Raw genomic sequence first — 62070 nt, forward strand, 5'->3', positions numbered from 1 at the left:
ATTTATAAATCAAATACAACCTTAAAACTATCAATTTGTGTACAATCACATAATCGATTACATAAAATATAGAAAAATCAATTTGATTGAAATTATATGTTTTATATTGACTTGTTATCTAATATGTATAACTAATTTTTTTTTTGGATTAAATTATAAATATATCTTTTAAGTTTTGCTTAAAATACAAATTGATTTATGTGATTTAAAAAATTACAAATGCCTCATTGTCAAAAATTTTGTTTAATAGAATTAATTAAAAATAGAAAAAATTTAACTGTTCTTCTACACAATAATGATGGTGTTTGGAAAATGGGTTTTTATGTAAGTTTTTTTAGATATAGGATATTATTGAAGAAATTTTTTTTTTGTATTTGGAAAGATAATTGGGTTTTTTTGTGATTGGATGTGATGTTTGTGAGAGAAAAAGTAAAATGATTATAGGGTTGGATGTGATATTTTGTTTGGATGTGTTTTTTTTTTGGTTTTGCAAAATTTTTGTCTTTTAATGGAAAAAATGAGAAAAAAAAAACCAACTAAAATTCTTCCCACCACCAAAATTATCTGAATTATTAATTAAAATATATTTCTGACATCATTAAAAATTATTAATTGGCTTATGATTTATTAATAAAAGAGACTATTTGTCATGAAATTAAAAAATTGAATGGGTAGAATATAATTTGCAGAACCACATATAGTGATTTGTATTTTTGACAAATCTCAAAGAATATATTTGTGATTTATCTAATTTTTTTTATATAATTGGTTCTGTATGTAGATATATTGATTTGTTTATTATTTTATATAATTAACAAATTAAGAAAGGAATATATTAGAGGAGAAAATAAGGTGTAGAAACCCTCGACATCCAATCTAAAACAAGACATATAAAATAAAGGGTAAATTACACCTACACCCCCTGAGGTTTTAAGCTAATACAGATTTCTTCCCTATGTTTTGAAAATTACACTAAACCCCCCCTTGTCAGAATTTATTTTTAACAAAGCTAACAGAAAATGCAAAAGTACTAAATTACCCTCAACCATTAATGCCAAATACCTTACTACCTTGAATCATCCTTCCAAACCAAACCCAACACATGCCAACCTTCCTAATTCCCTATCGCATCTACCTCAACCATGAATGGAGCCACCAGCCATTTTTTTCCTCTAACCCTCAGTCCCCTAGCGAAAATGACCATCACCTCACATCCACCTTCATATGACCAACACCTTAGCCTCTGTGCGACTACCACCTCTGGACCACCAGAGTTTCAAACTCGTTGCTTGTGTCGAACCCAGTGCAGAGACACCTCTAAATTGGTGGCTATAATGGGGATTGTGAAGAGCAGGATATTGAGGCAAGCAGTAGAGAGAGCACAAGCAAGGGGTATCGAAGGCAGTGTACAATCACCATCATCTCAATCGCACAAACTCTTCTCTCTTTCTCTCTCTCTCTCTCTCTCTCTCTCTCTCTCTCTCTCTCTTCTTCTTCTTCTTCTTATTCTTCTTTTTCTTCTTCTGCAATTTGATTTCAATTTTTGACAGGGATTGTTGAGATTAGTACTGGCAGGATGTGGTGGTGGCATGACTGGGAAGTAAGGTTGGAAGAATGAGTAGAAAAGCTGTAGGGACTGGATACAGAGGGTTGGGACTCGGGAGTAGAAGGGGTGATGTCAACTGTTGATTTGGTTTTATGGCTGAAGTAGGTGATTAGGATGGAGGCTGAAGTGAAATTGTTTCGGATGGAAGTAGAGGTGTGGGTGTTAGACGTAGATGTAGAGGTATGTAAACATATGTTTGACAAAAGTACCAAGTGAGCTCACACTAGATCTTCGACATCAATCACTGGTAAAAGAAGACCGAGGAAAGGTTTTTGGGACATGGTAGTGATTGTGTGACTGTGCTCCTGGGAATGGTCGTGTGCATCGACATGGTAGTGGGTCTTGGTGTGGTCATCTGCTGCCATGGTAGTCTAGTGACATTCAATTTGTCAAGTGTGGTTTGAGTTTCAAAATATTTTTTGAAAGTCTGAGAGATGTGTTTGATTCTGTGGTGGAGGTAGTTAATGGAGGTTGTAAGAGGTGGTGGTGTGTAGTGGTGGTGTGAGTGATGGAGACTGTTGGGATGGGAGATGCTTTATGGAAAAGGTTGGTTGCTATTGGGTGAGAGGTGCTCTATGGAGGAAGCACTGATAATGGCTTGGTTGATATTGTGATGGCTGTTTACATGCGAGTTGTTGTGACGAAGATTACCATGTAAGGCCAAGTGTTTGAAGGTCAACTGTTTGAAGAAATGACTATAAAACCAAGTGTGTTATTGATGCATGCAGGGGTTATTGAGACAAATGGTGGGCCATAGGAGAAGAATAGAACAAGGGTAAATTTGGGTTTTTGAAAAATTAAATGCTGAAATAAGTTGAATCTGTTAGTTGACTTTACTGTCAATTAACAGAAGGATTTTTTTGTTATGCACTTGTAAACCTCAGGGAAGGGGTTGTAATTTATAGAACCACAAGGGTATTATTGTATTAGCTTGAGACCTCAGGGGTTGTAAGTGTAATTTACCTTAAAATAAATAAATAAAAAAGTAAAAAAACCAAAAACTAAGGGGAAAAAACAAAATGAAAAGGTAATATGATAACAAAAATGTTTGAGATTTTAAAAATTTTAATTTTATTAAAGATTTTATCAAATGTTTATATAAATGTGAAATTCACATAAAATTTATATTGTATAAATTTTATATTTATATAAAATATTGAATAAAAATTTTAATTAAAATTTTAAAATCTTTAACATTATTCATACGATACGGATAATGATATGAATTGCGGTGGTCAGTCGAAACCAACTAATCGAGCTGTAATGCAATTAAGATTAATGTTTAGGAGCACTAAAAAGGGAGTATTAGGAGAGCACTAATGAGGTGGCTCTCCCTTGATGTGATGGTTGTCTCTTGTGTTTTTCTTTTTTCTTTTATTTTTTATATTTTTCAACTCATTAGAGCTATTAGTGATGAAATTTTTTAGTAGTCTCTATCATTATTGATGCAATTAATGCATGGAGGGCGGCCCTACGGTGAGTCGTGAATCGTGATGCAATCACTTTCTAATAATGAATTGTTTTCTCTTCCATCGTTCGGTGAGCCTTTCGCCTTTAATAGCCGGTAGCTGCACAAAGAAAAATTATTGATCGGTTTGAGGGCATTACGTGATTATATTTTAAGTTAATTGTAAATTTTTATATTTTTTAATTATATAACATAAAATTATAAATTTTATCTTTTTCATCGATTATAATATGAAAAATGAGTGAGATTCCTTTGGAGGCTTCCCACAATCTCTAAGTGATCCACACCATTTATGATGTGTGGAACCCATATCATGAATGATGTGGATCATTTTGAGAATTATGCAGTCTTCCAAAAAGAAATCTCTACCATTGTTATAATAATATATGTGGGGCGCTCTATGACGTTATCATGCACTAATCAATCAATAACTTTTCAAAGTGCCATATGTGAAACCTTATGGTTTCGTTTGGGAAGTGAGTTAATTTTTTTATTTTTTGACTTTTTGGTTATTTTAGACGGGGTTAAAAAGTCTCATTTGGAATGAATTTTTTGACTTTTTTGACTTTTTTGTGAGAAAGAATATAATGATTGGCAAGCTAGTAAAAAGCTAGCTTTTGGCTTTTTTAGCCAAAAAAGTTAACTTTTTTACCCAAGTCACTGCTCCAAAAGCTAGCTTTTTTGACTAAAAAAGTTAAAAGTCAACTTTTTACCAGCTTCCCAAAACACCACATGAATTGAATGTGATATTTTGTTTTATTGTGTTAAAAAGCATATTTTATTTTTTTGTGACTATTTTATCTAAAAAAACCCTAAACCTAACTTTCCAAACAAGCTCTATATTAAATATTATAATATATTTTATTTTATTAAACTTTTAATAAAAAAAATTAAAAATTAAGTCTTAAATCGTGGATTAATTGACTTGAATAGTTTAACCATCTCTATTAATAGCATTACTTAATTTAATAATATTACAAAAATGCAAAGTATGATGAAAAAATATTTTGAAATTTATTCTGAAAATGAAGTATATAGTATAAATTTAAAATTAATAAAAATATAAATCACACTTAATTAAAATGAATATAGTTGGTTGATTTACATTTTTAAATAATTTCTTTAAGCTAGCTGAGTATCATCTACTTTCTTATCTTGTGATGAATCATCTTGGAGCTTTTAGCACCTTTCATACATCTACGCAAGGCGATCACAACACAACATAGGCCCTGTTTGGTAGAGATGTGGAAAATGTTTATAACTTATGTCTTAACAGCTTATAACTATGAACATAAGCTGATTTCTGACTTATAAATTAAGCTTCTCCTGCCCCACTCAAAGAATAAGCTGATTTCTGACTCACAAAAAGCTATAAGCTGCATTGTTAAGCTAAATCAAACACATCAAAATAGCTTAAATTAAGCTGAAAGCTGAAATAAGTTGAAAAAAAATTGTACCAAACAAAGCCATAATCATTGATAATCATATAGAGCTTTTTCCTAATAAAAAGCTAACACTCACCTTCACCAAATGATCAACTATTAAATCAGACAAATTCTAAGAATTGACAAAGAGCTTCCTCCTCCAAATAAAGTTCCATTTCAAAGACCCTCCTCAACTTACTATAGAAATCTTTTACCATGCTTTCCTTTCGATTATTTTTGTTTTCTTGTTCTTTATAAATGTCTCAGAAAAACATATTTCATAGCTTTATCATCCATCCAAATGATGGACCAAAATTTGAGGATAATTTTTTGAAATTTAGTCCAAGTAATCAATGAAATGGCATTTACTTGTTGCACTATTCCAACTCTCCTAATCTACTACCGTGTGACCAAAAAAAATAAAATAAATAAACACTAAAAAAATTTACAGATAAATATTCATCATCTCGTCAGTTTGGTTATTGAAAATTACTTTCAATTTTTTGTTTTATCTTTGATGAATTTTTTTTTTCATGTTTCAGTGGAATTTTTACTTTTGTAATACTTATAATTGAAATGCGCCTAAAAATAAAATATTATTAACTAATATGAATTACTAAAGAACATTTTTTTTTTTTTTGGTAGCATTTTTTGACCAGGCTAGTTTATGCGGATCTCGATTAATTCCGGAGTCCTGAACTTAACGACCAGACAAATCTCCAATGGCCCCAAGGTTTGGAATGTTTGGTTTTCGTGAAATTCAAACTTCCGTTCTCTTAAGTGGTAAACCCTTTAGTTGTCTTTCTCCTCGTTTGGGAACATGTTATTTTAATAATTTTTTGACTTTTTAGCTAAAATATGAGATAAAAAAACTAGTATGTTTGAAATGACTTTTTAAGTTTTTACGAAAAGATGTGCAAAAAGTATAGAGAAAAAAGAATCTTTGATTTTTTGGTATATATCATAGACTTTTTGATTTTTTTAGTAACTTTTTTACTTTTAGGTTAAAACTGATGGGCTAGATCATAAATTTGGAAAAATCACATACTAATTTTAACAACATATATAACAAACGGATGGGCTAGATCATATATAACTAGTAACTTCTTAACAAAATAATTACAGATTTATAGAAAAAATTATAATTTTAATTATTAATGCTCATACACTACAACATACAACATATAAGACTTTTAGCCACCAATTATTTTGGTCTCTAAATACTTTTTTTGACAAAATTATATTTGTCACCAAAAATATGGTTAAAAGTGCGTCCAAATAATTTCAAAACTGACTTTTTGCGACCAATTTTCAAAAACGTCGCTAAAAGTGACAATTGGCGACCAATTTTATACTGCCACAAAATGTTTGATTTTGCAGAACTAAAACATTTTGTCGCTAATATTTCGTCACAAAATGTCTCAATTTGATCACGAAATACAGAATAGTGACATTTTTAACTACAATTATTTTTGATTGCTAAAGATAAATGACCCTCTGCCATATATTTTCGTCACTAAAAGTCAGTTTAAAAAAGATTTTATAACCGTTTAATTTGGTAGCTAAAAATTCACAAAAATTAAATTTATTATCCAACCATAAAATTAAAAAAATTAAAAATTAAATTAAATTAAATTTGACATTCAAACATCAAAGCATTCTATTCCCAAACCATAATGAGTACATAGAATGTAAAATTTTACAAAAAATTAAACAAACTAAATTACACCTTTAGAAATGGATATATATCTTTTATCCACTGATTCTGTCCTATAAAGAAAAAGTAAAACAATAATATCAATTAAATCGTTGTGATAAAGGTTAAAGAACAAGGAACAAAAACTAATACAAAAATCAACAAAGAAAAAGATTGGTAAACAGTTTATCAACCGATAATAAGTGAAATTTATAAGAAGCATGCATCCCTAAGCAGAATCAAATCAGAAACCAAGCAAATATAAATCTACATAACACAATTATAGGCTAAAAGGAAAAAAGCAAGAAGCACAAAGTTGATCTCTCTGTACATCAAAAGAAGCACAACCCAAATTAAAGAACAGACACTACTAAAAATAACACTTTTTTGCGACCGTTACAAGCCATCGCAAATAATAAAAATACAGTTGCAAAAGACCTTTTGCAACGATCCATGCGACGGTAAATGGGGGTCGCGAATGTAGGGGTGGCAAATACTTTTTGCGACGGCAAAACAACGGTCGCAAATTATTTGAGACCGCCTAAACTATTTATGGCGACCACCATTTTGCCGTCGCCAAAAATAAAGAAAAATGCCAACATATTTTTTGGCGACCATCTTGTTACCGTCACACACAAAAAAAAAAAAAAAAAAAAAAAAAAAACATAATAGTGTAACGTTAAGCATTTTAGGAATAGCAATGACAAGAATTCAAACAGTATAACATTATAGTTTAATCAGGCATTCCATTTGAGTCTCAAAATTGGAGCCATATGTAAAAAGGAAAATGTTTGAGGGCCCTAATTTCTGTGGCTCAAATGGCTCAAATTTGCCAAAACGACGTCGTTTTGGCAATTTTGATGTTGTTTTGTACTCAAAACGACGTCGTTTTGACAAATTCGAGCCATTTGAGCCACAAAAATTAAGGCCCTCTATCATTGTTGAAGTAAAAATTATTGCATCTAAAAACCTAAAAAAAGTTCTTTTATGACATTTTAGACTTTAAAACACATTTGGGACTACACAATTTCATATTAAAACACAGGATCCATCTTCATATTAAAAGCCCAAAACCCAAAGAATGTGAAATTAAATTTTGCTGAAGAGAATTTCCCCTTCTTGATTGCCAGCATGGTTCTTCGCTGGCAAATTTTGATCTGAAAGTCACTAAACTTGTCCGAGTTCATAAACATAAGGTCATTCTTCTTCAAGTCTAAACAACAAACCAACAAAGCATATCAGAAAATTAGAGTCAAAAAAGCATATCAATGCTATGAAAATTGTGAGGATCTTTTGAACTAATTTTCTTTGCACACAAACAGATATTCCAAATCCACTTGCAATTACAAGAACCTTCAATTATTCAAGATGCTACTCACTTTGCGTCAAGGATAATTATTTAGGATTGAAGTCCTATTAATTTAGAATCTAAACAACCCATGTCTAGACAAATGAGAACGCCAAGGCCAGAACTAGAGGATAAACAATTTTTTTTTCAAATTCAACACGCCACAAGGACAACCGCTTTTAGCCATTTAAAGACTATGACCCTTCTATCAAAATCACTGGTACAACAACATTATCCTCAATTTACAGGGATGAAAATTATGCATTACCTGTGTGTTGTTTTTAACACTCATCATCAGAACAGAAAGATGCCCAGTGTTGAATTCCTCTTCCTCATTCTTGACCTGTCACAGACAGTTTCAAACAAATTTTATATCATAAAAGGAGCATGGAGGCAGAAACTACAACAAATAAAAAATGTAAACAATAACTTAAAAAGTCTATTTTAGCAGGAAGATGAAAAATGATGGGTAGGTCAAATATACATATATATATATATATATATATAGCCCTCCACGTGCAAAAATATATTACAGTAATTAAAACAAAATGCTTCCTGCAAATAAAAAATTTAATCAGAAAACACATTCAATACGAACTTCACAATAAAATATACATTGACACCCTATCCCCCTTTTTCATTATTTTCTATAAACAAATCAAGTATTATTTAGTCAATAATTCATCAAATTAAAGGCAATATTAACCATATACTTTGGCAAAATCATGCTGCAGGCCTAGTTAAAATTGACCTTCAACTCAAACCTAGTTGAGCAATTGATTGAAATCAAAAATCAATCAAAAATCTTCATCAAAAATCAATCAAAAATCTTCAAATCTTCATTAACAATTGATTGAAATCTTCAAATGAACAACAAAATTGAGAGTGGAGAATCGAAAGAGAGTTGAGCAAGAGAGAGTGGAGAGTGAGATTTTGAGAGAGAGAGAGAGAGAGAGATACCGTTGGAGGTCTCTTCTTTAGCCGAAGTGAGCGCAAAATGGAGACATAATTGGGAAACAACAGTGAAACACGTTTGGAGTCTAAGTAAAATTAGATTTTGATGTAAAAAATGATTTTCGCAACGGTTAAACAATCCGTCGCAAAAAAAAAAGACGCAAAAAGTCATATTGCTAGTAGTGCAAATAACCCCAAAACACAAAAGAAAATTGATTAATTGGCAAAGAAAAAAACAAAAATAAATAATAGGTGTTTCTAACTTAATTACTTGTGTTGCCTCAATCTCGAATTCTTGCTTCTGAACGTTGAAGGACAGTGGATGCAGCATGCATAGGAAGAACAAATCTGATTTATCAAAGAATGAGTTGTGGAATTGCCTGTAAATCAAAGCAATAAACATATGAAAAAACCACAAAGGCGTCAAAATTCATATTCATTAACAACAAAATTTAATTTCAACAGAGTCCTACTTGTCTCAATTGCTGAAGTTACCATTAAATGTGAAATGACTGAATTTTTGAGTTTTTTTTTTTTTTAATGAGTCCTAACCCAACATTGAGTATTTGTACTGGATGACTTAAATCATTTGCACAGCCTGGATATAGGTAACACTCAGCAATTCATTAAAACAATTCCCATGATGTGTGTGTGTGTGTGTGTGTGTGTGTGTGTGTGTGTGTGTGTGAAAGAATGACATGAAGAGTTCAAAAAAGATGTCATAGCTACTAAGTAAAGTTAAATATGAAATTCAAAAAAATAAATAAATAAAAATTATGAAAACTATATATCAATAAAATTCTTTACCTTCGCTACAACATTAAGAAAAGTCGCAATCTTGAATATTATGGTATCGTTTGGTAACACTTACGTTTTCAGTTTTTTGTTTATATTTATAAAAATTTAAAAAACTCAAATAAAAACTTGTTTGGTAAAATTTTTGATTTATAAATCAGTGGTCTCAGTTTATAAATTTGGCCAAATAATGAAAACACAAAAAATGTGTTTCCATTTTGAGTTTTCAGTTTTTTTTTTTTTACCACCCAACACTAGCCACTACCCTTCACCATTTTCCACTACCGTCTTCCGCCACTACCACCTACCACCTACCCCCCACCACCACCTGCCACCACCACTCACCACCCACCTACCACCACCAACCACCACCCGCCGCCGCCACCAGCCACCACCCACCTGCCACCCACTCACCACCACCATCTACCCCTTGCCACTACTACAACCACCCACCTGTCATCCACCTGCTACCACCCACCACCCGCCACTACCATCCACCGCCCGCCACCACCACCACCACCACCCGCCACCTACTTGCCACAACCACTCACCACCCACTTGACACCACCATCCACCACCTGCCACCACCAGCCACCCACCACCACCAGCCACCTATCACCCACCTGCCACCACCACCCACCACCACCGCCACCCGCCATCGTTACCCACCCACCCACCCACCACCACCACCACCACCACCACCCGCTACCTACCCGCCACCACCCACTTGCTACCACCTACCACCCGCCACCGTCACCCACCCACCCACCACCACCACCACCACCACCACCCGCTATCTACCCGCCACCACCCACCACCACCTGCCACCACCCCCCATCCGCCACCCACCTGCCACCACCTGCCACCCACTCGCTACCACCCACCACCCGCCACTGTCACCCACCCATCCACCATCACCACCCACCACCCACCCACCAACCCACCCACCCACCATCACCACTTACCACCCACTCGCCACCACCCATCACCACCTGCCATCCGCCACCCACTTGCCACCACCACCCGCCACCACTACCCACTTGCTACCACCCGCCACCGTCACCCACCTACCCACCCGCCACCACCACCCGCCACCTACCCGCCACCACCACCCGCTATCCGCCATCCACCTGCCACCACCACCCGCCACCACCCACTCGCTACCACCCGCCACTCGCCACCGTCACCCACCCACCCACCCGCCACCACCTACCACCACCAGCTACCCACCACCCACCGTCACCACTTTCTACTACCGTCTTCCGCCGCCACTTGCCACCATTGCCATTTCTTACTCTTTTTTATATTTTTAATTTTTTAAAAATATTTTGTCAATTACCAAACACGTTTGTAGTTTATGTTTTTCTAAAAATAAACAAAAATCAATTTATAAAAATTTTGTAAATATAAACTGAAAATGTAAATGTTACGAAACACACCCTATCTATTCCAACCTGTTAAGAAAATACTACAGCTTAAAAGCTATAACAAACTGATTTAGCCTCCGTTTGGGAAGAAAAAAGCCAAGCTTTTTTGGCTAAAATAGCCACAAAAAACAAAATAGGCTATTTTAGCCACAAAAAATAAAACATCAAATCCAACCCATAATCATTACAATCCTCTCTCACAAAAAAAGTCAAAAAGCCAAAAAGTCCTTCCCAAACCAGGCTAAAATAGCCTAAGCTAAAATAACTAAAAAATCAAAAAACTAAAAAATTAACCCACTTCTCAAACGGAGGCTTAGTAAGAATCATTGGTAACCCTGGTTAAGTCTGTAGATTTTTTATTTTATATTTTTTTGTGTATCTCAAAATTATGTCTTTTTGTCAGCAAAAGCTATAACAACTCAGTCAAATGTGTTCATATGCCATCTAAGAGACAACACGTTTTCAGGAAATTAATAGGGGGTGGGTTATCCTCACTATATAGGCATGGCCCCATAGTGAAGATGAGCAGGAGTAGCTTTGCAAAAGAAAAGAAAAGAAAAGAATAAACTCACAAAAGTCAGAGGGTGTGTTTGGTTTGAGTTTTAGAGATGAGTTTTAGAAAAAAAAATTTAAAAAATTGTTTGGTTTGAGATTTTTCTCAAAAAAATTTCAAAATCACTTTCTTTCTCTTACACATCAATCAATCACTTTTTCTCTCTCATCTCTCCTTCTCAATCACTTTTTGTCTCACACACATCTACTCAATTATAACAAAATATCAAATCATACCAAACTCCCAAACTCCAAAATTACTTTCAAAATATACAACTAAACAAACTAAAAAAATTTATAAAACAACTCTCCCAAATTTTTTTCAAAAACAACTCTCCCAAAAACAAACCAAACAAGTCCAGAGTCTTTGGCACACAAAAAATAGCATGTATATCAACATGATTCACAGTATCCTTAACAACATATGGCCCTGAAGAAAACAAAAAAGGGTCACAAATTCAACTTTCAGACTCTCTGAATTAGGTGAGATTCTCTGAATTAGGTGAGATGGCATTTGAATAGACTACTCACCAAGAGTGTCATACAAAGGGACTGAGATATATGAATATGCTGAGCATGCATGATCCACAAAGTAATAATTTCAACCTCCTGAAGCAACAACAAACCAAAATTACAAACACAATAGGCCAGATCAAGTAACTTATTATGCTATTTTCACTAAAAATGTGAAGTAACAAAATAAATAAATAAAAAATTAACAAAAGAAATAACAAGAAGAGACCTGTTTGCAGACATTATTGTAGAGCTTATTGTAGAGCTCATCCGGGGAACTCCACCATGGATCAGCTGATTGAAAATGTCATCACAAGATTTTTATAGGTGTGCCACACTCCATGACTGTCGTACTCTGCATGAAGGAATAGAAAACTAAATAAAATTTTCAACTACGGAATGCAATATATATGTCAATCATGGCTGCCAAAAAAAAGTTATTATTATAAGTTATTCAGGATAAATTTGATTACAAAATATTTAATTATGACACAAGAACTATTAAAAGATATAGGAAGAACAGAGTTATCTTTGACACAAGTTGTAATGCTAATGTAAGTTGGATTAAATGCTACAGAAAAATGCATTCCAATTGCTCTAAAATGGAAACCAATTGAAATAAGAAACATAATGATTAATAGCGCTGGTGACATTTCAAACCAGGTAAGTGAATTCAAGTTACCTATGATGAAGGTGAGATAATGACTGAATGCTCGAACAAGCGTCAAGGCCTCCTCCAATATCATTTTAGACATTTTTTATCTGAGTTGCTTCTCAAGCAGCTCAGCTGTGTCCTCTATCCCCGCTAGCCTCATGTTACAAGCACTTTGAAAAACCATTAAGCCCATCAAAATGTTGTCTCAGCATGAATCAATAACCATATTAAAATTCCTAAACCTCATGAATTGAAATCAGAAAACCAAATTGGCATATGAAGAAACACTTCCTAGAAGAATCCAAAATCAGGAAATAAAAAATGCTTAACCAAAATATGATATATCAATAAGCTACATGTAGAATAAAAAATGGGGAAAATCGACTAATCTAGAGAAGTGAAAGAGTGAGTATATACCTGGAGATGATCCCATTACAAGCACTCTGAACCCGTAAAACCCCTAATCAAAATGTTCTATCAACCACTTCAAAATACATCTATAGAAACAGGTATATTCAAATGTATCTAAATGCAAGTATACAAAACCCAAATTAAAAATAATAAAAAAAACACAACATCTTTTTTGTGTTTATTTTTTCCAGCCTTATATACAAACTAAGATTAACTATTTATAAACTAAAAAATTATATGCTAATTTGTAAAATTTTTGTAAAACTAAAATTAACTACTTATAAACTAAAAAACTATTTATGTTGCACTGCAACTAAAACCACATTTATACAAGAAAGCTTTCATTAGAGTTTAGGGATTAAAATCCTTTTCATTTTACACTTTTCTCAACAACGAAACAAAGCATCTAGAAAATACACATGGAGGAGTGTATACTTTGGTTAGAATGATGTCAAGAAGCTCCATCTTTGCTTTAGAGTCGAAAATATTAGTTTGATGGCTGGAATTTATTCGATAAAAACAACGAAATCAGTTTTTTTTTTTTTTTTAATACAAAAATTGAGAGTAAAATTAATGAAAATGCAATATATTAATGAGAAAATAGAAAAAGTTAGATCATATACTTGAGATGCCATCTCGAAGGTCTGAGTTGGTTGTTTATGGAAGGATTTGAGATACACAAATAAACCAAACATCGATTCATTGAGGTTTACAAAAGAAAATGGAGTCAAATGCAAAAATCGAGACCTCGCTAATCTGTAATGCCCTAACCCTTCACATGTCATCGATATTCCCCGCTTTGGGTCATGCCCGCATGGATTTGTTCTTTCCAATGGGTCACCTATCCCAGAACTACTCCAACCTAAGCACGATTAACTGCGGAGTTTTGTTAATGTTAACACTATAAATCTACAATTTTTATTATTATTTATTATTTATATAATTGCAAGACACGTGGCATCCTCTTATTCATTTGGAAGTTAAAAGAAGTTATAGAGATAATGGAGAATATGAAGGACAAAGTGGATGAGTGGGAGGACAAAGTGGATGAGTGGAAGGACACATGGCAAGACAAGAATGAAGATGGAAGAAATGGATAGTTACTAAGTAGTTATTGCTGTATTTTTTCTTCTATAAATAGCCATTAATGGCTACATTGTAAGTGATCCAGAACTAAAATCAAAGACAATTGATTTCAATATTTCTTGTCATTTTCCTTATCTTAAGAGTAGTTTAACATAGATTTATATTTCGAAGCATTTATTTTCAGCATTTCCATTTCGATGCATTTTATGCACTTTCTTTTCGAAGCATAGGAGTAGAGGTAAATATTTATTACTTTGATTGTTCACTCAATCATCTTTCTCCGTCCATTTTTCTTCTTTTACTTTTTCTTTTCGCTACACTTGGCAAATTTGAAGTCCTCTTCGTTGAGGCAAAAGAACCGTCAACACAATCGCTTGATAATTGGCTTGAATTTAATCTGTAAAGATTTTTCAATCCTTGCTGGCACGCTCGCATTTATGATATTTTCCTTCGTAGGAAAAATAAGCCAACATTTTTTGGCATGCCCAGTGGGACAACTAAGTGTAAGAAATGACAAACGATTTTGATTTCGCCATTCGAACTTGTCAATATGAAATATATTGGCGTGAAAGAGAAATTTTGGATCTTCAAGAAGAGATCCATTTTCTTGATGAAATAAACTTTCATCCCTTACAATATTATTTGGTGGAAGAAAAAAGACACCATTTAATTGGAGAAATTCATCAATTTGATATGGAAATTCGCCAATGGAATGATGAGTTATCAACTCTCACTACCAAGTCTTTAACTGAGGCTTTAATGGTCGGAATTGTTGAATTTTTTCAGAATTTTTCCATGGTTAAAAATAGCAAAAGCAAAGAATTGCTTTCATCAATGGCTCGGGGGGTTCAAGAGTTCGTTTTAAAAGAGCCAAATTATGAAATTAACACAACGAAAGAGCATGTTCTTGAGCCAAATTTGGCTAAGAATGATGTTCCATGTATGACTCGAGGGGTCCAAAAATCAAATTTTAGAGAGTCAAGTCATGAAAATAATATATCTATGGGTGATTTTCATAAGCCATTAATGGCTAACATGGAAAAACAACCCACTTTGCCAAATAATTATGAAAACCTATTCGGCAAAAGTCATGTTTTTAAAACAAACATGGTCAAGAATAATGAACAAGCCACTGTTCATGAATTCAAAATTTTTGACATTTTTCAAAATGTCAAAAAGTATAAATTTTCATGGTCACACTATACCATGACTTTTGGTGTTCAAAATCCTTTTTGGATTTGTGGTTCACATCAAAATATAATTATGATGATGTGGCTAATAAAATTAACAAATTGTTCTTATGAGTTCGAAGCACTAAGAACAAGGGATGACCATTTAAAATGCATGAACTTGGCTAGAAAAAGCCTGTGCATTTAAATAAATGGTTGAGAATGGCTTATCTTTTCAAATTGATGGCCAGTTGTTTGTATGTACACAATCAAAGCATCGAAGATACATTCGAAGCATCAAGAGTTGTTTCGAAGGTTGATTACTTCACATTCGAAACTGTATAAAGCTTTGAAGATACATTCGAAACATCAAGAGTTGTTTCGAAGGTTGATTACTTCACCTTCGAAACTGTATAAAACTTTGAAAACTTTCGAAATGTGTACATCTCTTCAAATATATGTAAAATGACAATTAATTAGTTGTCGAATAATGCCTGTTTTTGGCATCATAAGTTGGCTCGAAGAACAACAGTTTTGGTGTCTTCGAAGAATTAATAATTGGTTCGAAGCACAAAATTAATATTTTTATTAATTATGTGTGAACCAGAACATATAAGTTTTGAATAACCACAATGTTGGCCAAAAACAGCTTCGAAAGCCGTTTTGCCATAATTTTGTAAGCTTCGAAGCACTCTATCTTGCATCAACAACAACTTTGAAGAAATAATAATGGTGGTTGTGAACCTTTGAAGCTTTGTCGAGTATTTTTGAGGATGTAATTCGTCTTTTGTCGGTTCCATCGACCTTCGAAGAATGATTTTGGTCCTTTATATCACTTTCGAAGCTTGTTACTTGTAATAATTCGAGTCATCTAGTCATAATTTCATACTCATTCGAAGCACTTTATTGGTGTTGTTACATCATTCAAAGCACTTTGCTGCTTAGGTTAGTCATGTGCTTGGTTCGGCCCTTCAAAAATTCAAATAAACATCATTTTTAAGGGCCGCGGGGGGTAATGTTAACACCATAAATCTGCAATTTTTATTATTATTTATTATTTATATAATTGCAGGACACGTGGCATCCTCTTATTCATTTGGAAGTTAAAAGAAGTTATAGAGATAATGGAGAATATGAAGGACAAAGTGGATGAGTGGGAGGACAAAGTGGATGAGTGGAAGGACGCATGGCAAGACAAGAATGAAGATGGAAGAAATGGGTAGTTACTAAGTAGTTATTGCTGTATTTTTTCTTCTATAAATAGTAATTAATGGCTACATTGTAAGTGATCCAGAACTAAAATCAAAGACAATTGATTTCAATATTTCTTGTCATTTTCCTTATCTTAAGAGTAGTTTAACATAGATTTATATTTCGAAGCATTTATTTTCAGCATTTCCATTTCGATGCATTTTATGCACTTTCTTTTCGAAGCATAGGAGTAGAGGTAAATATTTATTACTTTGATTGTTCACTCAATCATCTTTCTCCGTCCATTTTTCTTCTTTTACTTTTTCTTTTCGCTACACTTGGCAAATTTGAAGTCCTCTTCGTTGAGGCAAAAGAACCGTCAACACAATCGCTTGATAATTGGCTTGAATTTAATCTGTAAGGATTTTTCAATCCTTGCTGGCACGCTCGCATTTATGATATTTTCCTTCGTAGGAAAAATAAGCCAACAGTTAAGAATTTCACCACTCAGGAAAAGGCTTTGATTCTATATAAGGGTCCAGGTTTTTACTTTTATAGCCTAGGAACTCCCTCTCCATTCCTGATATGGGACACCGAGACCTTATAATCCACCCCCCTTAAGGCTGTACGTCCTCGTACAGTAGCCTGCCAGCTCACAAGCCCGCTCACATGCACTAAGAGACGCTAGGGGCCCACACTCAGTACTCCAGAGAGTCAGCTTTGATACCATTTGTAACGCCCCAACCCTTCACATGTCATTGATATTGTCCGCTTTGGGCCACGCGCGCATGGATTTGTTCTTTCAAGTGGGTCACCTATCCCAGAACTACTCCAGCCTAAGCACGCTTAACTACGGAGTTTTGCTAGGGATTTCACCACCCAAAAAAAGGCCTTGATGCTATATAGGGGTCCAGGTTTTTACTTTTATAGCCCAGGAACTCCCTCTCCATTCCCTATGTGGAACACCGGAACCTTACATAATCTCCCTGTACGGATTCATCTTCTCTTCCAATTCACAAATCCAAACACCTACACACTAAAAAAAATTCATATATATATTTACCATATATATATACATACATTATAGAGAGAGAGAGAGAAAGAAAGAGAGAGAGGCTTGAGTAAGAAGGGGTGCTGGTACAGAAACGAAGAGGGAGAGAGTATAGATCTGAGTTGGAGTATGAGATCGATCATGAAAATGAGATCGATTAAAGATGAAGATCTTAGATCTCCATTGGAGTCCTAGGCGATTGAAGCTAAAGATCTTAGATCTCCATTTGTTGGCATAATAAATCTGTAATTTTTATTATTTATATAATTACAAGACATGTGGCATCCTCCTACTCATTTAGAGATTATGAGAAGTTATGAAATATGAATAGATGATGGAGAATAAAGTAGAGAACATATAGCACGAAGTGAAAGTTGAAGAAAGTAATGGAAGATCATGAAGTATGAAATGAAGGAGGTGGAAGAGTGGGTAGTTTTGGGTAGTTTTTTTTCCTACAAATGTTTACCTATAAATAATCATTCATGGCTACATTGGACGAACCCAGACTCAAATCCAGAAACCAGTCATTTACTTTATATTTTTTTTCTAGTTTTATATTTCCAGTTCTTTACATTTTCAGCATTTCAATTCCTATACTGCACTTCATTTCTTAAGAGTAGTTCTAAAGTAGTTGTTGTTGTAAATCTTTTCAAGACTGGGTTATTTCATTGTAAGTTCTTATTCATGCAATGAAATTCAGTTTCTAAATTGTTATGTACTTGTTATTTCTTATAAAATTCTCCTAAAACAAGCCGCCAGTAAAAGTCATCTTCATTGAGGCTGAAAGAACTTCAACACAATCGTCTAATAATTGGTTGACAATTATGAATTATGTAAAGACTTATTGATCCTTACTGGCACGCTTAAAATTACATAATTAACCTTCGAAAGTCAAAAAATCCCAACATATATTTTTGGCACGCTTAGTGGGACTATTAAAAATGGCTAGATGTAGAGCAAGAGGAGAAAATGAACGCCTAGAAGAGGGTGTGGAATGAGAGGTAGAAGTACCTAACATAGAGGACAATGTGATGGATGCACTTATCCTATCAAATCCTCCACAAATGGTCAAACAGACCAACACTTTAGAATATACAACACATGTCCAACACACTGGACAGGGCCATGAGACTGGACCTTCGAATGTCCCTTCTACCCAACCACTGAATCCATGGAGAGGTTTAGTAGATGTTATGGGACAACAACTAATGTACACAATGGAAAGATGTGAAACATCCATTTTGGATTAAATGAATTCTCATCAACCAACTGTTGTAAGACAAACTGAAAAAAATATAAATAGTCCTCAACAACGATTGGCTTGAGATAAACAGCCTATGCAAAATAATGGACAAGTTAATGGTCAGACTAGTAGTCACAACCAAGAGAGGCCAGCACCTGTGCCTCAGTTATGGTATGAAACTCCTTTGAATCTAATGGCCACTCCAAACACTATTCTCTACCAGCGAATCTGGGCCAGCCCAGGGTAATGGCATGAGGGCATTTCCAAATCCTATGTTTGAAAACATACCTAGCACAAAGGGGTTTCACCAACCCTGTGTTTGAGTTTGAACCCAGGGGTTTGGAAGGATTTCCTACAATTGGAAGAGAAGCAACAACTGCTTCACCTCTTGTGATACTTTTCACAGGACCTTTCGTCGCAGGGCTTCAACAGCAGCCAGTACAACAGGGACAACCAGCCCTGAATGTATCCATAAATGGACTAAGAGTCCCACAAGCACATGGTGTTCCTCAAATCCTGTGTTTGTCCCTCCAGTAGTGGTTCAACCAGCACAAAATATGGTTCAAAGGGACCAAATTGCCGATATAATTAGAGAAATGTGTGAGCCTATGGCTCGGGGGGTCCAGACACCAGTGTACAGAAAACCTTACCCAGAGTAGGTGGATAGGGTACACGAATATCCTAGGGGGTTTAAAATACCATACTTTACTCTCTTTTATAGAAATGGAAATCAGTCAACTATAAAACACATTGCTAGGTTTACAGGCCAGTGTGAGACTTTTTCCAAATTCTCTAACTGGGGTAGCCTTCGTATGGTACATAAACCTTACACCTGACTCTATCCAAACTTGGCAACAAATAGAAGAAGTTTTTCATGCCCAATTTTTCCAAGCAGAATCTGAAGTTTCTATGGCAGACTTAGCAAGATTGAGCCAGAGGCCTGATAACAAGGTTGCTCATTTTATTACCAGATTTAAAAGGGCACGAAACAAATGCAAGGTCATGCTACCAGAGCCTGAATTTGTAAGATTGGCTCAAAATGGCTTGAAATTTAGGCTTCGAAAGAAGTTTGATTCAACTGAATTTCGAGACTTAGTAGAGTTAACCTATAAGGTGTCTAAATATGAAACTTTACTCGAGAAAGAACAAGATCAAATCAATGCATCATATAAGACTTACTATAGGGACCCTAATTATGAAATTGATGCAGCAGAGATAGTAGGAAAAGAACCTATGACTTGTGAAGCATTAATTCAGAAAGACAGTACAATAGACCAGCAGTTTAAAAAGAAAGACCTGCATAAGAAGTATTCTTTTGACTTAACCAAAGCAGATGACATTTTTTATCATTTGCTTGCGGCAAATTTCCTAAAGTTACCAAAGGGAGTCAAGATTCCTACCCTTGAAGAACTTAAAGGAAAATTGTATCGTAAATGACACAATTCTTGGTCTCATTCAACTAAAAACTGTATTGTTTTTCGAAATAGGATCCAAGAACAGATTCAGAATTGGAGGCTAAAGCTTCCAGCCAAGTCTAAAAAAGCCATGGGAATTGACACCAACCCGTTTCTAGAGATTGGGGAGGCTACATACAATGTTGGCATGCTAGATTTCCAAAACTTATCCTTGAAAGAATTGGAAGAAGTTACTATGCAAATGCATGTGGCTAGCTAGGCTACTTTTAAGAAGAACCTAAGAAGTTCACCAGCTGATGGACAAAACTTTGCAGACCTAAAAAAAGGCTCTAGCGAAGAGCTATTGGAAGATGACTCTCTCGAAGTTATTATAGTGTAGGGGATGTGTCCCAGGTGCAGGATGTGTTACAAGTGGCTGAAAGGGCTCCCAATTGATGGGAAACAATATTACAATGAGGTGCAGAGGGAATGAATAACTAACACCCATAACATGAGGCCATACCCAACTGGCCCTAGACAGCATTCATCTTTGGTAACCCCACCAGACACCAGGGTTTTGTCAAAAGGAAAGAGGCCTCTGTATGAAACTAAGCCACCCAATTATTATAGAGTAGATAACCAATTTAAAAGGAAGCATGGATTCAGTGCAAGGCGTGGATTCACTGATAATGGGCCCTCAAGGACTGTTTCGAAGACTGTTTCAAAGAGTGGGGCAGTAGATCCAACAGCCAAACCAGTGGGCTCGTGAGTCCCAGGAGTTTCGGATTGGTTTATCATACAGAATAAACCTAAGGAAATGTTTACTCAAGGAAAGGTTTTTGGAGACTAGGGAATAATGATCAAACCTTCCATAGTGAAGGGTGCTAGATGTGGTTCCTATAATTTCTAGGTCTCAAAGGAAGAAGATCCAACAAGGATACACCTAGTATCAGAGGGATCTGAAAGAAAATGGGGAGAGCACTTCCATAGCACAAGTAAAAGACTAGACAGATGGTGTGATAGGTTCAAAGCCTGCTCCCAAGATCAAGAAAAGTACCACTATGGAGCAGTTGGCTAAAGTTCATGTTGAACTAAGAGCCAAAGAAAAATCTAGTTTAGTAGGCCTCGAGAAGGCTTTAATGGAAAGTGATGATGAAACAGATGAAGGGACTGAGCTAGGCCAAGAGAGAACATTAGCTGAAGATGGAATGTTTGAAGCCTTTATGGCTGAGCAAACCTTTTTGGTTGACACGCCAATAGAGGCAGATCACCAACAGGCTGCTTCAAAGGAACCTGCTAGCACAGACGTACCAGAGTACAGCATGGAAGATGCTTCTGAAATAACAGAACAAGCTACTTTGGAAGGGAAACAAGTACAACTAGCATTTCAGTTTGGCTCATTTCCTCCAGTGTCAGTACACATGGTATATATACTGCTATAGAAGTTCCAGGCTAAAGGAAAGAAACACATTCCAAATACCCAGCTTAGCTTCGAAAGGTGTTAGGTGGCTTTGAAGCTAGTTTTCAAATACTTAGCTTAGCTTTGGAAACATATAGTTGGCTTCGAAAGGTGCTAGTTGGCTTCGAATCCAGTTTTCAAATACTTAGCTTAACTTTGAAAACATGTAGTTGGCTTCGAAGCCGGTGTTCAAATACTTAGCTTAACTTTGAAAATAGGTAGTTGGCTTCGAAAGGTGTTAATTGGCCTTGAAGCCAATTTTCAAATACTTAGCTTAACGTTGAAACTAGGTAGTTGGCTTCAAAGCCAGTCTTATGCCTTGAATTCAAGCATAGTTAAGATTTGCTCACTTCAAGAATCCTGGAGGTATGCTTTTAAACTTTCCAACAAAGGAAATTTCCCTCGAAGGGATCTTTGTAATAGCCTATAGTTAGAATATGGTTCTTATCTATTCAGCATGAATAAGCACTATGAAACCAATTCTTGGTTAAGCATTATAGAAAGTCTAAAGTCCAAAGGACTAATCTTACGCTTTTGCTTATACAAAATTCTTCGAAGGCGAGTAGGGCCGTTCTTAATAGAAATTTCATGCTTTGAAATACCTAAGTCAGGCCTCGAAGCAAGATTGGTACTGTTATTCACACAGATTATATTAACTATATGATTAGAGTGTGAAAACCTAAGATAAATACCATTACTCCTGTAAAGAATTTTATGATTTGCAACATTTGAAACCAGGCATCAAAGCAAATTGGTTGATTCGAAGTTGTCATTTACAGATTGCATAAACAGAGTAAGGTATAAAGCCATATTCGCCACGCAATCGATCATGTAATTAGAATACAAAACCAGATCATGCAAAAGAGGGAAAGAAAACCTCTAGTTCTATTGATATATAAATAATTACATTAGAAAGGCATACTAGGCTACAAATTCAATTTCATAATAATAGGGAATAAAAAAAGTAACAAGTTCATTAAATTTAACCCAGCAGTGTTCTATGAACTTGTGTTCTTTCTTTATTTTATGCTCCACTCTATCTAACTCAATTTGCTATAGTTGATAGGCTCTTATTTTTTGAAAAAGTTGTTCGACCTTTACCTCGAACTCTATCTCATTCTTTAAGCCTTGCTCCATTTCGTCCATATCTAAATCATCCCAGTACGCTAAGTCCTTGTTCTTGAAGTCATCATATTCTTCAATAAGGTTCTCTGCTTCATACTGAGTCTGAATTCGATTGGCTGTGATTTCGTTCAAGGAGTCGCTGGTGGCCAAAGAAATTTTGTACCAGTGAAAAAGGAGTGGAAGTTGGTCCGAAAAAGATCGAAGCTCTGTCTGGGCAATAGGGTTGAGAACATGAACCCAAGTCATAACATCACATGCCCATTGGAAGTTCTTGAGAGGAATCTCATCTCCAAGAATATTGAAAAGCAAGTGAGAGAATGCATCAAGCAGAAGCTGAGCTTTGTATCGCTCGAATGCAGTTAGAGGAACTAGAGGTTAGTAGAAACAGAAAAATTGACCCTCGAAGAGAGTAAGTTTCAATTCCTCCATCCAATGAGGATTCTAATGGAGAGGAGGTGCAGAGGGGTCCATTCCAAAGGAAGGGGGGGAACTGGGGGTCATTCACACATTCGAGCTAGTCAGAAGAGCAAAGTTTTGCCTTTTTAGCCAAAAATGACGGATTAAATCCTTGTGCTTTATTTGGATGAGGAGTTTTCCGCACTATCCTCGCTGGCATGGAAGATGTGTACCACGCCACAAACAAGTTGTCCTCCAGACTACGTTGGTAATCAAGGGGTATATAGGGATAAACCACTGAGCTCCAAGCAGAAGGAGGAATGGAAAGGGGATCATCGAATTCAACAAATCGATGATGAATCTGCTCCCTTATTTGGGGTTCAATAGGTGTTGACCAACTTCCCCAGCCAGTGGACTTGGAGGAAGAAGAACCGGCTTCGTCCCATACAGAGAGTTGTGGGGCAGAGGAGGAGCTTCCAAGATCCATTTTTACAAATGCTTAGTCCAAAGGTTTGTAGTTGGCAGATTCTTAGTCTAAAAGTTGGTAACTTGCAAAAGCTTCCATGACATATATAAATAGAGGTGGATAAGTGTAGCCAATAAATGCATTAAAGTTCTTTCGAGGCCTGCAATCATCTTCCAAAGACTTCTTGTATGCTCGATCAATGTAAGAGAATGTGTGTTGGCTATTGGGAATGTACCAGTCTTTTCGTCTACTCAAAGAATAGAAGTGCAAAGCACAAGGATTTAATAAAGTTCATTGCTTTATTGTTCAGAAAGTGGTTACACTTCCAGAATATACAAAGTCCATGTACGTCCTAGGACGTGGATAGAGTGCACTAGTCCACTAATATCACCAAGTATTGAGTATATTAGTGCGGGGGGTAATGTTGGCTGTATAATTTGTAAAATCCAATCGCAGAGTGACACGTGACATCTAAAGCGCAATTTAGAGAATTAATGCAAGTTTCCAATCAAAGACAAACACGTGGCAGTTCATATTGGTAGTATCGGATCTACGTGGCATCGGAATAGTCAAGAGGCATGAGATGACTTAGCCTAACGGTTACCTACAATTCAAATTCAAATTCAGAAGGGAAGCCTACTGCAAAAGAAGTGTAGTGAGAGCTAGTTGAGCGAAGCCATGACCAGAGATCGTAGAATTGTATTTTGACGGTTAGAAGATCACTTCGGCAGTTATCACTAAAGAGTATAAATAGCAGAAAAGGCTAAATAGAAAGGACCCACACTCAGATCTAGAAACCAGTCATTTACTTCATATTTTCTTTCCAATTCCTATACTGCATTTCATTTCCTATGAGTAGTTCTCAAGTAGTCGTTGCTGTAAATCTTTTCAAGACTGGATCATTTCATTGTAAGTTCTTATTCATTCAATAGAATTCGGTTTTTAAATTGTTCTGTACTTGTTATTTCTTATAAAATTCTCCTACAACAAGCCACTAGTAAAAGTCCTCTTCATTGAGGTTGAAAGAACTTCAACACAATCGCCTGATAATTGGTTGGCAATTATAAATTCTGTAAGGACTTATTGATCCTTGCTGACACGCTTAAAATTACAGAATTAATTTTTGCAAGCCAAGAAAGTCAACATATATTTTTGGCATGCCCAGTGGGACTATTATAATGGCTAAACGTAGACGATAAGGAGAAAATGAGCACCTTGAAGAAGGCATAAAAGAAGAAATGACAAACGAATTGAATTTTGCTATTCAAATTTGTCAAAATGAAATATATTGGTGTGAAAGAAAAATTTTGGATCTTCAAGAAAAGATCCATTTTCTTGATGAAATAAACTTTCATCCCTTACAATATTATTTGGTGGAAGAAAAAAGACTCCATTTAATTAGAGAAATTCATCAACTTGATATGGAAATCGCCAATGGAATGATGAGTTGTCAACTCTTACTACCAAGTCTTTAATTGAGGCTTTAATGGCCGGAATTGGTGAATTTTTTCAAAATGTTTCCATGGTTGAAAATAGCAATAGCAAAGAGTCGATTTCATCAATGACTCGAGGGGTTCAAGAGCCCGTTTTTAAAGAACCGAATTATGAAATTAACATAACGAAAGAGCACGTTCTTGAGTCAAATTTGGCTAATAATGATGTTCCATGCATGGCTCAATGGGTCCAAAAACCAATTTTTAAAGAGTCATGTCATGAAAATAACATACCTATGGATTTTTATAAGCCATTAATGGCTAACATCGAAATACAGCTCACTTTGCCAAATAATTATGAAAATCAATTCAGCGAAAGTCATGTTTTTAAACCAAACATGGTCAAGAATAATGAACAAGCCATTGTTCATGAATTCAAAATTTTTGACATTTTTTAAAGTGTCAAAAAGTATGAATTTTCATGGTTACACTATACCATGACTTTTGTTGTTCAAAATCTATTTTAGATTTGTGGATCACATCAAACGTTGACTTTGATGGAATAACTAACAAATAATATTTCGTTATTGCAATATATTGGGCCAAAAATATGGTTATTAGTTAATCCATAAAACCATCACCATTTGGTTTTGTGGTTACCTTCGAAGTATGTCCCAAGACACATCAAAACATGTTATTAAGAACATGTGAGAGTTGTTAATCCAACTCTTTAGATTTGGTTCGAAAAGATGTCGTGAGCACTCTCGAAGGATAATTTTGATCCTTTAGTAACATATGTGACTTTCGAATGGTGATTTTGTCATCAATAAACACCTTCGAAATGTAACATGAAATGAGAAGGCTTTCGAAATGTGTACCTTCTTTCAAATATATGTAAAATGGTAATTAATTAATTGTCAAATAAGGCCTATTTTTGACATGATAATTAGTGGCTTTACTGATAAACATTTTTATAACTATTTGTTACATGAAAATGTAACTAGTATTCTACAAAAGTTGGTTCGAAGAATGACGGTTTTGGTGTCTTCGGAGAATTAATAATTGGTTCGAAACATAAAATTAATGTTTTCATTAATTATGTGTGAACCAGAACATACAAAATTTGAATAACCACAATGTTGGCCAAAAGTTGCTTCGAAAGTTCTTTTGCCATAATTTTGTAAGCTTCAAAGCACTCCGTCTTGCATCAATAACAGCTTCGAAGAAACAATATTAGTGGTTGTGAACCTTCGAAGCCAAAAGTTGCTTCGAAAGCCCTTTTGCCATAATTTTGTAAGCTTCAAAGAACTCCGTCTTGCCTCAACAATAGCTTTGAAGAAACAAAATTAGTTGTTGTGAACCTTCGAAGCTTTGTAGAGTATTTCCAATGATGTAATTCGTCCTTTGTCGATGGCACATTCAACCTTCAAAGGATGATTTTGGTCCTCTATACCACTTTCGAAACTGGTTATTTAACATGTGTAGCAGCTTGCTAAGGTGAATCATTGGTTTTGCCTTGAAAATATAAGGTTATCCTTTGAAGCTTTTCCGCAAGACCTTCAAATGATGAATTTGGTCATTTATAAACACTTAGACCATAAAAGGGTGATTTTTGATCCTTTATACCACATCCGAAACTTGTTATTTAGCATGTGTAACAACTTGTTAAGGTGAATCATTGGCTTTGTCTTAAAAACATGAGGTTCTAAATGATTTTAAGTGCCAGCAACATCAACCTACTTCAAAAGGTTCCAAGTTTTTTGAGTGTTTGAAATACGAGTAAAATAAAATTATTTAATTTTCTTCAACGGATTAAAGCTGATTCGAAGTACATATATAATATCCCTTCAAGGCATATATATATATATATATATAATTCAAGACATCTAGTCATAATTGCATACTCATTCGAAGCACTTTATTCGTGATATTATATCATTCAAAGTACTTTGTTAATATTATTCGAAACACTTTATTGCTTGGATTAGTCATGTGCTTGGCTTGGCCCTTTAAAAATTCAAGTAAACACCATTAGAGTCCTAGAAAGAGAGCCTTAGATAGAGAGGAGAGAGAACAGATCGAGAGCATGCATTTGACAAATTAGAATGAGATTTTATTTGCCTATTAGAGATGACCAAAATTTGGTCTCTAAAAAGCTTCACACATTAGCAACCAAATATTTTGGTCTCCAACTCTTAACCATATCCAACACAAGTGGATCAACTAGTCAAATATGGTGTATATCGATATCATAAAGGAATATGGACGGTTTGTATGGCTTTCTCTTAAAATTTATTTTTGTTCGCAAATGATGGCTTTTAGGTCATGTTTGATTCACAAAATTAATAGTGAAGTATTAATAATCTTATTAAATTAGTGTGGTATTCACTATCCAATTGGATTAATATCTATTGGATTAATAATCCCACCCCTACCTCATTACTAATAACCCTACAAATTTGTTGGATTAATTATCCATTAGATTAATTATCCTAAATCAAAATGTTAAAACAAACATAGGATAATTGGGCCCATGGATAAATAATCTCAATCCCGTGCTCTAATCCACCCAATCAAACATACCCTTAGAGACCAAATTCAATTGGTTTTTAAATATTAGTCTCTAAATTACTAATTTCTTATAGTGATAAAATTTACCACTTATTTAAAATTATTTTTAACAAATTATATTGAATTGTTGTTTCCCTAAACACTTTTACACGAGCAATATTGCATACTCACAATTAAATCCAAATCATACAGTAATTGAATATCAATCTGATTATTTTATAATGGATAATATTTTTGACAATGTTTGTGTTAGATAGCTCTAACCTTTTCATTTCTATAATGATTAACATTTAAAAATTTCAAGGTAAATTATAAAAATATTTTTTGAGATTTGTTTCAAATACGAATTGTCTTTTATGATTTTAAAAATTACATCTCGTCTTTTAAAATTTTTGATTTGATAACAAATGACCTCTTTTATTAATAAATTATTAAGTTAATAAATAATTTTTAATAATGTCAAAATTTTATTCTAATTAATAATTCAAGTAATTTTATTGTTATATAAAAAACCAACTAGAAATTTTATTTTTTCTAGGTAATTCTATTAAATAAAAAATTCTAAAAAAAAATATTTATATTTTTTTAAATTATATAAAATAATTTATATTTTAAATAAATCTAAAAAATGTATTTATATTTTGCCCAAATTTTCAATTACCGGCAGGCATGTGATCTACCTAGGGGTGGGCAACGGTTTATCCGAACCGCTCAAACCGTCCAATTCGCCCAACCCGCATATAAATTGGCGGTTTCGCAAACATAATGCGGGCGGATGCGGTTTGAAATATGACAAATTTGCGGGTTGCGGGCGAGTCGCGGTTTAAACCCGCAACCCGCAAAAACCGCCCGCACTTTAATTATTATTATTATTTTTTATATACCAACTTTGTAACTTTTACAGAAGCACCATTATATTCTCTATGATACTAGGATCCTTATTTTTAAGTATTTCTCAACTTTCTTAATGCCGTAGAATTATCAAGTCCTAAACTTGGTTTCTTATATGATTTTCATTGGTGATTCATCCACTTTTTCCTAATAAAATTTTCCTTCTAATGGTCGATAGAACTTATAGTTTGATTATTGATTACTGAACTGGCAATTCTTATTGAGTACAACCTTTAATGCATTGATATACATTTTTTTCATGGCAAAAATGCTAGTGTAGGGTCTCTTTGTTTTGGGTACTTTCATTTAATGCATTGATATTCAATTTTTATTTGTAAACTCATCAAAAAATTGTTATCACAAATATATAAAATAAATCTGATGCCTAAATTCGCTGGGAAAAAAAACTCGAAAATTAATTTTTAAAGAAAAAAGTGTAAACCGCAAATCGTCCGCAACCGCCCGCACATTTGTAAACCCTATCCGCACAAACCGCAAACCGCACTGCGGGCGGTTGCGGGTTGACTTTTTCCCAAACCGCATAGATGCGAGCGGGTCAAAACCGAATCGCAAACCGCACAAAACCGATCCGCGAACACCCCTAGATCTACCCCACTTGATTGGGGATTATAAGTTTGGGGACGTGGAACGTGTGGTGCAGAGCGGTTTCGTGTATATATCACTCCAAGGAAAATGTTTGAGGGCCACAAAATCAGTGGTTCAAATGGCTCAAAACTGTCAAAACGACGTCGTTTTGCGTTGTTTTGCATCCAAAACGACGTCGTTTTGACAGTTTTGAGCCATTTGAGCCACTTTTTTTGTGGCCCTCTAGCATTGCCGATCACTCCAAATAAGGTGATTATTCAGTAATTTTTTTGGTATAGTCATATGGTATTGTAATTGGTAAAGAATTTGAATAGGTGAGATATTAAAAAAATTCTATTTCCACAAACTTACTTATTTCAGTGCATACACTTATTCATTTGATTATTATTATTCTTTCTATTCCACACACATTATGTTCTAATTATACACTAACTCATATACTTATATACACACCTTTACCCATTCGGTTGAAAGCCCTCTTCTATACATCTGATGTATGAAAATGACATATTGAAGAAACAATGAAGATTGATTGACTTCCATTGAAGACCTATTGACGTCTCCAAGACCCTAAATTTGACAACTCTATTGAAAACTCTCCATTGCATTCCTGAAGGTGAGGATCTCCCATATATTTCGAAAACTTTTTCTGTGTTATCACTGCCCAACTACATGGGTCTACAGAATCTTCGTCTCAATTGTTCAGAACACCATAAGGGTCCTTCATAGAATTTCTAATAGTAATCAAAGAAGAAAAAGATTACTAGTTATGAATATGTATTTATCCCATCCCATTGAATTGTTTAGATAGTCTTCGTCCCATTGTTCAAAGAAAAATAAGATTACTAGTTGTGACAATTCCATTCTGATAGTCTTCGTCCTAGATTGTTCAGTCCTACATTCTTCAAAATTTCTGTGTGAATATATATGTATATATTGAGATATATCTTTGGTTTTCTCTCTATAAAATCAAAGATTGCTAGTTGTACAAAAACAAAACTTCATTAACATTTGAAATACTTTCACGGAGTATCACAAAATCAATACAAATATAAAGGCATTCAATTACACTAATCACCTCAACAAACCATTCTCCTAACAAATCATCACTAACAATTGAATCGCAATGATAATAAACCCTTGAAAACATGTACAACTTTGTTTCAATTAACTATTTTTTCTTTTCTTTTATTTTCCATTAACATTTGAAACACTTTCATAGAGTTGGTGAAGAATAACAAAAAAAAAGAGATTTGAAAGAAATTTTTGATGTGATAGAAAGAAAACAACAATTTGGGTTTTAGCTTTATAATTTTTGATTCTTGACACAGCAATAAGACTAGTTGTCTTTTACATTTTAAATTAGGATTTTTTTTTTTAATAAAAAGTACGTGTATTGAGATTTTTTATTTTATTTTAAAAAGATGTATATAGAAAAAAGGAAAATTTAACAATAAATCTTAAATGTTGATCTTATAATCCAATTAGTCCCATATGTTTTTCTAGTGCTCCGTTTAGTCCTATCTGTTGTCAAAGGACGCAATTGCCATCAGTTATTGTGTAATGTTTGTTGGGTGCCACACACAATATGTCATGTGACACACACAATGGGTGCCACACATCAACAAAATACACTAAGGTTCTTTAAGCTTTTTGCCTAAGGCTCTTTATGAGGGTGTGTCACGTGACACACACAATGTGTGCCACACATCAACAAAGTACACTAAGACTCTTTATGTTTTTTGTCTAAGGCTCTTTATGAGGGTGTGTCACGTGACACACACAATGGGTGTCACACATCAACAAAGTACACTATGGCTCTTTATGTTTTTTGCCTAAGGCTCTTTATGAGGGTGTGTCACGTGACACATACAATATGTCACGTGACACACACAATGGGTGTCACACATCAACAAAGTACTCTAAGGCTCTTTATGCTTTTTTCCTTGGAATGATGTATGTCACGTGACACACACAATGGGTGCCACACATCAACAAAGTTCACTAAGGCTTTTTATGCTTTTTGCCTTAGAATGATGTATGTCACGTGGCACACACAATGAAGGGTATAATTGACCACTCAATGTTACCAAACAAAGAAAATAGGATCAACTGATAAGATATTCCCCCACTAATAGGACTAATCAGAACAATAAAAATAACCTTAGGACCAATCGGTAAAACTGTTTGTGAAATGGGATTTATTGGTAAATATCCCTAGAAAAAATTAGAATATAATATTAAAGGTATATTTTGATATCTATTATAGTCATTTTACTTTAAAATATAATTATCATTAAAATAAAATTTCATTAAGTATATGTACTGAAATAAGTAGCGGTAGGTGTGTGAAAATAATTTTTTTTAAAAATATTATATTAAATAATTAAAAAATATGATAAAATAAAATAAATTATAATTAATTAAAAATATAAATATAAATATGTTATACTCCAAAATAATAATAGAAAAATGTTTGAAATCTCCTTTTTTTAGACCCTCACAATCTCCTTTGGATCTCAACCATTGATGTATGCGTGGAACTCACTCATGTATGTGTAAGGTTTACATCACAATGGTTGAAATTCAAAAAAAATTGTGAAAATCTAAAAAAAAAGAGTCTCAATCATTGTTGATAATCAATAATTACCCCCAAAGAAAACCATATACATGTACCAAAACTGCTCTGATAAAAAAAAAAAAAAAGAAAACAAAAAAAGTACCAAAACTGCTTATGTCATGCATGATGACAAGTATCATCTGACAATTATTTTATTGATTATTAATAAAAGAAATTGCCAGACAATTTTAAAAAGAGCGGTGCTTGGAACCCAGCGGGGTCGCACCCCAATGACGTGGCAGTATGGGGTTGGCGAAAAAAAAAAAAAAAAAGTTTTTCTTTTCTAGACTAATCACACGCGACCCAGTACCCCGCTGGGGTCTGAAGCTTTTTTCTTTTAAAAAATGTCATTAGTTTAGATACACACATACAAAGTTGGAAAATATATTAAGGCCTTATTTAAAATAAATTAAAAAAGTTAAAAATTTTAAAAATTTATACTATTTAAGAATAGTTTATGAGAAAAATTATTAGGGTAAAATTATTATTTTACCTTTTAAATTTAATTATTCAAAAAGTTAAAAATCAAAAAGTCAAAAGGATAAAATTGTCATTTTAATTTTATTATAATATTTTATTACACATCTTTTCGTAAAAAGTCAAAAAGATATTCTAAATATATATTTTTTTTCTCTATTTTTTTAATCAAAAAATTAAAAAATACACTTACATAGCATATCCCAAACAACTATTAAAATTTGTAAAAGTATTCAAAAAAAAAATATATATATATTGCATTAAATTATAAATATTTTATCTTTATTTATATGTTATTAATAATGGCCTTTAAAAATGTTATTAACATGACTTCTAAAATAAGTTTTACAAGAATTACAGACACGCGTTAAAATAAATTATTAAATATTCTACGTAATTTAAGTTCTATACAAATTTATGTTTTTGAAATAATGCGGTCCATAACTTTAAGGGTTTTATATTAGTTAGGAGAATCGAACTTGAGATAGAAAGAGTAAACTCTTAAGCCCCGGTTTGATTTTCTTTTTAGGTTAAAAAATTACAAAATGATAAAAAAAAAAGTCAAAAAGTTAAAAATCACAAAAAGACAAAAAAAATATTTTATCATTCTAAAGCCAAAAGCCAAATAAAAAAACCAAACAAAAAAAAATCTCCAATTAAAAAAGTTAAAAAAATTAAAAAACTAACTAAAAATGTCATTGTCAAACGACTCCTTGAATCTCAAACCTCAAAACTTTTAAAGTTGTGTGGATCTTACATTCATACAAATATTGAATAAAATATTTAGTTATTGATGTGCGCTACATAATTTTGTCACAATGGGGTGGAATTATCTTGTCTTTCATAAACTTTAATCAAGTTGTATGTCTTTTTAATTTTATTAGTAATTTTATGTAATGTAAAAAAATAATAATAATAAATATATAAGAGCATCTCCAATGCACTAGGCATATAATACTTGTTAGTTAAAATGCCTAGTGTGATTCACTTTTTTCAATTCCAATGCACTAGGCATATGATTAGGCATTTTGCCTCAACTCATATTCACTAGCTACATGTAACTAGCCTTCAACGCTAGGCAAAATGTATTCATTCATTAGGATCATTTCCCTCCATCTTTGTTGTTGACGTGTCATTCTATAAAATTAATAGTATTTGGATAAATAGCTAAAATAAAGAGCATGGTTAGAGTAAAAACATAAAACAGTTGATAGGCAAAATAAAATATATACTTTATAGTAATATTCAGATAGGTAAAATGCCTACAGTTGGAGATGCTCTAACTAATATAATTGTAAAGATATACTAGACGTATATAGTCCACTAGTTGTCCACTAGAATTAACTGACACAAAAGACAAATCAAACTAGTTGTTCTACCAATTCGTCACCTCAAACGTCATAGTGTTGAACCCTTGTCCTTATATAAGTAAAGGCATCAATCCCATGAAACTACAAACAAACACACACATACTCATCAAACATATATCTATCTACACAACTCATTTGAACACAACCACAACCACAACCACAACCACAACCAACTGTGTTCTGTTCTATTCTATACAGAGCAGCCAACCCAAAATTAACCCCACACCAAACCACACGCCGCCGCAATGGTTCACGGCCACATCCTCCTCCTGACTTTTCCGGCACAAGGCCACATCAACCCCGCTCTCCAATTCGCCAAACGTCTCATTAAGATGGGCCTCCAGGTCACCTTCGCCACCAGCGTCTTCGCCCAACGCCGCATCTCCAAAACCACCGGAGCCGCCGCCGAGGGCTTGAAGTTCGCCGCCTTTTCCGACGGCTACGATGACGGGTTCCGACTAGGAAACGATGTGCAACACATGTTGTCCGAGACGAGAAATAATAGTTCTCGAATTCTCCGAGAGATCATCGCCGCTAGCGCTGCCGAAGGCCGTCCGATTACGTGCTTGGTCTACACCCTCCTCCTCCCTTGGGCGGCGGAGGTGGCGCGTGATTGTCACATCCCATCTGCTCTTCTTTGGATTCAACCTGCCACAGTTCTAGATATCTACTACTATTACTTCAATGGTTATGGAGAGGAAATTACAAAGATTTGCAAAGACCCCTCATGTTCCATCGAATTACCGGGATTGCCATCGATGACTAGCCATGACCTTCCTTCTTTTATAGTCCCTTCAAGCTCAGACCAATACAGTTTTGCACTCCCAACCTTCAAAGAACAACTAGAAAAACTTGATTCAGAAGCCAACCCTAAAGTACTTGTAAACACATTCGATGCGTTAGAACCCGAGGCCTTGAAGGCTGTTCAAAAGTACAATTTGATCGGAATTGGACCCTTAATCCCATCGGCTTTCTTGGATGGGAAAGACCCATCAGATACTTCTTTTGGAGGTGACTTGTTTCATAAATCTGGAAACTATATCCAATGGTTGAGCTCGAAACCTGAATCATCAGTTATTTACGTTTCATTTGGAAGTCTATTAGTGTTGCCAAAGCCACAAATGGAGGAGATTGCGGGTGGTTTGCTGCAAAGTAATCGGCCATTCTTGTGGGTGATAAGATCGGAAGAAGAAGAGAAAGAAGAAGATAGGCTAAGTTGCATTGAAGAGGTGAAGCAACAAGGGATGATAGTGCCGTGGTGTTCTCAAGTGGAGGTTCTTTCGCACCCATCTTTGGGATGTTTTGTGACGCATTGTGGGTGGAATTCGACGTTGGAGAGCTTGGCTTCTGGGGTTCCGGTGGTGGCATTTCCTCATTGGACGGACCAAGGGACGAATGCAAAGCTTATTGAAGATGAGTGGAAGACAGGGGTAAGAGTGAAGGCAAATGAGGAAGGAATAGTTGAGGGTGATGAGATTAAGAGGTGTGTGGAGATGGTGATGGAAGATGGAGAAAAGGGGGAAGAAATGAGGAGTAATGCAAAGAAATGGAAGGATTTGGCAAGGGAAGCTGTCAAGGAAGGTGGCCCTTCCAACAAAAATCTCATGGCGTTTGTGGAGGAGTTGGAGGTTGCTTTTAGAGCGTAAACTTGTATGAGGGCGTTTTTTTATTTTTTATTTTTTTATTTTATTCCCTCGTTTGTGAAGAATGTAGAGGTAATTATTCAGTAATTTTGAAGTATAGGGATGTGGTATTTTATAATATTATGATTGATAGAAAATGTTGATAGGTAAGGTATTATATTAGGTAATTGAAGAACATGATAAATATATTAAATGATAATTGATTAGAGAGTAAAGACACATGATATTGTGAAAATATTAAATAATTTCGTAGGAGCAATGCTAGGTATCGTGAAAAAACTTTCATGAAAATGATCATGAAAGATTTATGATCTTTGGATTACACTTAAAATAAAGCACCACACACTAATCAAGGTAATCCAAGGATCATAAATTTTTCATAACCAGTTTCATGAAAGTTTTTTCATAATCCCTATCTTTTCTGATTTCGCGGCGGCTAGTTCAGGGTGGTTGTTTTGCTTAATTAGATTTGGATATGATTGCTTAGGCCTTGTTTGGCAAAGGTTAAAATTTGATTTTTTAGGTTAAATCCATAAAATAAAATAATAATAAAAAAAAAAGATAAAATAAATAATAAGATAAAATGTCACATCAAACTTATAATCATTTCATTTTTTTTTTCCACAAATATCATATTCAACTATAAAAAAAAATCTAATTATCTTTTCAAACGTAAAAATTTTGAAACGTAAAAATTTTAATCTATTAAAATAGTCAAAAATTAAAATAACTACTAAAATAATCAATTTTCCAAACAAGGCCTTAATGAAAGTTCCATAGTTTTTTTTTTTTTTTTTTTTTTCTTCTTTCATCAATATGTGATATTTTTTTTATTGAAATGCCATTAAAGTCTTTTTATGTTTGTGACTTTGTAATATTTTTTTAAAACATGTCACTAAATATTATTTTTGTGATATTTTTTAAAAATATGTCACTAATATATTACTATTAAAATGTATTTTTATTTCAGTGAAAAGCAATTACAATAATAACAATTTTGAACATAAACATCAAATAATAAAACTTGTCATTAAAGATATTGTTCCACTCATTCATATCATATTACTGAAGTAATACATAAATTTGATGGTGTTTGGCCGATCTTCTTGGAAAAACTTACAATTCAAGAGGACTTCCGTGGGACTTTAAATAGGCTTTTTAGAGAAAAGCGAAGTACACCGCCAAATAATAATAATAAAAAAAATTGTCGCAGGGTATGAATGTCAACAAGCAACTGCGTGGTGTTTTTTGAAAAGCTGTAAAAAGTTAGATTTTTTAATTTTTTCTATGATTTTTTTGGCTTTTTTATATAATAAAAAGTTAATTTTGTGACTTTTCTAATTAAAAAAATAAAAGATTGACTTTTTATTATGTGCCCAAAACAACCCTACAAATGGTCGCATCAATAATAATTTAAGGACATGGTGTCTTATCAATGAATGAGTTTATGAACTAAGGCTTCTTTTGGAAACATCACTTAAAAATTAAAAATTAAAAGTCAATTTTTAATTCATTTTAAGTTATATTATCTGTCACATAAAATAGTAAACAAAATTTAAAAAATCAAAAAATTAGTTTTTAATTATCTTTCTAAAACACCCCTAATAATCAAGTCAGATTTTGGGAGAAGATTCACCTGAATTGCTTTCTTTCTTTTGCTAAAAGTTCTTTAGCCCCCTTTGTTTTGGGTGTTGGAGATGGAATGGGATTACAATAGTGGGGGTATCCACTAAATATTCTGTTTGTTTGTAGAGTTCAACAACGGATTGATAAGCCGGAGGCTTGAAGATGGGCCTTGCATACAGGTTTCATAGTCTGCCCCAACACATGGTATTGAAAATTTAGTCCGTTGGTATTAGGGGAGTGATTACTTATTTACCCATCGTTGCCCTAGCTCATCTTTGGAAGAAACAACAGGAGAAAGAAGGAGAGGCAAAGAAAAGCTCTCATCTTCTTCATCAAATTTTCAATCTGAAAGATTCAGTCTGCCCTACTCATCTTTGGAAACAACAACAGCAAGAAGGAGAGGCACAAAGAAGCTCCCTTCTCTTCTTCACAGTGTGCCCTAGCACTCTCTCATCTTCAGATTTTCAATCTTTAGATTCAATGAAGCATCTGCTGTATCGGTAATTTTTTTTTTTTTTTTTTTTGTTAACCGAGTTATTTTTAACTTGGTGGTTGGAATTGGGTTTTGTTTCAAATTGGGTTCTGCTGCATCTGCTTCAAATTGGGTTTTTTTTTTTTTTTTTTTGCATTTGGGGTTTGAATGATATATTTTTTGTACATTTGGGGTTTTGATTGCTGGTAATTGCTGGCAATGTGCAATTTTATTTTAATGGAAAAAGTACAGCAACCAAATAATGAGCAAATGCTCAATTGTTAATTGCAATAGATTTTCTTATTTGCACAATAATAATCAAACCCATCAAAAGATTGGTTCAGACATCCAACTAGCCAAATTTTTGACGATGAAAATATGGAAATCCTCTTTAATTAACTGGCTGTTTAGATGACTTATCAAAAGAGAGAAGAAAAAAAGCTGTCAAGATCCTTTTCCATTAATATTCTTGTCTTAAAAAAATTTAATCTGTGACAACATATTAGCAAAAATTCATATACCTCCACCTCTTCAGTGGGTACTTGCATAAAAAGTTTCGAAATTACCTTTTCTGACCTATGCATGCTGCAATTATCGATAGTGGATTTATATGAATCCCAATGTTCTTTTGCCATTGTGCTTAACATATTGAGTTGGATTTCAAGTGCTGAATTTGCCTCTGATAACTTTCTCCAAGTTTCCAAGGCCTTTTGAGGCTCATATTTTTGCCACTACAACAAAAGTAACCTATGGTGACGAAAACTAGTGAAGAAAATCAGATTCGTCACTAAATAAAAATAATTCGTGAGGAATTTATAAATTTTGTCACATATAATAAAAAAATGAAAATGATAGGTGACAAAATTTATTTTCGTCAATAAATACTTCATTTTAAGTGAGGAAAAATTAAGTTTCGTCACCAAAATTTTCTCGCTACTTTTTTTTGGTGGCGCCAAAATTTTGGGACTTTTGGTGAGAAAAAGATTTGTCACTAATTATAAAATGATTTGTGAGGAATATATTTTCGTCACCAAAACATTTTAATATTTTTGATATCTTTTAGTGAGGAAATAATATTGTCACCAATTTTGGTGGGAAATTTTTGATATATTGAGGGGCAATTAAAAAAAACATAGGGTATTAATTTTTTTTTACCCATTTTCTGTTTATCATCTCTCTCTCTCTCTCTCTCTCTCTCTCTCTCTCTCTCTCTCTCTCTCTCAAAATAGGGTATTTATTTGTCTTACCTCTTGCTCCTCCACCACGCCGATCACCATTGTCGCCTCTATTAGCCTTGCCGATCGTCGCCGCCACTAGTTGCCTTGTCGGTAACCGCCACATCTTCTTCACTCGGTGATTTGGTACGTGATTTCTCTTTGCTCTTTTTCTAGTGTCTCTTTCTCTTATTCTCTGTATTGGTATGGTGACGAAAATTAGTAAAGAAAACAAATTTCGTCACTAAATAAGAATAATCCATGAGGAATTATAAATTTTGTCACGTATAATAAAAATATAAAAATAATAGGTGACGAAATTTATTTCCGTCAATAAATACTTACTTTTAGATGAGAAAAAAAAAAGTTTCGTCACCTAAATTTTTCCCACTAATTTTTTTTGATGGTGCCAAAATTTTGAAACTTTTGGTGAGATTTTTTTTTTTCAACAATTAAAAAATTATTAATGAGTAATATATTTGCATCATCAATAATCTATTTTTTTTTTTTTGAAAAAATTGATTTTAAATATTTTAAGACCATTTGGTGAGAAATGTATTTTTATCACTAATATTTTTTAATATTTTTAGGCCTTTTAGTGAGAAAATTGTTTTGTCACTAATTTTGAAAGAAGAATTTTGACATAATAAGTAATAATGAAAAAAAATAGTCTATTATTTTTCCCTCCCTTTTTTTTTTTTTTTTTTTTTGGGATCAGTTTTCCTAAATTATTTTTCCCTCATTTCTTTTTTTTTTTTTTTTTTTTTTTGATCAGTTTTCGTATATCTCTATCTGTCTCTCCCTCTCAAAACAAAACACAAGGGCTGAGTGTTTTGTTTATTGACGAATCAGTTTTCAATCTCTATCTCTCCCCCCTCTCCCTCTCCCTCTCCCTCTCCCTCTCCCTCTCAAAACACAAGTCCCTTCAGTGTGTTCTTCTCCGGCGCCCCTTCAGTGTGTTCTTCTCCAACGCCGCTGCCAAAGTCCCTGTTCTCCTCCTTCAGTGTCGCCACAGACGTCGTATCTCCTTTACTGCTTTGTGTTCTCTTCCATCAGGTATGGGTCCTCTTTCTCTCTCTCCCTCTCTCTCTCTCACTTAATTTCTCTATTTTTCTATCTTTGTTTTCCCTAATTTTCAAAATTAATGTTTTCCCTAATTTTTGAAATTAATTTTCAGAATTAATGCTGTATTTAATCCATGTAAATAATCCATGGAAGACCATGTAACTTCGTGTGCCTAATTTATAGTCATGGAAGACCAATTCTTCCTTTCTTCAATTTTCTCATCAGTCAAACAGCATTCAATAAAAGAAATACAAGGTATAAGTTTACACTTTCTGGTTTGAGCTTATTGAGTTAGACCATTGAAATCTGTACCCATTCAAAAAGAAATTTCATCGTTATTCAGTGGAATTGTCCCATGTCATCATTTAAAGAGCCCAAGAGGATTATTGATTATAGACCAATAAGTTTCTGCTTCTCATTCCCAGATAACATAATGGAGCAATGTTAAAAGAATTTGTGTTGGGAACTTATATTTTCTAACTTGAGTTTAAGAAAAGCTTGTGTGATCTGTCTAATGTTTTTATTCTAATAATTACATGAAATTTCTTCAACTAAACTGTATAAAGCTTCTTCACCAAGACATTTTTTGGTTTCTGTTGGTAGAGTTAGACTGTATATTTGTGGTGTTGTAAACTAGGAAAATCTTCAAATGTGTTCTATTTGGCTGTTGAAACAAATATAGATTGAAATTAAATTTATCATCCTTGTACATGCCTGATCCTTGTACATGCTTGGAATGATTGAATAATTTAAAAATAAAAATAAATAACTGAATAATGTGTTGTTTTGTACCCATTCCATGATTTATATGTTTCTTTAGGATAAGTTTGAGAGATTCATTTCAGTTTGAATGTAGAGCTTTCTCCAGTCTTTATCTCTGCTTATTTTCTTCTTGGTCTTTCTCTGTCTCCTCTTTTTTCTTTTTTGCCGTTGAAGTGGAATGATGTTGTTTTGAACTACTCCATGGAAATTGCAGAGTGTGGACTCTAGAGGATCCGAACATGTTCTACACAACTGATAAGAACCAAATTCTACAACCACAATGTGATTAGCTCAAGTTAGGTACTTCTCATGATATTATTTGAGGTGCGCGTAAACTAGTCCGGACATTGGTCATAAATATATATATATATATAATGGCTTTATTAGGTGATAATGCTAGGCTAGCACTCTAAATGATGTACTGTTTATTTGTCAATCCTTTGGATTGTGTTAGAACATTTTCACAGGAAAATAAAGAAGAAAGAAAAAAAAAAAGAGGGGGGGGGGAGTGGAACATTTTCTTAGGAAAACAAAGAAGAAAGAAAAAAAAATGGGAGGGGGGGAGGGGGGAGGGAAGTATATCAACTATAATATATCAGTGATAATTGAACCTTTATTGTTGTGTGCTTCAAGTTCCAACCATATAAGAACCCATGAATGCATGTGAGCTGCACATGGATTTAGTTTGTTAATTTCTGCTTCTGTTAGGCATGTTCATAGCCCATCTTCTATTAGGTAATCCATGTCCATGGCACTGCTAGTTCAAGCTGCTTGTTTGCTGCTGCCCATTTGCCTTGATTTCCTGGATGTGCTAACTGCTGGATGTAGGAAAATAGGTCTTTAGTTGGTCCTTACACTTATTTTTGGATGTCCTGTCTTTGGTGGGGTTGCTTGGCTGCTGCTATGGTTGGTTTGGCCTGCTGTTTGGCTGCTGTGGTGTTGCTTTTGGCTGCTGCTTTGGCATCCCTGAAGAGGTGCCAGCAGGACCTGCAAAGAAGCTCATTACAGGAAATAAGTAGCAGCTCCAACCAACAAGCACCCACAGCCTAAGGAGACCTACAAGAGTCGTAAGTCCAAGCATACAAGATTCAGACAGCATTGCCTATTGTTGCCCACCCACCTCAACGAGCGGTGAGGCCAGTTGAGTTCACTAGAAGAATGGGTGATAATGAAGTAGGAGGAGTCGATTTCTATCAAAAATTTATACCATTTCTAGAAAAGCATTGGTGACATGTATGCTTTCATTCTCCGTCACTCATGTAATTGGTCTTTACTTCATTTCAGTGGGTGTGGATCTCCCAATTAGCAGCTTAAAAAGATCTATGCTCTTTGTTTTTGTTGCTAAGAATGTAAGAGTGTCGTGTCCTATATATATTGACTCTTTTTTTTTTAATTTTATATTTTTTATATTTAAATTTCATTGCAGATCTATACATGGCTCTTGATGTAAAGTTTTTACCTTTGAGTGTACAAGGTTCACACCTTTTAAGGTGGATTCTTTTTTGTCAATAAATTTTTTACTTGTCAAGCAAAATTATGAAAAAGGTGTCTGATTGCCTAGTCGCTAATGTATGCATTTTAATTTCCTTGAAAGTATGCATTTGGGTTCTGATTCTTCTGAACTTAAACTGTGGTCTCTATCTATACTTCATGATTGTGCGTTAAAGTGTGCTTAAGTAATTTAAAGATCATAACCTAAGGATACAGTTGAGGTCCCTTGTTAGGTTGTTTGATGTGAACACATTTTTATTACTTCTGTCCCACCAATTTAGAATCTCAAAGTTGACTCTCATTGTCCTGTATTAATATCTCTTTGTGTCCATGTTGCTTTATTTGGAATAGAAAGGTGTCTATATGCATTGTGGTAAACAATCTAATTGAACTTTTCTTTTCCTAAAACCTCTCCATTTAGGTTAAGATTTATTGTTGTTTGTGTAGTAGACTAATACCGAACTAGGATGAGGATAGTTTGTGATAGCCCCATTATCCTCTAAAATCCTGGTAAAGAGGACATGTAGGGAAGAGGAATTTATAAGATCAGTGTTTATTATTTCTCATCTCCCTTTGGAATTATGAGTAATTCGTTGTTCAACCTAGAAGTAAATGAATATGGACTTGTATGAGATGTATTTAAGAAGAGAAAGATGGGAGTCTCAATACTAAAATTCTTGCACTATTTTGCTAGCATGCTTTCATATTAGGAGCATGAAATTGTGACATGTGGACACTTTTGAACTCTGTAAAAGACAAGCACTAGAAGGCCTCTTGTGATTACTGCTGCCCATTTGCCTTGATTTCTTGGATGTGCTAACTGCTGGATGTAGGAAAATAGGTCTTTAGTTGGTCCTTATACTTATTTTTGGATGTCCTATCTTTGGTGGGGTTGCTTGGCTGCTGCTATGGTTGGTTTGGCCTGCTGTTTGGCTGCTGTGGTGTTGCTTTTGGCTGCTGCTTTGGCATCCCTGAAGAGGTACCAACAGGACCTGCAAAGAAGCTCATTACAGGAAATAAGGAGCAGCTCCAACCAACAAGCACCCACAGCCTAAGGAGACCTGCAAGAGTCGTAAGTCCAAGCATACAAGATTTAGACAGCATTGCCTGTTGTTGCCCACCCACCTCAACAGGCGGTGAGGCCAGTTATCAAACAATCAATCTTGGCATATAATTGGAACACAGAATGACGTTATCAAACAAACTACAGTTGCAAGTAGAGTAAGGCAAAGCTTAAAATAATAGAATGTATAAAAGATAATTGATGCAGGTTGTGACAGAAATTATAGCGTGGACACTAGACACAAGTAGCTTGACCAAACAACAGTTGAGAGTAGGCCTTAGAGCCTTGCCAAATGAATGTCTCCTAAGAGCCCACAAATGTCAGAAACAGTAAGCAGCAGTAGAACGGATCACCCGCAGCTTTAACAAGGCATGGAGAGCAACCCAAAAAACCAGGAAAGCCTATGGCCCCGCCAAACTACTGTTCAAGGAAGCAAAGGCACTAGAGTCTCAAAGAATGCACCAAAACTCAGCTATCAGAACTCCCCCGAAGTGGGCTTTATCAAAAGAAAATCAGAGCATCTTTGCCGCCATCCCCCAAAAAACTTAGGCAACATATATAATGAAATGACCTATGGAAAACCTCCACTTAAAGAAGTGCCCAATGAACCATGAGACAAAACATTAGAGCTATCACAAAGTGGGGGAAGGCACTTCATGTGAAATTCAACTTTCCACATTGTTGTGGTCTCATAAAGGGTCCACAATACAGGGTAAGCAGTTAAAAATTTATTTTTGAGCCAGCCCTTGTGAAGGGTTACAGTCCAACATCCAGGTAAATTTCTCACCTATTACACAGGCTTTCACTTGTTAAGACAAATTTATATTTATATAGGGTTCCAGAAATATCTCACACACACACACACAGAGAAAGAGACAGAGCAATCTGATACTTTGCTGCTATGACTTTGCGTGTTTGACCGAAAGGGAAAAAAAAATGCCATTATGAAAAGGTTACTGATAATGGTAAGCAATTTTAGTCTTCAAGATCAAGAGCAATGAGATACTTTGCTGCTGATGACTTACGTGTTTGACCCAAACAAAAAAGAAAATGCCATTATGAAAAGGTTATAGATAATGGTTAGCAATTTTAGTTTTTAAAATCGAATGCTGCAGCCATACATGCATTGATGCTATTCAACAAGTCAGGCTTTACAGATTTTAGTGGATCACCAAATAGTGGAAAAATTACCTTCCTCCATAGAGAAGAAACCCTAGTGCTGCAAACAAAGAAACACCTGCAAGAAGATATGCTTCAGGAAAAAAAGTCAATATATTTATAAAATTTATAAATTTATATAATTTTTATACTATATTATATCGTGTACTGATATAGGGTAGAGTGTGAATCTTTTTTCTTTATTTTTATTTTATTTTATTTATTTGGCTAAAATAATTTATTTGCGCCGCTTATGACCCTTAGCTTTGCATCCAAAATCTGTATACTTTGAATTATCTAAAACAGTGAGTAACAGTTCACAGCCCCTTGGCTCCATGAAGGAATTATTCTCTCTTTCAAGGGTTTTCAACTTTTTCTTACAAACCATTCACTGTTATCATCTCCCATCCAACACTTCCCAAACAAAACAGTGGCCCCAGTCCTCTCTCTCATGTGCATTTCTAAGCTTTTAGAGGAGTTTGAGTCTATATGTTTGGGATGATAGATTTTGGCTAAAATAGTCAATAAAAATAAAAAATATTAAAATAATCAATAAGATAAAATATTATATATTACATATTAATTAATTATTTTTTCTCTCACAACTATCAATTTAATGAAAATTGGAATATTACACCCTTAAATTAGCATATGTTGCTTTAACTTCTCTGGACTTTGTATATAGTTGAGTAAAGAGAAAATCAAACAGAGTACTAACTGCAATAACAGGCTGAGTACTAAATTATAGTCTCGGGGCATTCATTGGAATTGTCGCATGTGGCTATCAATTATATTGGCATTGTTCATTTCTTATATGCATAGCTCCTCAAGTATATTATTAAGTTCCTCTGCAAAATTTAATCACATTTTGTTTACCGAGTGAAATGTGAGCCAGAATAGTTATTGTTTCCCAATGTCTTATTTTTTCAATATCCCAATTTAGTTGATAGATTTGTCAATTCTAGTATTCGGGGCATATATATATTTTTCCAAATACGTGTAGTTCAATCATATCATTTTGCATTTGGATATTTGAGTACTTAAATTGACTGCTTTAGAAACTCAATGTGGCATATTGTGGGTTTTCTTTCTGTGGCATGTTATCTGCTTTTTACTCTCAGCTCACTGTTTTATTGGTTAAATTTTCTCTGACTTATGATATTTGTTTTCTTATTGATGGTTATTTTGTTGTGGTTTATGTTTTGGTTGTGAATACTTCTTCTGTTTACGCTAAATTGCTTGGGCTATTTTCTCACTTGATTTATGTGTGGTTGTAATTTATATAACTCAGTATAATCATTGGACTTGAATTTTTTTTAATTGAAATATATATATATATATATATATATATATATATTTCTATATAAAATTTGTCCTATTCACCTAACTTTAATTAACTCGGCATAGTCAGACATGGACAAGAGTTGGATTGCATTAGGTAGCACAGTTGATGGAAGGATAAGTCGGGCATATAATGATGGGGTAATATCATTTCTCCGTTTTGCAATGGCGGTTATCGATCGAGATGGTAAAATTTTGTGCCCTTGTCGAAAGTGTGTGAATGTTGTTCGTCAAAAATTTCAAATTGTTCAAATTCATTTGCTGCAACATGGGATTATTCCAACTTACACTATCTGGCACGTGCATGGGGAACCCCGTGCATCAAACGAGGCTTATCATCATGATATACCCGTTGAGGGCAATAAGGTTTTGGGAGGTATTGATGCCTTAGTGGAAGATCGAATAAGAGGGGAATCAACTAATACAACTCAAGAGGAGGAGGTTCGCACTTTTGATAAATTATTGAATGATGCCAAACGTGAGGTGTACCTAGGTTGCACAAATTACACTTTGTTAAAATTTGTCATCGAGATACTTAATATGAAGGTAACAAACCATTGGAGTAATAAGTCAGTTGACATGATGCTAGAGTTTTTAACAAAACTTTTACCGAAGGATAATTTGGTTCCAAAGTCAACTTATGAAGCTAAAAAAATACTACGTGAATTGGGTTTGTCATACAAGCTCATTGATGCTTGTGTAAACGATTGTGTGCTCTTTTGGAAGGGGAATGCAACATTGGATAAATGTCCAAATTGTAAGGCTTCTAGATACAAGACAAATCATGGTAGAGGTAAGAAGATCTCTCGTAAGGTTCTTCGATACTTCCCGTTAACACCGAGATTGAAAAGGTTGTACATGTCGAGGAAGAGAGCCGAGGATATGAAATGGTTCAAGGAAAAACGTCTAGATGACGGTGTATTGAGGCATCCTGCAGATAGTGATGAGTGGAAGGAATTCGATACACAACATCCTGAATTTGCCTTGGAGCCTCGGAATGTGAGGCTAGGGTTGGCTACTGATGGTTTCAACCCTTTCGGAAATATGAATAACTCATATAGTTTGTGGCCTGTCGTACTCATTCCGTACAACTTGCCACCGTGGTTGGCTATGAAGGACCCATTTTTCATGTTGTCATTACTTATTCCCGGTGAATCACAACCAGGAATTGATATTGATGTCTACATGAGACCTTTAGTGGAAGAATTGAATGAATTATGGAAAAATGGTACATTAACCTATGATGCCTCGACTGGTGAGACTTTCTGCATGCGTGCAGCTTTGCTGTGGACGATACATGATTGGCCTGCATTTGGTGACATTTCTGGATGGAGAACAAAGGGTCATTACTCTTGTTACACTTGCAATGATGAACCATATTTTGAATCTTTAAGAAGTAAGACTGCGTACAGTAACCATCGATGCTACTTGCCTGATGACCACCCAGAAAGGCGAAAGAGTAGAGCATATAATGGCAAGCATGAAAAACGGAAGAGATCTTTGGTGATACCGATAGAAAAGATTGAAGAACAATTGGGCAGCGTGACGGGTGTCACATATGGAAAACATCCAAGCAACAGGAAAAGACCTCGTCAGAACCCAAATTGGACAAAGGTAAGCATCTTGTATGAGCTACCGTATTGGAAGAAAAGGAGGCTTCGACACAACATTGATGTCATGCATGTGGAGAAGAACTTTAGTGAAAATGTTTTTGGAACGATGTTGGGAATTGATGGAAAGAACAAGGATACAGATAAGGCACGAATGGATTTAGAAGACATGAATATAAGGAAAGAATTGTGGCTGACAACAAATCCCGATGGATCATATGTGAAGCCGCGAGCCAGCTTCTCATTGACCCCTAAAGAGAGAGAGGGTTTCTTTGAATTCTTGAAATCAGTCAAGTATCCAGATGGGTACGCGGCAAACATTTCGAGATCAGTAAATGCAAAAAATGGTAGATTAACAGGATTGAAAAGCCACGACTGCCATGTACTTATACAACGGATTCTTCCTATTAGGATGCGTGGTTACGTAGATAAAGAGATCAGTACAGCACTTTTTGAGTTAGGTAGCTTCTTCCAAGATCTATGCTCAAGGACACTGAAACGAAGTGAAATGGAGAAATTAGAGGAACATATAGTACTCATACTATGTAAGTTTGAAAAGATCTTTCCTCCAGCCTTCTTCGATGTGATGGTTCATTTGGCCATTCACTTGCCACGTGAGACTATTCTGGGAGGACCTGTGCAATATCAGTGGATGTACCCGATTGAAAGGTAATTTCTAAAATTGTACTTTCAAATGAAAGGTATAGATTATGTTGTCTGCCTAACCATACTCCTAATTGGTTATCTCTTCAAGGTTTCTCAGATCTTTGAAAAAGTTTGTCACCAATCGAGCTCGACCAGAAGGTTCTATTGCAGAGGCTTACATTGTCAAGGAGTGCATTACTTTTTGCTCAATGTATCTTGAAGGGATTGAAACCGTGCATAATCGAGATGCACGAAATGAAGATTATGGAGTCCGTCGTGAAGGTTTGATAATATTCACCAAAACTGCTCGTCCTATTGGCCAAATCAGAAAGCATGTTGAGATGTCACAGGAACTTCGTGATATTGCTCATTGGTTCTTATTATACAATAGCCCTGAGATAGAGAAGTATCTTCAGTACGTGTTTCTTATAATTATATATATTTTAACAATTATCATGTTATTAGTCATTAATAATAGTAATATTTCACACATTAACAAAAACTATTTGAGTAGGGAACACAAGAATTTGATACAAATTCCCAGTGGACAAGATATAACTCAGATACAACAGAAGGAATTTCCAAAGTGGTTCAAAGAATATGTAAGTCATTTTTAATATTCACAATTGGCCAAACACTATTAGGCTTGTATAAAATACAAACATTACTAACATAATTCAAGTGTTGCACATTGCATGTGGATGTAGATAAATAGATTGAGAGTTGATGAGGCACCAGAAGCAACCGAAGAATTGTGGTCCTTAGCGAATGGTCCTAATTTGCTAGTGAAAGAGTACTCGGGTTGTATAATCAATGGTATCAGATTCCACACGAAGGAATTAGACAGTCGTCGTAAGAGTCAAAACAGTGGTGTGCTTACCAAAGGGGACTACAAGGGAGAGATGCACGAATTCTACGGTCACTTGTGCAATATTTGGGAATTTGAGTACATGTGCCAAAATAAAGTTGTTTTGTTTCAATGTGAATGGTACAACACCGGTAACACTGGTAGAAGTAGAACAGTACGAGCTGACACATATTGCACAAGCATCGATGTCACAAGCCGATGGTATCAATCTGACCCTTTTATCTTGCCTAGTCAAGCTAAGCTAGTGTTCTACCTGAATGACACCAAATGGGGGCAACCTTGGCAAGTCGTGCAACGGGTCCAACATAGAGGTGTGTTTGATGTGCCAGAGGTTGGTGATGGAGAACCACCAGATCAACCAGAATTTAATGATGCATTCCAACAAGAAAACATTAACTCAGTTGTCCCGATCAACATTGAAGATATTATTCGATTTCATAGGGATGATATTGAAGCTGAGGTTATTTCAAATAAAACAAAGAGAGATGGTAGAGATGATGAAGAAGATGAAGAACTTGGCGTACTTGATGATGATATGGATCTTGATATGGAACCTGATATGGATTATGATATGTAGTTTTTGTTTTTTTCAGGTTTCTATATGGACATGTTTTTAATGCATTACATGGTTATGCTATATTTTGTTGCGTCTCTTCAAGTAAAATTATGCTTTATATTTCATGTTTGATATCAATTTATGCTTTTTAGTTACCAAAATGGCCAAAGGGGAGAAACAATGGATCAAACCAGGTTTTCTAGCGAAACAGAAGCGAACAGAGTACGAAATGGAAAGATATAAGACAATCAAGAAGAATAATAAGAAAATGGATGCTCTACAATTGAAGCGTATAGCAACTTCTTTGATGGGTTCTACTCAGCCCAATCGTGTTCATCAAAAGGGAAAGAAAATTAGGGTAGATGATGATGACTACATACCGTCAGATCATGAGGATGACACTGATGCTGAGTCCTTTGAAAGTGTTGACGATGAGGTACTATATGTATGGCCATTCATTTTTTTTTATTATGTCACCGATAGCTATATATTTGTTAACGATGCTTTGTTAATACTATCTTTATATTTCTGTATACTTTATTGGATGAATAAGTCATAAAATAAAACTAGAAAATATGCATCCTACATACAACAATATGCATACCAAAACAAACTGTAGGAGTAAGTTAGCTGGAACACAAATGTATAACGAAATAAGACATAATTTGACCATGTTGGAAACACCAGATTGACAACTTGCAAAGCACACAAGCCGACATTCTAGATACCAAATTAGGATGTATTATATATATACACATATATATATATATGCTACATCAGTGTTAAATGGTGCCATTTGAGAATGTAAAACCATTGCATGATGATCACGTTTATCATATATATTAAGGATCTTCTTATGTTCAACTTGCTATTCCATGTACATAGATATTACATGGACATATGTGAGGTCACTCTCAAACAATGATAAATGCTTTACTGTTTTGGAAATGTTAATAATGAACTATCTATCTTTTAGAATATATTTTTCCCACCACCTTAGTTCTCTCTCTATATATAGCTTCTCATCATACCTCAAGTTCTTCACAGCCAAATCTCAACTCTCTCTTCACTACAAGCATTCTTTAACCATCTCTCATCCAACACCTTCCCAACAATGGCTACCGTGTCGGCTTTGGGAGCTGAAAAGCCAGTTGTGATCTTCAGCAAAAGCGGTTGCTGCTTTTGCCACACCATCAAAATACTGATACACGGTTTTGGGGCCAGTCTTGCTGTTTATGAGCTTGATGAACTTCCTAATGGACGACAACTGGAAAGAGAGTTGTTGTCATTAGGATGTCGACCTAGCGTACCCGCTGTGTTCATAGGGGGGGAGTTGGTTGGTGGTTCTAATGAGGTCATGAGCCTCCATATCCGGGGCAACCTAGTCCAATTGCTCAAAAAAGCTAAAGCTATATTTATATAGGATGCCAAACTAGTAGCTATTTTTGCTTTTGTAGCGAATGAGAATACACCTACTTAACCATGAGCCTCTTTTTTTATGTGGAGAGGTTTGATGAGAAGTACTAATTGTGTTTTTAAGGTGTATTTTCTTTTTGTTGTACTAAATCATTATTGTCATACTTAGTTTATTTACAGCTGCTGTGTCTTGAACATAATATTTCTCCATTTTATGTATTTTCCATCTGCATAAATGGAAATTTTAAGAGATGAGCAAAAGGTAAACTACGTACCTAAGAAGCACATTATCTTTAATGCAAACTTAGCAATCTTTTTCTTGTATTTGTGTAGAACCGTTCAATGTGTAAAAAAAGTTACTTATATTGCTTTTATGATTTCGCTTTAATTAATTGCTAACTAGTCAATGTTATGTCTTTAAAACAGTGCCTACTAGACACCCTCGTGGCTTGACACTCGGGTTGAAGGTTCAAGCAATGGTTCAAAAAGATGGAAAGCTCAAAGTTCCTATACCACAGGAGTATCGTGCACTAGTGGGGGATCATGCCTCTCAATTAGTCTCCAAAATTGGTGTTGAGGTCCGAACACACTTGCCAGACTTTAGCATTCGCAGGTGGAAACATGTCAACGAAGAAGTTACGACACCTATGTTTCAGCGTCTAACGGTAAAAGTTTTACATAATTGATTGAATTAATGTAATATAATTAATTATGACTTACAAGATTTGTGGCTGTTGCTAGGATCAATTTGACATGGAAGGTGACTCCACAAATGTTAGCAAAGCGGTGGCAACAAAGTGTGGACGGAGCTTGAACAGCTACACCTACAGACTACGAAAAAAATACCTGAACCTTAAAAGTGCTAAGGGAGAGGAGTATGCTAGAAGCCACCCACCGCCTGAATGTGACCTCGAGAAATGGAAAAACTTGATTGACAAGAAGTGGAATGATGCCAATTGGCTGGTAAACTTTTCTTATGTTTATTTATTGTTGACAATTACCTTGTCTTCCTAATATATATATATTTTTCTATTGGAACTTCCTCCTTGTAGAAGCAATCAAATGCTAACATTGACAATAGAAATCAATTGAAGACGAAGCATAGGTGTGGGTCAAAATCTCTCCCAGTTAGGGTACACGAGGCGGTGGGTCTTCTTTAATTTTTTTTCCAGTTTTTTTTTTTTAAAGATGATTCTACTACCATCATTCTTATTTAACTTACTAGTTGAACAAAAAAAATCAGACAATTGCAAATGGGGGCCAACTGCCAGAGTTGCCATGTGTTTACAAATCTACACACTTTAATGATGTCACAAAGCAGTGGATTTCTCCGGAGTGCGAAGAGAATTATGTATGTATATTTACCTTTTGTATTAGGATGATTGCAATTTTAATTGTATCTTTATTCATTTTTCTAATTTTTTTTTTTAAATGACAGGATAATATGATAAAGATCCAAGCTGAACATTGCTCCCGGCCTGGTGTGGTTCCAATTACTCCGGAGGAGCTATCTGTGAAGGTGCTAAAGCCAAGGTCGGGATATGTTAAAGGACTCGGGTTGAGGCGTTCCTTCTCTGTCAGGACTACTAGTGCTTCGACTGACAGTGACTATGTGAGGCGTCTAGAGATGGAAATACAAGAGCAAAATGAGCAAATTCAGTCACAAAAAGAGGAAATTCAGTCACAAAAAGAGGAAATTCAGTCACATAAAGAGGAAATTACAGCACAGAAACATGAAATTCAAGTACAAAGAGAGGAAATTCAAGCACAAAATAAAGAGATAAGGAAGATGAATGGGTCGATTGACGAGCATTTTGAGATCACATCAAGCATCATGGAGTTTCTTAAGAAGCAAGGTTTCAAAGGACAATTTAGAGGATGAGGTATCCCATGAACTCGTACATCGCCTTTTTGGTAAGTCTCGCTCGCTTTATCATTTTATTTTTCTCATGTTGGTTAGTATATACTAGTTAAAGTACAATAGTTTGACTACTTATTAACTAAGATTTAACAAGTTTGAAGATGTATTTAATGAAAATAGATTCATTATCAAAATTCTTACTTAGCATGACTCTAGTTAAAATACACATGAACCAAAGTAGAGACAAAACTAAGTCAGATAATAGCCTGGTGTTAGGTGTGTTTCTATCTGTGGATGTTGGTATCTGTATAGCCTAAGTCACAAGTATCTGTATGCTCTGCTGTTGGTATCTGTATGCTCTACTGTTGGTATCATTCTGCTTTGCTGGTTGTATCTCTATGCTGTGTGAGTGGACAGATCTGCTGGGCAGCTGGTCTGGGTAATTTTGCTTCAGTTTTGCTTCAGTTTTGGATGTGAATCTAATTGTAGGCCTGGTGATGTATATTTTCTATATACCTTTGCTGGGATAGGTAGCTTGCTGTGTGCGTTTTATCCTGCTGTCTGTTGTGTTTTTTGTGTTCTTGTTGGTCCGTCACCAACAGTTTGGTTTTGGTGCTGTGCATCATCCCCCTCTCCCCTGTCCTTTTTTGTCCCCTTTATTGATGTATTTTCTCCTTCTTGTAAGGTTCTTTCATCAATAAAGTTTTTGTTGATCAAAAAAAAAAAAAAAGGAAGCAATCAATGTTAAAACAAAATAATACGTATAGCAGTGTGTATTATTTTCTAAATTTAGAAGGGAGCTGTTTTTAGGTTTTGTGCGTGGCCTTTTAATGCTAATGTTAAAAATAATAAGCTTATTATCTACATCCATTTTGGTCATTGCTGTCACAACTCACCAAGCTAATGGTCTAGTTTTCCATTTTTTGCATTGTAGGTTGTTGCTCTATCTCTCTCTCTTCAAAATTTTTTTAAATCCCATTTGTGCAGCAGCCACAATATTTGTTCCTTCCCATTCTCATTGACTGCATGCTTTGGTTCTTACCATGAGATGTTGTAGTGTTATAACTGGTTTGGCTGCTGTCCGTGGGTCACAGCCAGTTTTTGATCCGAGCATAATTCTAGGGATACAGTGAATTGCCATGTTAAGGTGATCATTGCAAAGCCCATGGGTGGGAATGAGCATGGTATTCATCTTTTTAGTTAATCTCTGTTAATTTCTATTCAAATAACTTCAAGCTTGTGATTTTGAGAACAGTTCTGTATATTTGTTAAGTTTCTGATATTTGGCTTTAAGTTTATAATAACACTTTGCTATTATAATAAACTTTATATATATACATTCTATGCTAATGTTTACCTTGTTTATTTTTTTTGTAGATTGGTTTTGATGACGTTCGGAAGCATACTTGCAAATGAAGATCAACTGTTGAATTTTTTTCCTAAACTGATGCTTAGTTGTAGTTGCAAATTAAGATTGAGTGTTGATTTTTTTTTGTGGACTCCACGTTAGTTTATTTTGGGATTTACTTTGATGGTTTTTTTGTGATACTTAATGGATTATTATTAAGGTTGTTTGATGGATATATTTTGATTTATAAAATAAATTGTTTAGTGAATTTTTTTGTGGAGTGTTGTATAATAGCTACTGGATTTCTTAGTACAATTCAAAGGCTATTGGGATATGAGCAGGGATATTTGTGAAATAATATTTTAAATTGAATATAAAATATGGAACAAGTTTAGTGATGAATTTGTTTCGTCATTTGTACTTGTTATTATGACAAAGTGATTATTCGTCACCAATAAACTTTTTTGTGACAAAATTTACTGCAGTTTATATATGAAAGTTTTTATTTATTTTGTTGTTTGGTGACTAAAAATTTCGTCACGTATATATATATTTGTGACGAAATATATTTCGTCACCCATGTATGCCTTTTGAAGACGAAAAATTTCGTCACCTTTACATCTTATTGTGACGAAATTATTTCCTCATCAATGATCAACATGCGTGACAAATTTATTCGTCAACTAAAGTTATAATTATGGTACTGAATAACTATTTGGTGACGAAAATGAGAATTTTTGGCGACAAAATATTGTTTTATTGGTGACAAAATTATGACTTTTGAAGACGAAAAATTTCGTCATCTTTACATCTTATTGTGACGAAATTATTTCCTCATCAATGATCAACATGCGTGACAAATTTATTCGTCAACTAAAGTTATAAATATGGTATTGAAAAACTATTTGGTGACGAAAATGAGAATTTTTGGCGACAAAATGTTGTTTTATTGGTGACAAAAAATTTCGTCGCTAAAGTAATTTCATTGGTGACAAAATTATTTTTCGTCACGTTGGTTTTTAGTGACAAACATTCAATGACGAAACCGGTGACGAAAATATTTCCTCACAAATATCTATAGTGACGAAATTAGCTCTTTGAAGACAAAAAAATTTCGTCACTCAAGGCCCAACTTGTTGTAGATGCCACTTCTTGACAGCACCTACCATTGATACTATGAATGATCCTCCAGCTCTTGGTTCTCCTAATAACTCCATATGCATCACAATCACTAATAGCAACCAATAAAGAAACTGTGTTCCCATGGTTTCCAGGGAACATAAAGAAGCTCTTACCAAGTGTACACCATTTTTTTCAAAAAATGGAAAAAATAGAAAGTTGTATAGCAAATAAAGAATGTTGATTAAGTCAAAGTCTTATATGTTTCACGTCTGGCCAGTGGGGTCCTAATGAGAAAGTTGCTCTAATTAACAAAATATGTTAGGAAAGGGAAGTTGCACTTTGTCATCTTAGTGCCATATAACATATCCAAGTCTGCCAATGAGTATGGATATGAATATGTATCAAGTATGGTAACTGTCAATGTACTCACAATTAGGTTATTGCCCTGCCAACACCCTGAAATCCTGAATTGGAAAGAGCACAATTAGGTTGTTGCCTTCTCAAGGGAAGAGGTAAGTGACTAATGATTAAATTAATAGTCATTGAAAGTTTCAAATTTAATTACATAATTTCAAACTTTAACATTATGGAATGTGTTTCTCATGAAATGAACTACATACATACCATGTTTTCCTCATTCTAATACAACTAATAAAAGAGTATGTGAATGGAATATTCAAATAATGGGTTTGTGTCATTCTTGTAAGAAAAATGACCATTCTTGTAAGAAACTGCCCCGTTTTTTCTTGAGTAAAAGCAGCGAACATATTTACCTATTCAAGTGTTTTTTTCACATATTTACCTATTCAAGTGTTGTATGGCAGTAAGATGCTACTTTTGCGAAGGTTTAGTAAGATGTTTCTTGGAAAAGAGAATCAAGAGAAATGGGACTTTATTGGAGTTTATGTAGTTGTGTTTATATCTTTATGGGTTACTGTGTTGGACACTTTATGTTCACACTACACTCAATGACCATTTTTATGCTTGCATTCAAAAATTGATTTGGTTTATTATCCTTATCTTCACTATTGTTGCTTTTAATTTTTTTAACATTAATACATTTATATATGTTACCTTCTTTGTAATTCTGTTAGTTTTAGGTTTATGTGTATCCCTCATCATTTGTTATAAACACAACTACATCGATTCATTTGACATGGTACCTATCTACTACCTTGTATGCTCCTTTCTGAGGTTTTGATGCTTGTTACAGGTTAATCCCCACACTCATCAGCTAAAGTTATGCGATTTTGGGAGTGCAAAGATGTTGGTAGGTCTTTATTCATGGAATTTCATGTTTTTTAATGTGTGGCAATGTTTGAAATTTATTTTTTCGTTGTAGGTGTCTGGTGAACCTAACATATCATATATTTGCTCACGGTATTATAGGGCTCCAGAATTGATATTTGGGGCTACAGAGTACACAATTGCAATTGATATGTGGTCTACTGGTTGTGTTTTGGCCGAGCTACTTCTAGGCCAGGTGAGTGTATATTTGAGTTTGTTTTCTGGAACATTGACAGTCAGCACTTTTATTAAGCTTTAAATTTGATGTGAAAGATGCCACTTTACCCCGCAAGAAATCAGGATATGGACTTGTATGCATGTAATAACCCTCGTCACTGTTTACCGAATAACCACCGACTACCGTTAAACTGAACTGATTATGACTGATAATCGAACTGAATGTAATACTGAACTGACTGACTGAAATTGGAAACTGAAGTGATTGAGTACATCTGTTTGAATTGCATTCTATCTGTTGATTGTTTATTTGATCTGTTCGTATTTTAGTGTTTAAACTGATAATTGAAGGCCTTATCAACGGTCGAACCAGAAATTGATTGATATTTTATGATCATTGTAATTTATGTGATTTTATGGTATAGTTATCCGAAAATTGATTAGGTATGATTAAATTAGATTAAAATGAGTTAAATTGCAATAGTTGCCTTATTCACCTTATTGCCATCCTAGTGGGTCACTTACTTAATACTTTGAGGACTCATTCTTATGCATTACAAAACATTTGCTCAGCTCATTCCTTGCTTTAGTCGACCCTAGAGGGAGAGAGAGAGTGAGAGAGTTGAGTTCATTTGTAGAATTGCTTGAAGAATTGAAGTATAGGTTGCTAATTTGAGCTTCTAGTCTTGCATTGAAGACCTAAGGTAGAGTAACTACCCTTTTGTTCTTGAGTTTAAGTGATTCTTGCATGATTTATAGCAAATTGTAGCCTTGAGCCAAGTTATGGCTCTTACATGTTGAATTGAAGCTCATTCCTTGCATGCATGTTTGTATTGTAGATGTTGAGTTGTTTTCATGGCAAAATGTTACATGCATGTTCACAATTATGTTTAAGTCCATGATTTCATCATGTTTTGGAAACAATTGGCTCTTTAGAGCATCAAATTGAAGCTTTGAATTGGTTTGAATTCATGCATGTTTGCATGTTCTCCATGTTCATGAAATTGGTTTTAAATTGGGTTTGAATTAAACACCCTTGGGCTTTGATTTCTCAAATTGAGTTTTGAATCATGTTTAACTATGAGTTTATAAGAATTTTCCAAAAAATGGGCCCAAGAGGATCGGTTTTGATGCATTTAAGCTTGAGTTGAGCTTGGAGGTGCAATCTGGAATTTCTAGATTTTGCACTCCCGCTCGAGCGGGGAAAGTGACACTCAAGCGTGGAATTCGAGCATCCAGTATCTCTGCACTGTTTTACAGTCCGCTCAAGCGGAGGATCGGGCGCTCGAGCGGGCGTCGAGCGCCTAATCGAGCGTGATTTTCACCCATCCAGCACTTTTGACTGTTTTTGCAGAATGCTCGAGCGGGTAAGTCTACGCTCGAGCGGAAACCTTTGTCTGCATGTCCGCTCGAGCGGAGTAACCTACACTCAAGCGTGACCCCTGTTTTCTGAAAATGCTTTTTCAAGTGCATTTTTGCATCCTCATCTCATTCTAGGCATTCTTAGGCCTAGTTTAAGACATCTTAATGAGGATATAGATGTAGAACACACCGAGGCAATTAGGGATTAAGTTATTATCTCTTCCGACTGTGTAGCTTAGTGTGTGTTCAATCTGTTAACTGTGTAGGATTGGCTTTCTGAGGAGACGCTCTAGCTTACTATAGCCCAGAACTCTGTGAGTAATATCTGTGTAAAGATATGTTCAAAATGATTATCCTCTGAACAATTGAACTGTACTGTTTCTGAACTGATACTGTTAATTGAATGAATGTATGTCCTATATTCTAAACTGTATTGTGGCATCCTTAGCACCTACTGTTTACTGTTACTGTTATATAGATCTCTGCCGGTTCCCTCGTTGGAACCACTACTGTTACTGACTGACGGCCATCATTTACTACTCGGTCTTTTTAGACCTACTGTTTACTGTACTGTTATGCTAATGGATGTACCACATATGACTGTACTGACTGAACGACTGAAATACTGATTTAATGAACTATTTTCATTACTGTAAGGACATTCATTCTTAACCCCTTTACGCATTGTGTTATTCACTGGGCTTTAGCTCACTGCTCATATATATATGTAGGTGTACAGGCACCAGACCGCAGCTAGAAGCGTCAGGGTAAACTCCAGTTTTGTCGTGCCAACCTATGTGCCTCAATGCGAGGTTCCGAGCCTGCCATGCTATGGCTATGGGGTGTTTTAGTTGTCCCCCTTCTGTACTGTTATGTGATAACTGAATAGAATGTATAGACTATACTGTACTGTAAATGGGGATTGAGCCCCCGATCGAAATGAATGTAAATTATGTGCATACTGTTCTGTACTGGTCATGTATATATGTGTGAAAAGTCTTTTTGGCATACAGACTGTCACAGCTCATTGGACATTGTTTAATTACTGTAGTGGCTTCCGCCAGGCCCTGTACTCTGTTTTTCTGTATTACTTTTCAACAGGCCTTCGGTAATCTCGGATTACTGGCCGGTTACGGTGTTAAACCCATAGGGCCGGGTTTGGGTCGTGACAATGCAGTATACTACGGCACCCGTTAATGAAATATTTGCTTAGTAATAATTGGTTTTGATAACTATTTGTTGATTATTTATTCTCACACTTTTTGAATGTGGTATATGTATTTAGATGAATGCCTACCATGCTTCTTCAATTATACCCATTTGCATATCATTCTTTAAGATATTTTTCTTTTGCATTGGCCTTGCATTTCTTTCTGTAGCTTTATAACAATTTTTATTTTACTGTGCTTTTTTGAAATTTTGAAATTTGCTGATTAATTTATAGGGTTTGGGACTAAGCAATATATATACATATATATATATGTTATATAAAACCCACGTATAACCATAAGATTGTTGTTGCTAAACTTCATTTATTTCGGAATATATTATGGGGCTAGTCCTGATGCATATTGAATGTGGTTTGATTTGTAGCCTCTGTTTCCTGGAGAAAGTGGGGTTGATCAGCTGGTGGAAATAATTAAGGTTCTAAGTAATTTATTTTTATAAACTTTTATATTCTAATATTTGTTTGGTGCATTCTCTTATTATTATTATTATTATTTTCTTGGGTGGTTCTATTATAGATATGGGGGACACCAACCAGAGAGGAAATTAGATGCATGAATCTAAATTACACGGAGTTCAAATTTCCTCAGATCAAAGCACACCCATGGCACAAGGTTTGTTAGAAATTCCACATGGAGGATGCATCTTTGACTCATCTTCGTTGATAATAAGCGCATTACTTTCATGACAGCCAAACCTAATAAACTTGTGTTTTCTAAGTTTTTAACAAGCGAAGGCCAGCCGAAGCTGTGGATCTTGTGTCGAGGCTGCTCCAATATTCACCAAATCTACGTTGCACTGTTGTAAGAAATTTGATATTTGCTTATTATATATGAAATATAAAAATCATTATATGTGGACATTTATTAAAAAACTCATTGCCAATTTATGTTTCAATTTATTAAAAAGCTCATTGTCAATCTACGTTGCACCGAATGTTTTTCATAGAAAAATGAAATGTACGAGTAATGTCATTCTCTGATATCCTAATATAGCATTATTATATTATATTTTTAATAAGACATTAGCCAAATTGATAAGTTAATATTGTCTTATGATTTGTCTTTGTAATCAATAGATTATATTGTTATTTTGTTTTGAATCATATAGAATTTTCTGACCTTGTCAAAGAAATTGTAAAATGTTTTTTTAAAAGTTGTCTTTTAATCAAAATCTATGACCTTTTCAGTTGGAGGCATGTGCACATCCTTTCTTTGATGATTTGAGGGAACCAACCACAAGCTTGCCAAATGGTAGACCGCTCCCTCCTCTCTTCAATTTCACACCTCAAGGTGAGTCAACTTAAATTTTCCTTCTTTTTTTGGGGGGGTTTGATGGTTCTCTTGTTGATCGTGCCAAAATTTCTTACAGAGCTGGCTGGGGCATCGCCTGAATTGCGTCAACGTCTTATTCCCGAGCATGTGAGGAAATGAATTTGTGCCAAGTAGTGGTGGTATCTGTAGGCAATGTAGATGGGTTTTTGGATGCTTAGGTATCCACACTATGCCAAGTATTCCATGAGGCACCATTCTTTGGACTCCCAAAGTATATTTCTGATGAAACGCGGCCTTAGAGGGTTATGGGTTGCTCGTCAAGCCAGACTTTGACAAAGAAATGTGCGCCAGAATCATGATGTGCTTGGCTATGTGGCTTTTTTGTTTTTTTCATCTACCGTTATAGATGAGTTGTCGTGATTTTTTTGGTTTTTTTTTTTTTTTTTGGTGTGTATGTTGTAGTTATATGCATTTTGTATGCGTCCACACTTGCAATGGATACTAGTAACAAAACTAGGCATGCTAGACGGGTTTAGATTGATGTCGTTCAATGTATGCTCTGTTCACTTTTGGTGTTATCAAAGAAATTTAACTGTATTGTCATTTACCTGTCATTTTATGTATGGGAATATTACACTTCATGTTGATATATCTCATGTAATTGCTGGTGGTGACACTCTTTCAAAGTTGTCATCATACATAATTACAAAAAAGAATAAAAAAATAAAAAAAGAAGAGAGAATAACATTGATAGTTGGATTATTTAATATTTACAAAAAAAATAAAAAAATATAAAATATAAAAATATATAATAAAAAAAAAAGAAGAAGAGAGAATAACATTGACTACAAATTTATTGATAGTTGGATTCATTAATATTAATAAATAAATAAATAAATAACATTGACAAATTTTTTTTTGATAATTGGATTCTTTAATAATTAAAAAAAAAAAAGAAGCAAAACATTGAGTAAAAATATATTTATTCTTTAGTTGGTATAAGTCTAAATTTGATAATAATGCAAAAAGGGTATTTGTGAAATTTCACATGGTTAATCATATTCTTATCTCTCAAAACAAACATGAACTATTACTAGTCCACTGGTTATCAAACAAACACAATTTTCTTAATCTCCTCACTATTAGTCCCCTCGCTAACAGTCCCCTCACTAATAATCCTCTCCATTCTACCTCTAAAAACAAACGGGGCCTTTTATGGTTCTTGTTACAGCAGGTGTTCTCTCAGGGGTATTATGCCTGGTAGGAAGAATGAGATTCAAAGTTTTATGTTGGGATAAAAAGAAATAATAAAAGGCATGATCAGTGACGGAGTGAAAAATAATAATTTAGAAGGGGTATTTGTTAATTAAAATTGTAGGCTGTGTTTGGTAGAGTGTTCTAAAATTAATTCTACCTTTACATTATAATATTATGTTTAGTTTGAGTTTTCAAATCATGATTTTAAATCATGATTTTAAATCAATTTCAAAATATATTTTGAAAATATGTCTGGTAGAGCAGATAATTTTTAAATTTTTGGTCTACCCGGTCGTCCGCCTGAACATCCTCCTAGATGTCCGACTAGTTGACTAGAACAGTACTCTTTTTTTTTTTGCAGTTGCCAACCGTCACCTGTTATTTGAAAAAAAAAATATATTTGTTTTTAATATTTTTTAAATATAGAAATTATTTTTTAAACCAAATTGGCAAATTATTTTTTTGAATTAATTTTAAAAAGAGTTTGGTTATAGTTTTGAATAGAATTTTTAACAGAGTTTTGAGTTGTGTGTTTGGTTATGGGTTATAAATTTTTGAATTAAGTTTTAAAAACTCTTTTAAAAGCTCATAACTAAACAATTTTTCTCATTTTGTATGTCACATCACAAATTCAAAATTCAATTTAAAACTTATAACGAAACAAATTTTCTCTTTTCAAATTATAATTCCAAAACTCACAAATTCAAAATACAACTCTATTCTTAAATCATAATTTTAAAATTCTACCAAACACTACCTTAATTTTTTTTCATAATCAATAACAATAGATAATAATTTTTAAATTAGTATTAAGCACAAAATCTTAAA

General features: G+C 34.5%; 4 protein-coding genes across 4 annotated transcripts; all 4 read left to right on the plus strand.

The window, feature by feature from the left end:
• The first annotated feature begins 33317 nt into the window (after positions 1-33317).
• On the plus strand, positions 33318-35177 carry LOC114255877 (crocetin glucosyltransferase, chloroplastic-like). Its single transcript, XM_028195411.2, has one exon. The coding sequence runs from the start codon at positions 33643-33645 to the stop codon at positions 35041-35043; it is 1401 nt and encodes a 466-aa protein (XP_028051212.2). The 5' UTR covers positions 33318-33642; the 3' UTR covers positions 35044-35177.
• Positions 35178-45304: 10127 nt separating this feature from the next.
• On the plus strand, positions 45305-49470 carry LOC145793716 (uncharacterized). Its single transcript, XM_082876586.1, has 7 exons — positions 45305-47511; positions 47606-47902; positions 48002-48089; positions 48195-48815; positions 48949-48964; positions 49064-49347; positions 49465-49470. The coding sequence occupies exons 1-7, from the start codon at positions 45305-45307 to the stop codon at positions 49468-49470; spliced, it is 3519 nt and encodes a 1172-aa protein (XP_082732712.1).
• A 555-nt stretch (positions 49471-50025) lies between these two features.
• Positions 50026-53801, plus strand: LOC145793717 (uncharacterized). Its single transcript, XM_082876587.1, has 7 exons — positions 50026-50254; positions 50754-50992; positions 51069-51290; positions 51380-51472; positions 51571-51678; positions 51766-52241; positions 53566-53801. Exons 1-6 carry the CDS (start codon positions 50026-50028, stop codon positions 52207-52209), a joined length of 1335 nt encoding a protein of 444 aa, XP_082732713.1. The 3' UTR covers positions 52210-52241; positions 53566-53801.
• A 1712-nt stretch (positions 53802-55513) lies between these two features.
• On the plus strand, positions 55514-60563 carry LOC114255914 (shaggy-related protein kinase theta-like). Its single transcript, XM_028195455.2, has 8 exons — positions 55514-55588; positions 55872-55928; positions 56001-56141; positions 59078-59128; positions 59230-59329; positions 59432-59514; positions 59901-60003; positions 60083-60563. Exons 1-8 carry the CDS (start codon positions 55514-55516, stop codon positions 60142-60144), a joined length of 672 nt encoding a protein of 223 aa, XP_028051256.2. The 3' UTR covers positions 60145-60563.
• The last annotated feature ends 1507 nt before the right edge of the window (positions 60564-62070 follow it).

This window comes from Camellia sinensis, chromosome 6 (genome assembly GCF_055761805.1).
Source record: "Camellia sinensis isolate YWXY chromosome 6, ASM5576180v1, whole genome shotgun sequence".
NCBI lineage: Eukaryota > Viridiplantae > Streptophyta > Magnoliopsida > Ericales > Theaceae > Camellia > Camellia sinensis.

Coding starts and splice junctions, on each gene's coding strand:
- LOC114255877 (XM_028195411.2), top strand. CDS start 33,643: ATGGTTCACGGCCACATCCTCCTCCTGACTTTTCCGGCACAAGGCCAC.
- LOC145793717 (XM_082876587.1), top strand. CDS start 50,026: ATGGCTACCGTGTCGGCTTTGGGAGCTGAAAAGCCAGTTGTGATCTTC. Junction 50,993..51,068: donor CTATGTTTCAGCGTCTAACG/GTAAAAGTTTTA, acceptor GGCTGTTGCTAG/GATCAATTTGACATGGAAGG. Junction 51,679..51,765: donor CGGAGTGCGAAGAGAATTAT/GTATGTATATTT, acceptor TTTAAATGACAG/GATAATATGATAAAGATCCA.
- LOC114255914 (XM_028195455.2), top strand. CDS start 55,514: ATGTTTCTTGGAAAAGAGAATCAAGAGAAATGGGACTTTATTGGAGTT. Junction 55,589..55,871: donor TTGTGTTTATATCTTTATGG/GTTACTGTGTTG, acceptor TGCTTGTTACAG/GTTAATCCCCACACTCATCA. Junction 60,004..60,082: donor CTTCAATTTCACACCTCAAG/GTGAGTCAACTT, acceptor AATTTCTTACAG/AGCTGGCTGGGGCATCGCCT.
- LOC145793716 (XM_082876586.1), top strand. CDS start 45,305: ATGGACAAGAGTTGGATTGCATTAGGTAGCACAGTTGATGGAAGGATA. Junction 47,903..48,001: donor GAGATAGAGAAGTATCTTCA/GTACGTGTTTCT, acceptor CTATTTGAGTAG/GGAACACAAGAATTTGATAC. Junction 48,090..48,194: donor CAAAGTGGTTCAAAGAATAT/GTAAGTCATTTT, acceptor ATGTGGATGTAG/ATAAATAGATTGAGAGTTGA.